At 46.0% G+C, this 65,898-nt stretch overlaps 5 protein-coding genes across 5 annotated transcripts in view; 3 read left to right on the top strand and 2 right to left on the bottom strand.

Annotated features, from left to right (window-relative positions):
• smarcc1b (SWI/SNF related, matrix associated, actin dependent regulator of chromatin, subfamily c, member 1b) overlaps nucleotides 1–6,679 on the top strand; it is a 6,933-nt gene extending 254 nt beyond the window's left edge. The window contains exons 2-28 of the mRNA XM_068746919.1: nucleotides 207–326; nucleotides 734–819; nucleotides 905–986; nucleotides 1,083–1,175; nucleotides 1,280–1,349; nucleotides 1,522–1,591; nucleotides 1,693–1,768; nucleotides 2,096–2,221; nucleotides 2,430–2,512; nucleotides 2,610–2,716; nucleotides 2,801–2,860; nucleotides 2,957–2,985; nucleotides 3,110–3,222; nucleotides 3,337–3,408; nucleotides 3,488–3,601; nucleotides 3,720–3,873; nucleotides 3,980–4,090; nucleotides 4,217–4,276; nucleotides 4,412–4,670; nucleotides 4,801–4,872; nucleotides 4,957–5,002; nucleotides 5,080–5,207; nucleotides 5,381–5,520; nucleotides 5,645–5,779; nucleotides 5,865–5,997; nucleotides 6,143–6,229; nucleotides 6,306–6,679. Of these exons, the coding sequence (XP_068603020.1) occupies nucleotides 207–326; nucleotides 734–819; nucleotides 905–986; nucleotides 1,083–1,175; nucleotides 1,280–1,349; nucleotides 1,522–1,591; nucleotides 1,693–1,768; nucleotides 2,096–2,221; nucleotides 2,430–2,512; nucleotides 2,610–2,716; nucleotides 2,801–2,860; nucleotides 2,957–2,985; nucleotides 3,110–3,222; nucleotides 3,337–3,408; nucleotides 3,488–3,601; nucleotides 3,720–3,873; nucleotides 3,980–4,090; nucleotides 4,217–4,276; nucleotides 4,412–4,670; nucleotides 4,801–4,872; nucleotides 4,957–5,002; nucleotides 5,080–5,207; nucleotides 5,381–5,520; nucleotides 5,645–5,779; nucleotides 5,865–5,997; nucleotides 6,143–6,229; nucleotides 6,306–6,364 (2,685 nt within the window). The 3' untranslated portion in view covers nucleotides 6,365–6,679. The remainder of the gene's footprint in view (nucleotides 1–206; nucleotides 327–733; nucleotides 820–904; nucleotides 987–1,082; nucleotides 1,176–1,279; nucleotides 1,350–1,521; nucleotides 1,592–1,692; nucleotides 1,769–2,095; nucleotides 2,222–2,429; nucleotides 2,513–2,609; nucleotides 2,717–2,800; nucleotides 2,861–2,956; nucleotides 2,986–3,109; nucleotides 3,223–3,336; nucleotides 3,409–3,487; nucleotides 3,602–3,719; nucleotides 3,874–3,979; nucleotides 4,091–4,216; nucleotides 4,277–4,411; nucleotides 4,671–4,800; nucleotides 4,873–4,956; nucleotides 5,003–5,079; nucleotides 5,208–5,380; nucleotides 5,521–5,644; nucleotides 5,780–5,864; nucleotides 5,998–6,142; nucleotides 6,230–6,305) is intronic.
• A 15,771-nt stretch (nucleotides 6,680–22,450) lies between these two features.
• On the bottom strand, nucleotides 22,451–27,700 carry mrpl3 (mitochondrial ribosomal protein L3). The gene is made up of 10 exons (XM_068747229.1): nucleotides 27,569–27,700; nucleotides 25,880–26,061; nucleotides 25,703–25,794; nucleotides 25,158–25,256; nucleotides 24,845–24,944; nucleotides 24,681–24,741; nucleotides 24,463–24,574; nucleotides 24,308–24,385; nucleotides 24,128–24,205; nucleotides 22,451–22,683 (listed from the first exon to the last, which is right to left on the bottom strand). The coding sequence occupies exons 1-10, from the start codon at nucleotides 27,637–27,639 to the stop codon at nucleotides 22,534–22,536; spliced, it is 1,023 nt and encodes a 340-aa protein (XP_068603330.1). The 5' UTR covers nucleotides 27,640–27,700; the 3' UTR covers nucleotides 22,451–22,533.
• A 1,706-nt stretch (nucleotides 27,701–29,406) lies between these two features.
• On the bottom strand, nucleotides 29,407–43,775 carry cpne4b (copine IVb). Its single transcript, XM_068747228.1, has 15 exons — nucleotides 43,605–43,775; nucleotides 41,238–41,417; nucleotides 38,452–38,523; nucleotides 38,180–38,254; nucleotides 37,555–37,638; nucleotides 37,365–37,454; nucleotides 35,550–35,648; nucleotides 34,667–34,753; nucleotides 34,434–34,493; nucleotides 34,198–34,331; nucleotides 33,670–33,724; nucleotides 33,521–33,572; nucleotides 32,954–33,087; nucleotides 32,367–32,603; nucleotides 29,407–29,538 (listed from the first exon to the last, which is right to left on the bottom strand). Exons 1-15 carry the CDS (start codon nucleotides 43,773–43,775, stop codon nucleotides 29,407–29,409), a joined length of 1,662 nt encoding a protein of 553 aa, XP_068603329.1.
• Nucleotides 43,776–48,610: 4,835 nt separating this feature from the next.
• dync1li1 (dynein, cytoplasmic 1, light intermediate chain 1) lies at nucleotides 48,611–53,986 on the top strand. Its single transcript, XM_068747222.1, has 13 exons — nucleotides 48,611–48,714; nucleotides 48,949–49,022; nucleotides 50,270–50,386; nucleotides 50,481–50,711; nucleotides 50,818–50,972; nucleotides 51,142–51,235; nucleotides 51,637–51,772; nucleotides 51,868–51,979; nucleotides 52,088–52,147; nucleotides 52,275–52,319; nucleotides 52,433–52,520; nucleotides 52,602–52,724; nucleotides 53,768–53,986. Exons 1-13 carry the CDS (start codon nucleotides 48,611–48,613, stop codon nucleotides 53,884–53,886), a joined length of 1,458 nt encoding a protein of 485 aa, XP_068603323.1. The 3' UTR covers nucleotides 53,887–53,986.
• Nucleotides 53,987–57,367: 3,381 nt separating this feature from the next.
• LOC137903255 (catenin beta-1-like) lies at nucleotides 57,368–63,247 on the top strand. The gene is made up of 16 exons (XM_068747400.1): nucleotides 57,368–57,380; nucleotides 57,940–58,149; nucleotides 58,236–58,486; nucleotides 58,602–58,840; nucleotides 59,463–59,664; nucleotides 59,753–59,897; nucleotides 60,001–60,104; nucleotides 60,294–60,428; nucleotides 60,515–60,718; nucleotides 60,827–60,985; nucleotides 61,081–61,200; nucleotides 61,296–61,446; nucleotides 61,533–61,654; nucleotides 61,861–61,921; nucleotides 62,064–62,259; nucleotides 62,366–63,247. The coding sequence occupies exons 1-15, from the start codon at nucleotides 57,368–57,370 to the stop codon at nucleotides 62,252–62,254; spliced, it is 2,307 nt and encodes a 768-aa protein (XP_068603501.1). The 3' UTR covers nucleotides 62,255–62,259; nucleotides 62,366–63,247.
• Nucleotides 63,248–65,898: the final 2,651 nt, after the last annotated feature.

The following is a 65,898-nucleotide window of genomic DNA, read 5'->3' as shown; positions in this document are numbered from 1 at the left end:
GTGACGTTTTTATCAAATTGTAAAATAAAATATTTACTGAGAGAAGAAATCCAAGAAGTAAAACATTAAGTCCTGTAAATCTTGGAGGTACATCGCACCAACTGCAGTAGCTGAGTTCGAACGTGTTTTCGGTTTTAGGCTAATTCAGAGTGAAATAATAAAACAGTATCGCTCAGTTCGTTACAAAGTGTGTGTTTCTCTGTCAGTATGTGCTGGCGGATGCTCCATCGTGTCAAGCTTTGGCTACAGTTACCCTGCAGCTTCTCCAGTTCCAAGAGGATGCCTTTGGCAGACAGGCTGCCAGTCCTGCTCTCACCAAACTGCCAGTGAGTCTTTTGCAGATTATAATTGTGGATATTTGCAAACTATTTCGGATTTTAGATCGCCTTTTTGATAGCCTAATGGCTCCTTACAGTCTCCAACGTCTCTGATTTATTTCGATATAACCTTGTGTTTTTGAATAGGTTATATGTCACTATATAATTGTATGACAAGATTTAAAGCAATATATTGGTTATTAAATGGGTTTATTTGTTTTACAGTGACATATATATGTAGAATAGTTCACTCACTAAATCCTGTAATAGAACTAGATTTAAATAACAAATACTGTATAGAATAAGTACACAATAATTCTAAAATCCTTTTTCAATTTTGGTCCTAATTCTAAAGTAGAATGTATTAGGTGCAGGAAGGGTTAAAAACACAAAACAATTTCATGAATCCTTTGCAGGCACAGTGCTTCCTGGACCTCCGGGCCGGGAGTGGACTCTGCCATATTCTTGGTACTGCATACAAGTTCAAGGCAGAGCAAGGCTGGTGAGTTCCATCCTTCTAGGGCCGCTGCCATTTCACAACAGCATCCTTTATATCTCCAGCTCTACACCATTCCCTACCTTCACAGGCGGAGGTTCGACCTGCAGAATCCATCCAGAACTGAAAGGAATGTTGAGATGTTTGGTGCGATTGAAAGAGCACTGATCCAGGTGACACAGACAAACATAAATACGAACACACAAAAGCCCTTCAGAGACACGTCACGGTAAAACTTGCACCTGTGTTTTGTTTTGTTTTGCCTGCAGAACAACTGTATGTCACTACCTGCCGTGTATTTGGACCCCACGTTGAACCAGGAACTGGCAAGCAGACTCACTTCTATTGTCTCTAGACACCAGGTAAAGCACTGCAGAGAGCGTTAGGAAGGATCAGACTGGTGGCTCGGTAAATGTTTCAGAAGTCCAGTGTAGCTCGGATAACTCGGTTCGCTGTTCATCCACAGGGTACGCTCACTGAGGACCAGACACTCGCCAGTCACCACATCTACCCCTCGCCTGCTTCTGCCGAGGAAGGTCAGTTAACCTTCGTCTTTGTTTTATTATCTTCAGTGGGTTCTGTTTAGGTGTTGCACAAGCAAATTTTGTTGACAGTGCTACCTGGGACAATGACAATCAAGTTTTGAATGTCTAGTACTATTTCAATTGATACCCCCCCCCCCCCCCACACACACACATTTATCTTCAGATGAGTGGATGCGTCCTGTCATGCGAAAAGACAAACATATCTTGGTCCACTGGGGCATGCACCCTGACAGGTAACGTATCCACACACACACGCACACACACACACACACACCCACACACACACGTTCAGAGGAAACATATACTGTATATATGTCTTGTTCCCTTTCCACAGTTACGACAGTTGGCTGTCCTCAAGCGATGTTGAAGGAGGGGTTGAAGAGCTTCCACTTTTAGAAAAGCAATGGCGGGTCGGTACCAAAGAATACGTGCAAAAAAATACTGCAACCTCAGACTTAATACTACGCGCTCGCTGCTACATAAGTTTAACAAAACTTTTTAAAATGTACTATTTAAAGCTACTCCTTGCCATTTTACTCGGCATAACATGGAAAAGGGAAGCTTTCGTACAATATATTCTTGATTATTCATCGTGAGAATTAAAAGCTCAAGTCTTTTCATTTATCTGCAACCTTTACTGGTATTTGGCGATGTGGGCGTGGCTTCTTTTTGATCACTCGATGATGTACCGCGACATTTAAACACGCTAATACTCGTATTGCGTTTGTGTGCGCCAGGTTCACGCCGGTTGGATTCTGGATACAGATGTTTTCAACGAGTGGATGAACGAGGAAGACTATTGTGTGGATGAGAGGAATGTACCGATCATTCTCCGCCGGCGCATCCACCTCCGCGATAACCAGGTTTGTGTCAAAATGTAGTCGGATCATCGTAAAAACGATGCGCTTGCAGTTTTCGTTGGGGGGGAAATTGAGGAACTTGTAAACCACAAGACTTTCGCTTTCAAAATGCCAAGCGTCTTATTCTGTGCCGATTCCGTTAATGTTGCTTAATCCCTTGCTTTTTTTTTTTTTGCTTTTTTTTTTTACTACCATCTACTCTCTCTTGTAGGATTCTAAATCCAGCCCGTCCAAAAAGAGAAGACGCTCCCCTTCTCCACCCTCCACTGAAGGCAGGAAGAAAGGAAAGAAAGGGTATCAGATAGCCGTTTTATTTCAGCCGGAGACTTTCCCTTTGGTTCGCCGTTTCAGTTTGCAGTGTCGCATCGATTTTTGCTTGTTTGCACAGGAGAAGACGTGGTGGACAACAGGAAGAGGAGCCAGAAGAGGATTTGACCAAAGATATGGAGGACCCTACCCCTGTTCCCAACATGGAGGAAGTTATACTACCCAAGATTGGTAAACTCTTAAACAACAATGATTAGGTCGCAGTAAGAAAAGTAAAATAGCTCATATATTTATACGCTTATCCATCTCCCGTAGTTAACCTGAAGAAAGACAGTGAAAATACTCCTGTCAAAGGAGGGATCATGGCTGATTTGGGTAGGAGAAATGTCGCATGTGCAAATGTGTCTTCTCGTTTAAAAGATTAAATATATTAAATAGGATTGCCTGATCCTTCTCCTTTCCTTTGTCCAGATGAACAGGAGGAGGATTTCCCGGGAAGGGTAAATGTGATTATTTTTCTTTACCATTTTATGTTTGTGATTGCAGGCGAGTTGTTTCATCTGCATCACTGAGTGTCGTTATTTCAGCTTTATTAAATGGATTCTGTGTTTATGTTTTCCCCAGGAAGATGATGATGGGAGAGGCGAGTTAAGTCGCTTGTCAGAGGGAGAGTACAGCATAGAACAAACCCATCATATTATTATTCCTAGCTACACATCTTGGTTCAATTACAACGGGTAAATAAATACACAAACGCATACTTATTTATGTGTGCATTCATGTTGTGACACTTTCCTTAGCGTGTGCTCAACCTCGTAGCCTATAAAAACCTTCCTGCCCATGTATTCCAGCACTCATGCAATAGAGAAGCGTGCGTTGCCTGAATTCTTCAATGGGAAGAACAAATCTAAATCTCCAGAGATGTGAGTACTTCAGACACTCAGACTTAAAGCGCTCGAGTTTAAACAGGCGATGGAAATGCATCTCCCCTCTGCCTTGCAGCCACCTGGCGTACCGTAACTTCATGATCGACACATACCGGCTCAACCCGCAGGAATACCTCAGCTCAAGATCCTGCAGACACAACCTCACCGGAGACGTCTGCGCTGTCATGAGGTAGAAATGTCTGCTTCAAAGATTTTTTATGTACCGGTAGTACGTTTTTTGTTTTCCCAGCTGCAATACTTCTTAAAAATAATAATAGAGAGGAATAAAACATATTATGTGCTTCCAGGGTTCATGCATTTTTGGAGCAGTGGGGGTTGATTAACTACCAGGTGGATGCAGAGAGCAGACCCCTCCCCATGGGCCCCCCACCCACCCCTCATTTCAATGTTCTGGCTGACACACCAACCGGCTTGGCCCCGCTGCAACACAAACCCCTGCAGGTGAAGCACAAAGAGCCAAATCGCGGCACGTCCGCTCTTCAGATGTGAAACGCATCATTGGTGTCATTTTAAAAGCCTCCTGATGCCTTTGCTCTCGCTCCCGCAGGTGTCGGCCTCGCAGCACATGCTGTACTTCCCAGAGAAGAGCAGAGAGAAGCCGCCAGACTCTCTGAATTTTGGTCTGCGCAACGACATCTATACCAAGAAGCACCCTAAGGTCTGACCCAGCAACAACGCAACGCTGACCTTATTTAACAATCATTTGTTGACGCATTTTACAAACACATGTTCCATTTATTTATTTGACTCCTCGCTCATGGTTCTCACGTGCTACGTTTCTCAGACTAAAGGAGCGAGCGCAGGAAAGGAATGGACAGAGCAGGAGACACTCTTGCTATTAGAGGTAAACGGGCTTTTTTTTCCCCGTCATGGATCACGCGCATGCTTTATTTCTGGATGATTTACGAGAATCTTTGACGGACGCTCTGGAGAGTTGCATTGCTTTTCTTCACATCTCGACCGCTTGTCCCCCTGTCAGGCCTTGGAGGTCTACAGGGACGACTGGAACAAAGTGCCCGAGCACGTGGGTTCCAGGACGCAGGAAGAGTGCATCCTCCATTTCCTTCGTCTTCCAATAGAAGACCCTTACCTGGAAGACTCCTCGGCCTCCCTCGGCCCCCTGGCATACCAGCCCGTGCCTTTCAGCCAATCGGAAAACCCTGTCATGAGCACTGTGGCCTTCCTGGCATCTGTGGTCGACCCACGTGTGGCTTCTTCTGCAGCTAAGGCAGCACTTGGTGAGACTCCGCCTACGCTCACCTGCAGCCCCACGCTAATGGCCGCCGATGCCTGATTAAGTCTGAATATTGAGGTGGTCGACTACATGTACAGTGTGTGTGTGAAGTGATTCCACCTTTTGTTTTTTAGAGGAGTTTTCCCAAGTGCAGGAAGAGTCGGCGGATAAGATCTCTGAAATGTCCAATCAGCCTAACAAAATGGGTGAGATTTTTTATACGTGTTAACACTTCGTTTTTCTACTCGCTCTTTAATGCATCTCTCCACATATCCTCCTCTAAACTTTAGAATCGGTGGACACAGAAAAACTCGAGATCGACTCCACCTCCCATCAGGTCAAGCAGCCAGAAGCGCTCTGATGCCATCTTCTTGTATCGGCTGGTCATTTCTGTGCCTTACTGTCTGTCGTCTGTGTGTGGATTTGTTTCAGGCTCATTTAAGGATGGACGGTCTCCAGGTGGAACTCGGCGGGGTCAAAGTGGAGGGGGAACGAGTTAAAAGAGAAAACGCTGAAAATGCTCTCGCGGAGGAGGGAGACGGTGTGTGTGTGTGTGTGTGTGTGTGTGTGTGTGTGTGTGTGTGTGAGAGAGAATATGTGGAGTATACAGCATGCACATTTAAAAATGCAAACCCAAACTGCTCCACCTCTCTCTCAGATCACTTTGGGGTTAGCGTGTTTCGAAATGAGCATTAACTTCTCTCTGTAATGCAGGAAGGGGCGATGACGACGAATTCGTTGGGCAGCAGCAGGGAGACCTGGATGAGAGCCGAGTGATGGAGCTGGATCTGGTGGAGGGCACCGTTGCCGCGGCAGCTGCGGCCGCTCTGGCTTCAGCTGCTTCAAAGGCTAAGGTGCTTTCTTTCTTTCTATTCTATTCAAAAAGTAATAAGTTAACGCTGCTGTGTTCTCCCCTCTTACCTGTTGCCTGTTCATTTAGCTAAATCTCTTCCTCTTTTTTTTTTTTTTTTTTTTTAGCACTTGGCAGCAGTAGAAGAGAGAAAGATCAAGTCTTTGGTGGCTCTGCTGGTGGAGACACAGATGAAGAAGATGGAGATAAAGCTGAGGCACTTTGAGGAGCTGGAGGCCATCATGGACCGCGAGAAGGAAGCTGTGAGTGAACCTTTAATGTGTGCTGGAGCCGATCCAAACTTTAGGATTGCATGCAGATGTCCGTCTGCGTTTTGGTGTCGCGCAGCTCGAGCAGCAGCGGCAGCAGCTCCTGTCAGAGAGGAAGACGTTCCACACGGAGCAGCTCAAACAGGCAGAGATGAAGCTTCGCCAGCAGAGGGAGCCGCAGGGACAGCCGGGATTCGCAGCACAGCATCTAGGTGTGACTTCAAACACACAAACACACACACACACACTTCAGGAGGTGAGTCCTTTTAAGGAGAACAAAACCGCAGCTTTCATTCAGTTAGATCTTGGTTTGTTTCCTATCATCGTGTGACATTTGAGACGATGCTTCTCGTTCAGGCCAGCCCGTGACCAACCAGATGACGCCCGGAGGAGGAAACGCACCGGCGGTGGCCGCTCGGCACCCTGGCGCTCCCAACGGCATGTGTTAGTATGCATTTTGTGGTTTCTAATCGTATTCTGTGGCTGTGGATGACGCCAACTTGTTGTATTGCTATCACAGACCCGTCCTCCCAGCCTGATGGGGTCGCTCCAGTTCCTCCAGGCGCCGGTCACAGCTGAGAGGACCAGAGAACAAGACGTATACACACACACACACACACACACACACACACCAAAAAAATAATCATACAACACTGTTGTATTCACATGTTTAATGGCCTGAAAGACACGATTACAGAGCAGTTGATGTTTCGTCAGCGGCTCAGTCCGTCTTGTAGCTGTTAAATATTTGTGCTCTTATGTCAGTTGAGAAATCAAGTCATTAAAGTTGTTTTACATACATTTGCGTGTGTGTGTGTGTGTAAAAGATTCATTATGATCACGTTGAATAAACTTGTGAAAGTATATGAAAACTTGGATGAAATAAAAACAAGAAACCTCCAACTTCTCATTATTCATTTAATTAAATGTTAAAAATACTGACGACAGACGCTGCTTAAATCCGTTCCTGGCTCAGGCTGGAGACGCTGACCGGCGCACGACTCAGGTGTTTGCGTGTGCGTAAAGACGCGTCCGGCCGCGCGCTCCTGTCGCTCATTACCTGTGTGGTCCAAAGAGAGGCGCGTGCAGGCGCGGAGGCGGGCAGGCATTGGCGAACCGTCTGCAGACCCTCTCTTCTCGGTCGCGCGCATTTACCACCGGTGCTGCTGGTGCCCCCCCCCCCCCCAATTCGCAGTGATACGCGCGCACTAAAGGTGTGGAGAAGAGCCCACCGGCTTTGGTATAACAATGGAACCGAGTCCACGCGCGTAAACGGTGCAGACAGCAGCAGCAGCGAGGGAAGGAACGCAACGGCGACATGGCGATCTGAACTTTGCGCGGATTAACGCACAGCCACGCGCGCGCCCTGACCGGCGGGAGGAGGACCGGGCTCACCGTTCGCACCACTGCGTCAGAGGGACGAGCCTGACATTACCGGCATGGCGCGCGGGGACGGTCGTTCGGGGGTCTGGCCGGCGCTGCTGACCATCGCGCTGATCATCATCCCGTTATCTGCTCACGGTAAGTCCACCGGAGAACCCACCCTGCGCGTGCGTTTGCACGAGAAGACGCGCACGTGCATGAAATTGCATTGATGTGTGAATATATATGAAACTGAGGATGACGAGCTGCCATTTAATGACGTCACGTCACTGATAGTCTCTTGATAGTAACCTGATGGGGATCATTTCAAATGTCATCTTTACGGACATTGATTTTTTTGCTGATTTGCTATTGGCAATCAATTTCATTGAGACATGTCACATGTCTGCTGCATCGATAATGAGCTTGAACCACTGGTCTGTGATTTCAGTCTCATTTATTTAGGTTATTTATAATAATAATAAAAAGCCTCCCCTTTGTTATATGTGAATAGACTTAAAGTAGGAAGATGGGAAGACAAATCACGGTGGACCAAACAAAGGAGGGCTGTGCGTGCGTGCGTGTGTGCGTGTGTGTGTGTGTGTGTGTGGCATAGGTACACGGAGATTGTGAGAGTGTGCGCAAAAATCTTACAACTGTAGATATGAGCGCCGCTGCCCAGCAACAGGGTGCATGGCGCGTGCACGTCCAGGGTCGCCGGGGTTCCCGCGTGAACGCGCATGCCACCGGGTTTATGCAGCGCTCCTCTCCGTGCTCGCAGCATCTCGCGTCCTCAACGTGTAACCGGGGCGTGAACGCTGTGCCGTATATTCACCGGTAAATGGCGACCTGTCTCTCGCACGGTAAAGCCACCGCGGGAGCGCGCGCGGCTGTCGATGCGGGGCCATGTGATCAATTAGGAGCGATGTTGGCGAATTGTTCATAATTTCATTGATTATTTCAAAAATCTCATGAGATGTCGGAGGAGTATTTTTTTTTTTTCACATGTAATTATAAAAGATCGAGAAAAATACCAAACACAAATAAAGAGTAAGTAAAATATAGCTTTAATGTTCCTTAAATATTTTACACTAAACTAGTAGATACTCCTATAATCAATTTGCTTAAATAGATTTATATAGAATTGCACTTCAAATAAAGATGACTTTTTTGGACCTCAATGGATTTGAATTAGTTGATTGGTACTTCTCTATAGGCTTAACTTGGAATGACACTAATTGTTGTTTTGTCACTAAATGTTTCGGGCTGTCAAAATACATTTATTTTGGGGGGGTGGGGGAAATATTTTTCAAATACATTTTCCAAGGGCAACTTCATAAATGTTCCTCAAAATAAAATAATAATCAAACAGGGCAGATTTTAATTGCAAAAAGAAATCTACACCAGATGACCTCTTCGGTGAGTAATTTGAGATTTGACTACTGCAGGATATTTATAAAACCAACAGAGTTAATGAACTTTGGAAGATTTGAGAAGCAGAAACAAAAAAATAAAATAAAACAAATCAACACATACTTTTCATGGTTGGTGTATAACGATACCAAGAACAATTTAGAACCTTTTGATGATGATCCAAATCATTCAGTCATTAATCAATTAGTAATTGAGCCAATTCTGCATCTCCTAAAACCACACATCAAAAACCTGCAGTATTAAAGACTGTTCATCTCAGCTCTGCATAAAACCAAGAGATCAATCCATTGCATGCACAAACGCCGTGCATCTGAGGTGGATGTTTGAGCTGTAAGCCAATCGGTTTCCACACGTAAAACACTTTTGTCACGCTGACACGCTTGACAATAAAGTAATGTCAGAGGTGAAGAGCTGAGCAGCAGCTAAAAGGCATAAATCCCCGAAACACAAAGCAAAATGCTAAAAGTTGGGCGCATGCTTTCAGCTTGTAATCTCTTCATGCTCCTTTTTTTTGCTCTTATAATGGTTACAAGGCTGCCAAGCTGCTGCGTCCAAGTCTTTGTTGGGAAATAAATGGTCAAATTGGACCGTTAAATCAAATCAGAATCAGCTGTAATCGCTTTAAACCGGTGGGGCATGTTTATCTCTTTCACTATAACCATGAAAGCGTTCAAGTTCGTTCCACCGCGGTTTTCCCAGAGATGGAGTTGGAATATCAACTCTCACCGGGGAGAGAGAGAGAGACACAGAGAGAGAGAAAGAGAGAAAGAGAACATTGGATTCTCTGTTTCTTTCATTCTACACCTCCTTTCAACATGGCACCTCTTTACATCTCACCATGGCAACTGCAGTTTGTGTGTGTGTGTGTGTGTGAGAGAGAGAGAGAGAGAGTGAGAGAGAGAGGTGAATTTCATGGTTTCTCAACCAGACTTCATGATTTGAGTCACGTTCAGATGGTTTTAGCATTAGCTCTGAATGAAGTTGCAGCCCCCCCCCCCCCCTCCCGAGAGCAGCAATCTCATTGGTCAGAGTGATCTCAGTGTGGCGGTGGGAGAGAATTAATTCAGACAAGCGTTTGGTTGAGTTTGGGAAAACGTTAAAATTTCCAGTTGAATTTAAAAGCGTTCTTTAGGCTTGAACAACGTACACCTGCGCGGCTACACATCATTAGCGTGTATAATGACGGTAGCTTTTAAGAGCGTCGCTCTTGTTCTTTCTCAGTCTGGGACTAAAGTGTTTGCGTCGTCCTCTGCAGATGGTCAGTGCCTCTAACCCAGAGCGCTAACCCAGAGCTCTAAATCCTAATCTTATCCTCACCCAGTCTTGGACAACTGAGCATATTAGCCAATTCCACGATTTGCTTTATCTTGCTTGACCACAGTCTGATTACACGGCGGTCTTCAGCTGTTCTGTATTTTTCTTTTTCTTTTTTGACAATTCAGCCTTTATTTTATTTAACGCCACTTTCTCTTTGACTGACAGGGAAGCATTCACTAACTCGTCGCCATCATCACCACAACCACTCGTCAGTCAGCGAGGACACCTTGAACGCCAGGATGGTGCTCAGCGAAGACTCTGCAGAGCGAGAGCACCTGATTGGAGCAGGGCTCGGGCGCGGGGCCGGGTTTCCACGGGGCTTCAACAGGCATCCTCATTTACATAAACATGCCCTCCTGGGCGTCGTAGAAGAGGACCCGCCTGTCGGAGAGGAGCTTACTGCTGGAGGGGCGGGCCCAGACCAACACGGGAGCCAATCTTCTGATGACATCATCACCGTGGAGTTTCACAGCCCTGCGCCAGATATCGTGGCCTCTGATGTTGCTCCGCATTGGGCAAAAGCCTTAAAACCTCAGAAGCAAAAACGGGGAGACCCGACTGCATGGACGCTTTCTGACTTTTATGACTACCTGTCCCCCGACGATGACCTCTCAGCGTTAGACGCAACCCCAGCACCCGAGCCCACCCCTTCACCCCCGGCCGACATGGAGGACGAGAATCCACTCCTGGACGGTTCTCTTGCTGTCCCTGACAAAGTGAGGCCTAGCGTCAGCAGCGGGCCATCCTCATCAGCTCCGTCCGCACCCGGGCCGGAGAAGGGCGATGACGTAGGCTTAGGTGGCGCCACGGGAGCCGGCGGCTGCAGGCTGGGCTTCGTGCGCTCTGGACCCGGAGTTTGTGTGCCTCGGTGCGACACAGAACCAGATTTCTGCTTCAATGGAGGAGTATGCACTGTGGTGGCAGGAACGGGGGCCTTCTGCAGGTTCGAAAAACACAAACACTTTGCAAACCATTATTGGGCAGAGTAAACCCAGTATGAGAGGGTCGGTAAAATAGTTCCCATTTAGTTTTTTTTTGTCACGGTTCCAATATGTTTTGTCTTTCCAACACAAAGGAGAAGACTTAGGACACTTCAGACACACGCAGAGAGTAGATTGAGCATTTGCTTAATGTGTCATTCATCAACGTCGCAGTAGGGCTTGCCAGAGTGGGGGGGGGGGGGTAAAGAGTCCATGCGTGCTGAGGAGGCTGGCGACAGCTGATGCAGAAACGCACATAATTGCACACATTGAACGTATAAGAAAGATGGCTATCCAGTAAAACACGCCCCCTCATGTGCCACGCCTCTATTGCACCAGCTGTCTGAGCCTGCAGCCTCACTGTAAGCTCGGACGTGAACCGTTCATCTCAGCATATACCTGCTGACTAATAGGCCGGCGCACACTCACACTCAACCTGGCGCAGGTTACAGTGAGAGCATGCAGTTGCACCGTAGCAGATAGCAGATACGCACACACACACACACACACACGCACACACATATGCACATACATGTTCTGATCCTTTAATCTTATTAAAGGTTAGGCTGCACGCTGAATCCCTGCTTCGCCGGACAGACCTCAGGTCACCATGTTTATCAGCTCTGAGTACAAGTTTACACTAATGTGGTCAGTAGTTGGTGGAGTGTGGGGGGGGGGGGGGGGGCACATACTATCAAGCCAGCTAATTCATATTAACCTTATGGCCATGGCTTTTCTTTTCCCACATCACCACGAATAGAATGTCCCTTCGGCACAATTTATTTTTCTACTGACTAAAAAGTGTTGCATCGACCAGAAAAGGGTCAATTCTGCAGCGTTGTGCTATTTCATTTAGGTGCAATGTGCAGGACTACATCTGGAACAAAGGCACGCGCTGCGATTGGGCGGTCACAGAGTTCCAGGTGATGTGCGCGGTTGTGGGCGTGGCCTCTGTGGCGCTTATCCTCCTCATCATGATCATTATATTCTTTGCCAAGCGGCTGCATCACCTCAAGAATGAGAATAAGCGCCTTCGCAAACGCAGGTGGGTGACCGGCGGGGTGGGGGTGGGGGTGGGGGTGGGGGGGTGATTTCGACTTTGGGAGAGTCTAATTACTGTAAGCCTCAGGGAACGAGGGGAGAGCAGAGCTCGATGGAGACGGATATGAGAGTAGAATCAGCAGTGAACGGTGAAATGTCCTTTTGCATCCACTTAATTATTTATGTTCTCAGACTGTCATTTCCACGCACGATACGCGGGCGTCTATCAGGATGTAGTATTCCCAGTGTGACACGCCGCGCAGAGCAATGCTGGGAAATGTGTGCGAGGAGGATGGATACAAATGCAAAGGCTATTAGGAAGATGATTGCTATTCGTCTCTCTCTCTCCGCCCTCCCGTAGTAAGTATCGCCCACAGAGCGGCGAGCCTCAGACAGATGGCCTCTCCGTTTCCACGACGGTCGACGGCTCGCAGCCAAACGTAAGGAAACTGTGCGACACCCCGCCGCTCGCTCCCCAAGCTCACACTCACAACCTGGCGTACTATGACAACATTATCTGTCAGGTACGCTCCACTCTCCTCGTGTTTTATCTGCAGCTCCTCCGTCTAACTCATCCCATCCGCGTCTTTGTCTTATCTCCCGTGTTCTCTCTCTCTCTCTCTCGCTGCCGGTTTTGCGGGCTGCTGTCAGTTTGTCTTTCTGTCTCACATCTTACCCTTATAATGCATGCAACTCACCTTGCTTGAAGGCTGCCTTCTCATTATAGGATTCTGTGCAGTAATGAATATGCGGTGTGTGTGTGTGTGTGTGTGTTTAATCATCTCCACAATCACCGATCCCCTCAGCTGCCTTCGACAACCAGCTATACCTGGGAATATAAACCCAGAAACCCTTATAACCACTTCCAGGTAAGCAGAGCGGAAATGTCTTTGGTTTCCACCCCCCTCCCCGCACACACACACACACACACGCTGGTATCGATGGTATTTTGTCCCCCCGCAGTGCGAGGAAATAACGGACGCTGACATTTTACCGCCCCTCTTACCTGTGCCTGTGCGTCTTCTTGAGAAGCTCACTCGGGGAAACCCAGCCTCCATTTTGTTCAACGGATGGCAAAGACAGCCATTTTAGGTTCCCTCTGTGCAGTAGTCTTTCAGCTTTCTCCCCAGTTGCCTTCCAAAAGTTGTGCATGTGTGTGTGTGTAGCCATGAATATGTATCTGCTTTTCATTGATGCATTAATTCCCATTGCTCGTTGTGTGTGCGTGTGTGTGTTTTTGTTTTGGGGGGGGTTGTGTTTGCAGGTAGATTTATGCGTGGCCCTGTTTTCTCACAAACAAGGCCACTGGTGCGTAGTTAGGAAGCCAATAAAGTCTGTTACAACAAAGAACTGTGTTAATGGATGCCGCTGTAAACACGGATTAACCACACAGAGTGTATAAAGAGTTTTAGTTGACAGGGAAAACTCATGATCTGTGACTTTCATCCAGCTGTTGCCTTGGCGATCGATCAGCAGCGCCCTACTTCCTGCCTGCTGTGCCCATGACCTTCATTTGTCCGTTACGAGCCAATCAATCAATAATTAATCGCCTTAAACCCTTACAAACTGACACACAGACATGCAGAGTTCCGTAGCTCCGACGTTTGACCGACAAACAAGCCCCGGCTATCGATGTGTTAATCCATTGTTAATATTCGCTTGGGCAAAATCAAAGGAAGAAAATGTGACTCCCAGACTCCCATAATGCACAGCGGGAAGAGCGGCCGCCTTCACAGATGTGCGTTATTCCGCCGGAGCACGATTCCTTGATATTTTTCCCCCCCCATTAAATGACTTCAGTGTGGCGAAAATTCTACCTCCTTCAAAGTGACATCATAAGATCTATAAGCAATTAAATGCTAACAAATAAATCATGCTGGCAATGCAATTAGTCAGCGATCAATATGCTATAACACTGCATGTAGCCTATATTCTGCAGGTGCACGCACACACACACACACAGCGAGGTGAGGATCTGCTGTCATTTTCCGGTTGCAGGTTGTGTCGCCCGCATGGGTCGTGTTTGCACAAATGTAAAAACAAAGTCACCGACTTTCCCCCCCCCCCGCAGGACGATCCTCAGAAGCAGGAGGACCCCGCAAAGTCCCCGCAGCCCAAGGAGGAGGGTTCGATGAACATCCTTAATTCTCACTCCCCCAAGCACGAGAACAACCGCCCGACCTCCGTCGTCCACGACCGAGGTCACACCCCGAACAACGCCGAGGAAGGCGCCGAGGTAAACGTGCTTCAGAACAACTTGGTATAATGAGGAGACCGCTGCTGGAGATTCAGACTGTCGTGTTCAATCAGGACGCAAAACAACATGGAATCATAATAGGCAAATATCGTAAACTATAGTATTTTAAAAATGTCAAATTGGGGCTGATGTTAAAAGCACAACAAGAATATGAGAAGCACAATAGTTCTGTTTACACGGCTGCCTCGCCAGTAGTGACCACATAGCAGCGCCGCTTCCTCCCATCTTTCTGCTACAAGCCTCTCGCTGGACTAGAATCTCCGGCTCGGACCCGTTTTACGACTGACCATTCTCTCTCCTGATGCTCCTGCCTTGGTCTTCGACCAATGAACGCTCACTCTTTCATCGTTTCCTCTCCCGTCTCCCCGAAACCCTCCCCCTCAAATTCTGCCTGCCCCGCCTTACTGTCTCTCTGCCCGCATGCATTTGGTGTTTTCCATGAAAAAGTGTCTGAAAAAAACGTCACATTTGCAAAAGATGTAAGTGGAAACTAAGTGAATGTGCATTTGCTAAAAAATAGTCCTGTTTGACATTGCTAATATGTGGACGTGTCTAGATTACATGAGGTCAAAGTAATTGCTTGGAGTTGCTATTTGGATCTATATATATATATATGCATATATTGCAACATGCTGTGTCTTGGTTTTCAAACGTGATTTCTAATACTTTTAATGTACTTGAGGATTCTTTTGTACTTTTTTGGGTATACATGGAAGATTATAGTTCACAGTTGTTGAATAAATCTTTTTCATTTTAACCAGTTTGTCCTTGTGTGTTGCTATCAGCTACTTTCCAGCCTCTCTATCTCGCTCTCTTTCTTTCTCTTTCCCTCTCTCTCTCTCATTCGCTCTCTTTTTCTCTGCATGTCTGCCCATGATGAAGCTAACTAATTCCCTACCGCTCCTATGCTAACGATAACCGAATGCACGACCGAACCCCGCTTCTGTTCGACACTAAAGCTACTGAAAGACGGCATCACGCAAACAATGGCAGCCATTTTTGTGGGCAAACGCGACATGAACTGAAGATACCACAGGAGTAAATGCATTGAATGTGAATTAAAAACTCTCCTGCCTCTTCTCAATCAAGAAGAGAAAGATATAAAAGTAAAATATCTGTTGTGATTATTCTTTTTCTTGTTGTTGCACGAATCCAACGACACTTTTGATCTCTTACTTCATATTTACAACCCATCTTTTCGATTGATACCCAAAACTTATTGAATTATTTAGCCTAACCGTGACTTTTACATTTTTATATTCTTATATGTGACTGTATTATATTTGATCGTATTTATTCGCCGTGTGAGACAAAAAGAAAAAACGTCTTTGTATTTCCTGAATACATAAAGCAAGTAACATTAAAAAAAGACAACACATCAGTTGTTTTTACTGCCCCCTAGTGGAAGAAGCTGAATTTCCTGGAAGAGCACCCTCTCATTATCCATCTATGGCATTTCTTGGTATATCTCTGTCATGATCTTTTCCACTCTGCGCAGCGTTGCATCCTTTCTGTGCTCACTATGTTTCCACGTCAGGACGGCGTCGCTATTGGCTTGGAAGTGCTTCTCCCCAAAGATACCCAGCTCCACTCGGAGGCCAGCCCGCCCGTTCCGAATGACGTCTTCCTCTGCACAGTTGACAACAACGGAGACTCTGCTCCACCCAGCAAAGTCCTCCCCTCTCACGATAACTCGTCCTCCTCCTCCTCTCATCCCATGTCCAAATCGCCCAAGATTCCCAAGTCACCTAAACACACCAAGGAACACCCAACCAATGACCATGAGCCTCTGTCTGGTCGCCACCCATCACCCGGTGATCACTCTACACCTGGCTGCCAGTCTTCCCCCACCCTGTCATCCGTCCTCCCACCACCTTCCCTCCCAGTATAAATGTGTGCCCGCCTCCTCTTCCACCCCACCTCAGCTACGCAGGCCTAGAGGCCGGTCTCATAATAAAGCTTCAGCGCGTTCTGCCACTAGTAGAGAGTACCACAGTGGATGCGTCATTCATCTGTCACCCTCCTCTCCTCATCTCACCCAACCGCCTCCCTCACCATCAAGGATGAAGCACAGTCCGGTCAGCACCCGGTCTCTGCCATCACTCTCCTGACCGGACTCGCCATTCAAACGCACAAACGCGTCATAAAGTAACGCATCCATGCAGCTATCAGTCTAGCGTGGCTCTAACTCTTCCATTAGTCCTTTATCTATGTATCCATATCCATATGAGCCTCAAAAGTTATCCCCAAGAGACGAGCGCACCATCTGGTCTTGGTCCACGGAGCCAGAAAATTAGAAGTGGGACAAATTTGCATGCCGGGCACAGTTTTAAACGTAGATATGTATGCGCTAAAACGCAAACATGAAAATCTGAATAATCACTGCAGGGAGGGGGGGATAAAAGCTCAATCAAACAAGCACAGAACAAGCCACTACACGTGAAACACCTTCTCCTACATGGTGCCAACATCAGCGTCTGCTGAGGATAACAGTTTGTAAACGAGTCTAGAGTTTTAATTGATTAGCTGCAGTGTTATCAATGGTTAATACAAGTCTTTTTATATTCAGTCTGTGACATGTTTTCACAGAGCTTTTTTGGGGAGGTGTATGTTTTTCATGTTTCTATCCCTCAATAAATACACGATACAACACATTGTGCAGTATTGTGTTCTAAAGATGGAGAGAGCGAGGAGGAGCAAATAAGAGGGAGATTTGAAGTACTGCCAAGCCCGTGTTAAAAAAAACGAAGGACCTCAATCGCCCCCTGGTGGACACGCGGCCAAGTACAGGTTCAAAAGGATACCGGGGGGGCTCTGTGGAGCTCGCCTGTCCTGCTCCACCTGAGGCGCGGCGGTGGTTTTTGGTTTTGCTTTGAACTACACTATAGCCAAAGTTGATTTCTTTCACTCAGGTTGCTCTTATTTTCAAGATTTTAAGTATATGAACGATAAACAAAGTGTCCATTACATAAATATTTGGTACATTTAGTCAACTCATTGGCAAAGTATTTTAGAAAATAATGTAGTTCCAATGTTGGTTGTTTTGCAGAGATAAATAATTCATAAACTATTTATTTCTGAGTAACGATCTGTCTTTCTTTACCCCTGCTGTCGCTCTTTTGACCCATAAACCGGTTCTGTTAAATTCTGTTCATGCACAAGACCGATGGAAGACTCTGAATCAAACATTTCAAAGTCTGGTCATTTATTAGCATTTCACACCAACTGGACCCTGCGAGTTGCCGTAGATCTCTTCTGTCGTTCAATTTTTACCATCGAACACGCATAATCAGCAATCTGTATGCACAACTGGAACCTCAGATATGTCCCCAGACACGCCCAACCCTCACCTCCGTGTGTGTGTGTGTGTGTGTGCGTGCGTGCAGCTCCTGCATGAACCACGGAGCGGCAGCGCTGCCCCGCAGTCCGACGCGCGCCGCTACCGTAAATCGACCTGCCGCCACGTTGAAGGCGCAGATCTGCATGTTCATTAGCATTCGCCCCGTATCAACCGGGGGGGGGGGGGGGGGGGGGGGGGGCGGTGATTCAATAGGATGCGGTGATAATTGATTCTGTTATCATGTGGATATCTGGGTGATCTCGGATCATCCCGGGCATATTTAAAGTTTATTTAAAGGATTTGAAGATTAGAATTGGGTTGGTGCCCTTGCGCGTGCATGCGTCCGTGCATGTGCTATTTGTGTGCGCGAGCGTGTCTTTATCATTTCTATTGCAAAAATACTTTAATGCCTTAAAGAGGCAGTAATGAAGCTGCTTAAACTCAACGTCCCACTCGCCCTCTTTGTGTCTCCTCTCCCTCCTGATTCGGGCTAAAATGATTTCTATATTGACGAGTATAAGACATGTCATCACTTTGGGTGCAAACAAAAGTGTGGCTGCTTTTCAGAAATGTTATTTCATCCAAATAAATGACCAAGCAAATGGCCAGAATGCCATTATTTACAGAATTCATTACATTCGTCTGAATTGGAATCCAGACGCCGCATCTCAACAAAGTTTCACTCGGATTTCTATTCTATAACAGATATGTCTTATTTTAGAAGTCTTTTCTCTTTCGTGGCTTCGTGCTGTCCACACACACACACACACACACACGCACACACACACAAGTCATATACAAAGGTCAGACAAGAAGAAAAGCCCCCCCCCCCCCTCATTTAAATAACTGCACTCCCCCTTCTCCCTGCTTCTCCTCTTTTTGCTGCTGTCGTTTGTAACATTGCTCCATCCCTTTACCCCCCCCCCCCCCCCCCCCATCTGCAGCCTCATCCCTTGACTTCCATATTGATTGACTCGACATCCCGTGGTCACATTCTTGTGGCGAAGGTTTCCGGCGGAAAACCGCTGACATTTAGCTCCCCGCGTGCGCGTCACGGCTCATTTAAGCCACACAAAATAGTCGCGCGAGGGGATGGCTGCAGATGTTGCAGATGTTTGGAACATTTCAGGGTGGAAGCTCCCACTTTACTGCACCTGAGAAATGTGAGTTTTTATTTATGACCAATCAACATGTTGATCAGATTTTCGCTTCTCCTTGCGGCCTGCTCTTACGTCGGCTCTGCCTCCCAGTCGCCTGCATGGTGGCTCATTTGCATGCGTGGGAAACAAGCAAGAGGCAGAAAGGTAATGAGAAAGAGTGTTTTATAAGTGCAGCACACACACACACGCGCGCACGCACGCACAGATATCTGAGAGCAGGGTAAGCACACCTGTGGAGAGGAAGGTGGATGCGCAAAGGTGGCACCCTGCACTCACCCGGTGGCGTTGGAAGGAAGGAACCAAAATTTAACAGTGTGTGTGTGGGGTGGGGGGGCATCAAACGTCACACACACACACACACACACACACTGAAGCGCAGGTGTGCACAACTGGGCGAGGCTCGCCACACAGCAGGGCCACCGGCAGAGAGGCTTAAAGGCGCGTGCGGGGGTGATAATCGCGCGCTCATGTGTTTTGTCTCTTCCCTTTCAAGCGGCTCTTATTGGATTCAGCCCCAATAAACAACATTCACGCACAGATCTATAACTGGAGTCACTTTAATCGCTGTCAAGCTGCGACGGGAGCGGCTTTCTCCATTTTCAAAGACAACACGCAACAAATGGCGCACAGTGCTCCTCACAAGCGGCTACATCATGAACTTCAAACGTCATTCAGGGGCGCCTCTGTTTGCAGACAGCGATTATATTCCGGGGTAATAAAAAAAATATGCTCTGGATGATAGTTGCTCATTTTATTCCTCGTGTTTAATTCACTTGGGAGTTTGCAGCAAACGCTTGATCATTTCCTGCGCAATCTGAACACGGTCTCATTAAGTTCAACTGGCAGAGAGGAGGTGATGCGTTCAAGGACCAGCTGTCCCTAAAAAAAAAAAACACTTAATAATTCATATAACGCACGCACGCGCATCCCCTGCGTCAGTCCAGCGCCTTTTGTGTAAACTCCACACATGGCGACGCAAGAAGGAGGCCATTAAAATGTGCGTGTGTGTGTGTGTGCGCGCGCGCGCGTGTCCTCTTCTCTAATGGGAATCAGATCTCCTATATGTGTTGAGCCAGCAGAACAGGAGCAGCAGATCCATCATGTCAGACCGGGCCGGGGTCAAACTAGGCCGACCTTCACGGATTCCTCTCAAAAAAACTCGAGCTTTTTATGAATGAATGGAAATGCAGACGGATCGATGACGTGCATGGGCGAGCTTTGCATAGTCGTTGTTTTTAAGGGTTCCAGAGAAAAAGCTGAAGATGACGATGAAGAGGAAGAGGAAGTCTGGGGAAACACATCAGCTGATGGAGGGACACGTGCTTTCAAAGTGAAAACGTCAATGAGTGGATCAAATCGTTAATTAAAAGGCTTCAGCGGAGGCGACAAAACCGTTTTTAGACTGAGTCATATGTTATTGATCGAAAGCTGATCGATTTATTTATCACAAATGAAGCACACAGGAAAATAGATCTGTATTAGACGAGTTGAATGCGTCATCGACTCGTTTTCTTCCCCAGGCCTGCGTGGGATCAGATTTTCACTTCAGCCCGGACAGACACTCAGAATTTGTTTTTGTCACACGCACGAGAGGACTGAAATGTTCCGTCTGCGCGCATTCCTCTGAGCGAATGGACGGACACGCCGCTGGCTGCATTCCGTTTCGTGTTGTGCCCGCGCATTAAGAAATTCCTCCTCTAACAAAAAACCCAAAACGCCATCTCGAAGAAGAACACCCGGAGACGCGCCCACCAGAATGTCAGGCGCCGTTTTACACAACGAGGTCATCGCCTCATCAGGTGGATCACCGCGCTGGAAGCTTCGGGGTCTCCTGCTCTCCTGACGCGTGAAAACAGCCACGCACATCAGGTGGGAGTTCATCCTCCTCTTTCTGCTCTGCTGCTGTAATAGGCATCGACGCACACCTCCCCCTCCTCCTCCCCCTCCTCCTCCCCCCTCCTCCCCCTCCTCCTCCTCCTCCTCTCGACCGCCCCCACATGAGCCTGACGATGTGTCTCCACAGAGCAGGACTTTCAAACAACGTCATTACCATTTCAAACAGGCTCCCATATGGACCTTCCAGCTGTGGCATGTAATACAGAGTTGACCGAATCATCGCCTCACGCCTTCGCGTCTCAGTGATGACAAGCCACTCCAGGTTGTGTTCCCCCTTCCCTCGGGAACGCAACCAGGGAACGCAACCAGGGAACCACATGGGAACACAACCAGGGAACACATGGGAACACAACCAGGGAACCACATGGGAACACAACCAGGGAACACATGGGAACACAACCAGGGAACACATGGGAACACAACCAGGGAACCACATGGGAACACAACCAGGGAACACAACCAGGGAACACATGGGAACACAACCAGGGAACGCGTTTGGGAACACAACCAGGGAACACAACCAGGGAACGCATGGGAACACAACCAGGGAACGCGTTTGGGAACACAACCAGGGAACGCAACCAGGGAACGCGTTTGGGAACACAACCAGGGAACACATGGGAACACAACCAGGGAACACAACCAGGGAACGCAACCAGGGAACGCATGGGAACACAACCAGGGAACGCGTTTGGGAACACAACCAGGGAACGCACGGGAACACAACCAGGGAACGCATGGGAACACAACCAGGGAACGCAACCAGGGAACGCATGGGAACACAACCAGGGAACGCGTTTGGGAACACAACCAGGGAACACATGGGAACACAACCAGGGAACGCGTTTGGGAACACAACCAGGGAACGCAACCAGGGAATGCATGGGAACACAACCAGGGAATGCAACCAGGGAACGCGGTTGGGAACACAACCAGGGAACGCATGGGAACACAACCAGGGAACACAACCAGGGAACGCATGGGAACATAACCAGGGAACACAACTAGGGAACACATGGGAACATAACCAGGGAACCACATGGGAACACAACCAGGGAACACAACCAGGGAACACAACCAGGGAACACATGGGAAAACATCCAGGGAACACATGGGAACACAACCAGGGAATACAACCAGGGAACACATGCACCGGTGCTGCGTCCCTCTGCCGTCCTTGCCGGCGACGCTTCCCTGACACTCGGCCCATTTCTTGTTCCTGTTGATCACACAGATACATCGGCGGCTGGCAGAGCCTGAATTACAAACCAGGCCTTTGAGGATACATTTACACCGAGATGATTCTCATTTGATGATTTGTTGCCTGGGAAGACAAAGAGGGGTCCAACGCGGTGCAGGAAGGGAACTAGCTGAGGGATTTAAATCCTGCCGAGCCGTTCCCGCTGCAACATTTATGTCCTCATTTATGTCCTCATTTGTCCTTTTATTCACAAATGTCAGCCTTTGTCAGGCGCTCCTTTTCACCTCCCTTTTGTCTCCCTCTCTTCTTGGCTCTGCTCCTTTCTCTCTGCTCCCATGCCTTCTGCCCCATTCATTGCTCCAACCTTACCTGTTTAACTCCCCCCCCCCCCCCCACCCGCAGCTCCATCTCAACAGCCATCCCTCCTCCGGCATCCCATCCTGCAGATATTGCACATTGCTCCACAGTCGCTGCGCCTCGTTTGTTCAGTTCCATTGTTTTTTTTTCTTCTCCTCGCTGCTTGGGGATCCTCTAGTGACATCATCACTCCGACAGTTTCCATGGTTTCGGGAGAAAAGGGCTGTAATAACTATTCGGATCAAACAGACAGGCTTGGAACGATTATAACACACACACTCGGACAAAAAATATGGCGTTCAAAGTATTTAATCTCTATTAAATGAACCAGGTGTACATTTTGGGTTTAGCTAAATATGCAACATGTGTGTGTGTGTGTGTGTGTGAGAGAGAGATAGCGGGGTCAGGTCAGTGCTATTGAGGGATCGGTATGAATGAACAGGTTTTCATCATACAGGTCTTCGTCCAGGTCGCCTTCCTCTTCCGTGAAGTAGGTAGGGAAAGGGGGGTTGAGCTTGGCGGCCCTCCGGGTCGGCAGCATGGAGTCTTTTACCTGAAGCACACAAACACACACTTATTCAAAGAGAGCGTCTGAAACAGCGATGAAGCCGTTGTGGTAAATCCTGTCACCTTGAAGCTTTCAGAAAAAACGCTGCCGGCATTCAACCGCCACTTTCTTTTTTTTTTTTTTTAAAGATTAGATCAGCACTTAAATGTTTCATCGGCCCTTCAGAAGCAGGACTTCTTTCCCGCTCTCGCCCCCCCCCCTCCCAGACTCTCATCACATTGAACCCTTATATTTGTGATTGGGAGCAGTCCCAAGGTAGATTTACATAATTACCCCCCCCCCCCCCACAGATAGATGGCTCAAAAGCCGGGAGAGTTTCCTCACTGAAGGACAGATCACTGTCTGTTTTACACTCTATAGCCGCTTCGGTTTTGCGACCTAATTGTTGCCCGTGAACTGGATGGGACTGCAGGAAGGAACGTGACCAAACACGATGCAATGTTTGCAAAAGAAAAACCCCGCCATGAACAAGCAGCAGCCACAACCGAGCTGCGAGACAAAGATGCAGGCTGCACCATTTCAACTCCTCGGCATCCCCCCGCCATCCTGCAGCAGTGGTTAGCGGTTCTTATCGACCGGCTCTTGATTTGAACAGCCTGAGATTGTTCGGCTGCGCGGTAACCAGATCCAGGAGCTCCTGCTCCAAACTGGACTTGGCTTCCGGTGGACCACGGCTGGCGACTTTGATTTGATTCAACCGCGAACGACACTTTGAAACTGTGAATAAAACCAAGACAACTTCGATTTGAATAAAAGTAAAAAATTACATTCATTCAATACCCCCCCCCCTCCATAATTCCATAATGTCTAATGGCTCTATGCCCCCCCGAGGGGATTCTGACCTCAACCTGACAACCACTGGGGCTAAATGATTCATCGGTTAACTGCATAATAATAAAAGATTAATCAATAATTCGATTTTATTTTTTGTAATTAAGTTAGCGCCCTTGTATAAATAAAACATGAAGCTACGCAGGAGAATAAAAACGAAGACGATGAACAAACATTATCAACCCGCATGTGTCTCCTGCAGCGGTGAAGCTGTGGGTGTGTGTGTGTGTGTGTGTGTGTGTGTAAGACAATGCACATTTGTATTCATTACTGCTTGTCTGCAAACAAGTAATAGGCTGGGTGTCTGTAAGCGCGCGCACGCACACACACACACACACACACGATGGAGTAGGCAGATGGATGCAGCGGATATTATTCAGGCGGTTTACCATTCCCTCACTAAACACAAACAAACAGATGCGCGCGCACACACACACACACAGCTGAACCAGCACATTGGCCATGAAGACAGATCGCACCGTCTCAGAGGTGTGGACAGCGTTCTAGAGGCGCAAGGTCACCGCCAAGAGCAATAAGCCTTCTGAGGTCGACCTTCAAATGTACAGTTTGCTCCTGAGAATATGTGAATGAGGTTTACCTTCAGCAAGCAGTTATTGTGTCCGGGGACGGAGCCGTGCACGTACAGCACATTGTGCTTGGTGTTGACTCTCCATATCTGGAAGAGCGAGAGATACCGAGAGAGGGAAAACAAGAGTGAACAGCAAACTGAGATTACAGTCAGGGGCAGACATCGTCATACGCGAGCGTGCGTGCGAACCTTCAGGCCGAGCGCTGTGATGAATCTGTTGCCCATCTGGCCGGGCATCTTCTTCCCTTTGAACACTTTGCCTGGATCCTAGACGATGATGAACGACACACACTCTCACGTTACTGGACTACGGGATGGCGACTCTTCCTGTGTGTGTGTTTTACCCCTCCAGGCCCAGAAGCTCCCGGTCTACGGTGAGTCTTGGTTTGGCCGTGGGAGGCTCCCTGACCTTTAAACCCCCACCGCTTCATCACGCCTTGAAACCCTTTACCGATGCTGCGCGGAAACACGAGAACATTCACATTTCCACATTCCACATTTATCAGACTGATGATTTAACTTTTCTTGGGAAGTCAAAAAAAACTGGCAGAGCAGAACTTACGATTTGGCCGTGACATCCACATACTGGCCCGGGCGGAAATGAGCCGCATACAGGGGAGTGCCTGAACACACCACGAAGCGAAATACACGGTTATTAAATCCATCATAAGATCTCACAGTCCAGGACGGGGCACAGGCGGCGCCCGAAGGAGCGCTCCGGCGTACCTGGCTTGACGCGGGCGTTGTCAGTTATGTGAAAGGTGGTGACCTTTTGTTTTGGAGGCACTCCTGCATTCCTGAATAATTCCAACGCGTGTTCCGACCTCTGTCATTCGGCGCGGTGGAAGGAGAGAGATAAATATACAATGACTAAAAGGTGGGGGAAAGAACTGACATCTGAAAAGCACCAAACGTTTGCAGCGGTTCGATTTTGCCGTTTTAAAGCGAGGTCTGCTCGGACTGTAGGGGAACCCAAAACAGGCGCATGCGCGCACACACACACACACGGTATTCGGTATCGGTAACAGCTGATGCTTACGTAGAACGGTGATACGTTTTTTCCTCCAACCAGAAGGGCAGCAGTCCGTCCGTTGTACTCTTCCTTGGAAAGGTACTTTAATACATGGCAGTCCTGCACCTGGAAAAAAAAAACCATTACCAGAATAGAGGCTAGATGAACAAGGATAACGCAGAAAACATGACACAACTCGATTAAAGTATTTTTGTAAGTATTTTTGAGATGCCACCCCCCGACCCCCCAACCAACAATAATTAAATTATCTTTTGATGGAACACAACATGGTGACATCTCAGGCATTTTGATACAAGCGATACCGTGGAAGCCAACCAGGAGGAGGAAAGAACAAGAATATGTGCCACGCGAAAGTCTGAGCATCACCCGCTCCACATTTGTTCACGGCAAATAAATATAAATGCTTTTGGAGATTCACTTCAGCAAACGCATAACCAAAAGACAAACTGAAAATGAGACAAAAAGATCCAGTCAGATTTGCTTCTGTACATCGGACAGCTCCTGTTGACGCCCGGCTGCGAGGGAGGTGCTGCATGGCGTCTTTGTGTTACCTGTAACATGGTGACTGCGTGTTGTTCTCCATTTTTGTTCCAGATGGGCGCCATCCCCAACTTCACAACCACTAACCCGACTCTTCGGCTACCTGGGTAGGAGGAAGAGGCGATGAAGACATTGCTCAAGCGTGTGCGGACGGGGAGAGGCTGTTCCCACAGACGCCGTCACCCCACCCTCTGTCCACTCGTGTCGCTGCCAGGGCTCATCTTTGAGCGGGTTGAGCTTTTCAGCCGTTAGCCTTTGGTAGTCCTCCGCCACGCTTTTCCTCATGTACTCTTTGTTGTCCTCTGTGAGGTGCTCATCAAACCACGTCACGGTCTTCACTGTCCGGATGCAACCCACCGAAGCTGCAGCGCTGCAAGCAAAGGGAAATGTAGGGGCATCAGTGCGGGTCTTCACCAGGAGATTCATCGCTTGTTTCCAGAAAGGTGAAAATAACTGTACAAACTGCACCATTTTGTCTGACAAAGAGAACCAAAAGCATTACAAATTTTAATAATGCGATTTCAAATTCCCGAAGCTTACACAACACCTTTGTAAATCAATTACTAAATAACTGATACATTTTGACAAATTAATTAGCCGAGAGACAAAACGTTTGCCCTTTTGTCACTTTAAATAATTAATTCCAGCACTGGGTTTTGCACCGCCTACAATAAAAACTGTTTTGCATCTCATTCTGTTGAAGTTATTTCACTTTCATGGATCCAAAATGACTTGATTATTAATCAATCTCCTGCTGCACAGTCACTGCCGTGCCTTTGCCGATGAGCAACACACATTCAGACTTTCACACGCACAGTTTGAGCACATGAGCACGCAACGTTGTTTTTTCCAATGAATAAACCAGGAAGCAATCAGACAGCACACACACACGCACACACACACGCACACACACACGCACACGCACACACACACACGTTCAACACCACTGTCACTAATCATTTTAAATTGGATTTGCTTCTATTATCACATAACCCTCGAGCCTTTGGGGTTGTCTCTTTATCATCAGTACTGTAAGAATCATCCACAAAAACATCACGTCCCGTAATGGCTGTCGGGTAGATATAATGACATCGCTTTCACAGAAGCATTAAACTCATTTGAATGACTCTGAATCTGTACCTGTCAGTGGCACCGCCACGTCTCCGCCACCCAACACTGCTCATACCTTCCCAGGGACAGAGGAGCGAGTCATCAGATTCCTCCTCTGGTCTCATTGGTAGAACATTGGAAATTATTCTGTGTCTTTGTTGAGCGGAGCAATGTGGCTGATATAATTTCCCTATGGGATTATTAAAGTATTCTGATTCTGATTAGTTTCCACGTAATGAGAGCTCACAGCTCAGATGCCCTGAGTCCTATTTTAAAATGTTTCGCACAGTAATAAACATCTCTACAGATACAGACGCAGCAGAACCCAACAAGCGCGACTTTGGCCTCAGTTTTTACTTCCAAGATGACGGAGGCATTCATGATGGAATGTTAAATATGTTTTAGACTTTATTAGCCACATTCTTCATTATGTTTTTAAACGCGTCAGTTGATCTGGGATTCTTTTGTGAACTGTCCCATATAAAGCAGCAGAATGGATGTTTTTTTTATATATACATTTGTCGAAACCTTTGATAAATAATGCGTCGCTTTACAGGCAAGTACCGGGTACTTCTATATATATATATAGTCATGTACTAGTTTTAATGTTTGCGGTTTGCTAATAGCGTCCAATGCAACAAATAATGCAGAGAGCAGCGATAACAGAGATTCTGACGTCATACTGACTCGTAAATAACAGCAGAAGAGGCTCAGTTTAGTCGATCAACCTGAATTTATCGATTAGCATTGAGGGTAGCTTGCGTTACCTTTCTGCTGCTCGTAGAGAAACGAGCCGTGCTCCGCGCTGAAGAAGACCCCGACAGCTCCACGCCGCCATTAGGCTCTTTAATTTATATATTTACAAGTATATATATATATATATATATTGTAAAAACTACACACGAATGGAGAAGGCACGAGATCTGCTGTGACAAATAATGCCTTCACTTTCGACCTGTTACAAATGTCACCCCTGCTACTTCCTGTCCGTTACCAAAGTAATTCCGCAAACACTGGGACCCATAAACAAAGGTTCCGCCGCAGTATCTTTGGAGAATTAGGGTATTAGGCAAATACTGTACGTCATCTCAGTGTGTATGTTAATAGTTAATATAAGTTAATATTGTAAACAACTCCATGCAAACAAATAACCACACATAATACAAAAAATTGAATTGAATTGAATTGAAAGTTTGGCTGTAGAAACAGCAAAAATCATTTTAAGCTAAAGTCAATCTAGTAGTTTGTATACTGTGTCATATGTAGACTTATACAACAGATACAATTTTCTCAATTTATTACTTACATGTACAGTAAATAATTATATTTCCTACTTTATTTGCGAGAGAGAGAGAGATTAAAATATATTTTATTTTATGAATTTATCATCAATATCTCTACCTCATTCTCTTTTTCTTTTCTCGATAGTTTCAAATCATTATATTTCTTGCACTAGAGCAGAATAAACATGAAGTGCAGTTTTGTTCTTGTTAAGTGGTTTCTCCCAGCCTTGCTATTATTCTCAGTCTCTCTCGGTGTCACTCTTCTGATGTAGGTTATTGCTGGAAGAGATATCAAGAGGCTCTGGCACACAGACTCCTTGTGGAGTGTTCTCTCTGGACAGCTGGTTGCCCTCATTTCCCATATTAACATGTGTGAATTAATTTATTCTTACAATTTACTAATAAGAAAAAAACAGTGAATGAAAGATGAATTGGACAAAGTACACAACATTAACATAAGTAGGCTACACGTAAATGCAAACATCAGTTCAGACACTCTGAGAAAAAAGTTTTTCTTTTATTATAATAGTCATGCAGAATACAGAAAAACAGTTCTCAGCTTACAGATAAGTGTTCAACAACACTACAGTTTGCTATCCTCTCAAATATATTTTTACATTGTAAGAAGGTTATTTAGAAATTATTACAATTGTTTTGTTGTTAGTTTCCATTTAGCAAAATCTCCAACAAAATCTGTAGAAAAGAATCCAAGGCAGCCCTGAATGTCACTCAAATGACAGCGATACTTTATTTCCTAACTAGCAAGTGACTACTGGAGATTGGATATTACCTGGAGCGGGATTATGCATGCATTTATGCAAAACACTTAACAGGGACCATTCCCATAAATAACATTTGCAATGCTAATTCTAAGCATTTCCAGTTATGCAATCACACATTTTGGCTTTTCTACACGCAGATCTTTTGGTCTAAGGACTTACTAGTTATCTAAATAAGGTAGGAATGTCATTTCTTTGGGCGGCCAGTGGTCTGAGTCTGCATGCTGTATCCGAAGACTGCTCTTACTTTTCCTATACACTCCTTTCAGATATACTGTAGATATAAATAATGTCCCAGCTGATGCCATTGCTGTCAACATGCAAGCATCATCAACAGAGTAGCTACATTTTCTCACCAGAACGAGCTAATTCTTGGAACTAGACTATTGTACATAAAATGTAGTATGGTTTTGTGTGCAGGTTTGTCTGTGTGTGTGCATATTTGTGCGTTTGCATGTCAAATGTATTATACATAAAGTTTATATATATATATATATATATTATATATGTGTTTGTAAGTGTACGTTTGCACATATTCCATTGTCAGGGGCTGAAGGTTCTCGTAGTCTCGTAGTCTGACATACATTTGGGTTTGATGCCTTTAGCGTTGTAGTAATCCACCACTTGGTTAGGGACTTCTGCCAAAACGCTCTTAGCCAGTGCCGCTGGGGAGGCCTGGAATCAAAGAGACAGACAGAAAGAGGTCACAAACACGCCCACAGAACCATCCATGCGTGATTGTGGGATGCCAGAATTGACTTTCGGTCCTGTCGCTGTCTAGACATGTGAAACTGATGAGAGCAGGCAAGCCCATTTCACAACCTCCACACATCCATGCCTTCACTCTTTCCCTTACTCTCGTACAGTAGCTAGTTTTCCACATTTTTGCTGAAGGAGGAAAACAAACAGCTCTCCACCAATTAAAAAAAAAAAAAATCACGTTTATTGGGTTGATGAATTGTTCAAAACTTATAGCATTGTACTTCGATGTGTCCGTTTACAACTTCCTCCTGATTGTGTTTTGTTGTAATGACGCTATAAACAATGATGGTCACTTACAAGCCATTTCAGAACTCTTTAGCGTGTTATTGAGAAGGAGAATTCGGTTCTAAACGAGGTTATTAGGACACGCACACGCGCGCTCACGCAGACACACACGCAGACACACACGCTTCACGTATTAAGCTGCCCGATGCGTCTGCATACACATACCCGCTCTGACACTGCACAGCATTCTGTTTCCTTGAAGTCAGAGAGACTGTCACATATAATTCCCAGAGACAAAGCATCATCGAAGTCCACCCACGCCCACGCCCACGCCCACTCCTCATTTCCATCCTCCCTCCCTCTCCCACTGCTCCCATCTACCTGCTATTCCCCCCCCTGCCTGTCACATAGCAGCTCCGTCCAGCTAATCCCTTCTGAAAAGGAACGACAGAGCAGAAAATCACCTCTCCACCTCTGTCACACGCTCCCTCATTCCCTTTTGTCTTTAGCTCCAACACCACCACCACCACTGCTGGGGGGGGGGGGGGGATGGCTCCATCATTTCCTCCAGATTTATCCTCCACCTCTCCTCTCTGACAGCACGCTCTATATAGTTTGGGGGTAAACTCCTTCCTGCCTTCTCACATGTCTTTTTCTCTTTTTCTGGGATGCAATTGGTTGATTTTTGATGACACACCCGGGCCAAACAGACCCCGTCAAAGCCCCCCCCCCCCCCCCCAAACATTTATGCCACCAGAGAAACACACACAGCAAGCAGATATAGCTGATGTGTTGTGAGGAGCACACCGAGCACATCACACCCACACATTCACACTCCCCACCCACCCGAGAAACACACCACATACCCAAACTATTTCGCTTTGTCAGCTCCTTTAAGTACTTTAAATACAAATAAATGCAACTATAAAATAGAACAGCATGATGCATCATTTCAACAACAACATCACAGCGTTGTACATTTGTGCAGCAGCCACACCGCAGGATGGGAAATGAAACAAACAAATCATGCAAGTATTGTTTTCACTGCTTTATACTGTAAGAAAAGATCTGGAAGAGAGGTCTGTCTGGCAGAACCCAATTTATTTTTGGTTTAAATAAGTCTACCTTTTTTTTTTTTTTTTCTTCATAATTAATTGTCACTGCTTGACAAATCTCTTCATTTTAAAGTGTCAAAGATGCTGTGAAAAGTTCTAGAATGATTAATTACCCCTAAACATAGCTTCTTGTCATCTTTTCAAAATCCCTGTGTATATTTTTATATTGAAATGTTTTTCTCAGTAAGGAAATAGAAAAGCACTTTCTACCTACACACATACACCGAGGTCAAATAGTCCACCTTAATTCAATCGAGTATTCAAAAGGCCCGTGGCTATAGTTTATCAAACCAAATCGCACCAAACTCTTACATAACAATTCCCTAAATATGCCAGATTTTTTTTCCATCAAGCTCCATGAGAGTTTTTGAGCGATGACACAAAGCTTACTACTGTGATGCAGGTAAAAAAGCACCGACATTTACCAATATTTGAGGAGTTACATATGGTTTTCCACGCATTTCCTCTAAATTGGGATCAATGATTCAGGTTTTCCAACATTTTCGCTGGAGAGACATCTTAGTCACAGTAGCGCGACAGGCCAATGTTATAATATGTTGTTTGTTATTTTGTTTACAGCCATCCGAGACTAAATCTGCTTACAGTAATGTTTGGTGTGAGCGTCAGGAGCTTGTGTTAATAAAAAATGCCTCGTATTTGTGATGTTCTGCATCGCGGCGCAGATCAGGGAAAATGATGCGCTGCTTGATTTATGTTTGCATAATAATGCTCCACTTCTCGCTGCCTTAAAAGTGTATTCAGTGTGACTAGAGGCACATGCTTATGTTTTCCTAATACTAATCTGTTATGGTCCAATAGGGCCTGGACTACATGTAACTAAAACGGTGTTGGGATTCAAGGACCTTTTTTTCCTCCACCTTAAAGCTGTTTTAAGTTTCACTCCTGTGAGAGAAAATAAAAAAAGACATTTGAATTTATGAAAAGGCAAAAATGCTATGTATCAGTATCCTCAGGCGTTGTAACAGTATTTAATATTTAAAGCGATACTTAGCTTCCTCTATGTGAGGGCTGGCCTTAAGCTTGCGGCTCTGATGTGAACTTTCTTGAGATGCTCTATTATGAGCTCACATTGCTTATTTCTTTGGATTTTTTTTAATGCAGTTCGTGTTGCAGTTGTGAATGAGTAGGACCATGAGACACCAAACTACCTCTGCTGATATATTGCCTCATTACCCCTGGCAGCGAGATGGTTTGTGATCATCCCACATTAGTTTGTTTGTTTGTCTGCAATATATCTTAAAAATAAATATGCCATTTCCACCAATATGCAGCTGAGATCATTTTAATTCCCCGTCATTCTAAAGAATTTAATGCAACTGTTGAAAACATCCTGTGATTTATATAACACACATTTAACCTTCCCCCCAAACTACCACCCACATGTTTGAAGTCCTTGAAGGGGACAAACTGGACGATGTCACGGAGGACGGGCTCGCCCTTTGGTGAACGAAGGATCCCATCGTCCCCGTCTAATATCTGCATGTCTGTGAAGTCTGCGTTGCCCACGCCAACAATGATGACCGACATGGGCAGGTGGGAGGCGTGCACGATGGCCTCCCGTGTGTCCGCCATGTCGGTGATGACGCCGTCCGTCAGGATCAAGAGGATGAAGTATTCCTGGTAGGGGAGAGAGCATTTGTGGAGGAGGATGTGAAGAGGGAGGAATAGATGTTCAGTTCATGTTTTAAAAGTGACTTCTTGTCAGAGGCCTATTTGAATAAAACTCACTGGAGAGACAGAGAGAAAGCGGGAGGCACTAAAGCAGAGGGAAATCGGCGCTCTAAAATTTATGACTGGAATTAAATGAATATCACTTCAACCCACGCTTTTCAATTCATGCCTTTTTGATCCTCTGAGTTCCCCCCCCCCTTTTTTTTTTTTTTTACCACATCCAGTGTGTCACTTTTTGTCTTCCCCTTGTCTCTCTGTGTGCCGGTCCACACACAGACTCGCTGCCTCGCCCTCACCATGGCCTCTTTGGTGTGCATCTCCTCTGAGGCAGATGAAGCCACTTTCTGGATGATTGGGGCAATGTTGGTGGGCCCATAGAGCTGGATCTTGGGAAGGCAATTCTGGTAGGCCTCCACCACACCTTGGATCCCTGCAATTAAAGCCCATTTCATTAGAACAATTTCTGGTTGGACTGTCTGTCCATCCGTCTGCACGCCGGCATAAAACCTCGCCAAGTTGCTTAAGTAGCTGCTAAAATGTGTCAGGCTCTCTTGCATGTGACCGTTTTGGAAAGTTTCATCAAACAAAAAGCCGGATCACACACACACACACACACACACACACGAACCTTCACGGTGGGAATGCTGCTATGTGGAGTGAAGAGTACAGAAACCCACTTCGCACGTACAGATTAGTGTTGCTCCCCCCCCCCTCTGTAGATAGATAGAGCCTGAAATACTTCCTTCTGTATGGCAACAACCATCCCAGCTGTGTGTGGGGTGTGTGTGTGTGTGTTTATATGAAAGCAACTCGGTGGGTCCTGCGGCGTATGAATTTGAAGGTCTGATTATTACACAGCTCACCAGCACATTCAGGATTGTCCTCGTCAGAGTTCACCGCGAAATCGTGCGAAACCTGCAGGTGGGTCAGACAACACAGACTCTCGAGCAAACACCCGGCAAAAACATTCTCCGTCCAATTTAGGTAACGGAAAACAAGCTTGGGGTCCTACCTTGAAATCAGGTGGAATCAGTGCTCCAAACCCAAATGCAGGGAACATTTTGTCACTGGAGAGAGAGAGGGAGAGTTTTTATACCCATGTCCATTTGTTTGTTGAAAGATTACACACAAAAAAATACTGACATCTTGAAAGATGGGACTAGACTACAGTAATGTTTGGGGTTGATCCAGACAGAGACATGTCTGTTGTGCCATGGTGGAAGTATGTAGGAAATGGAATGCCATTCTAGTTGTGTGTGTGTGTGTTTTTTATTTTTTAAAGCAATTTCATGATTTAGTAGAAGGACAGATTGTGGGCCAGGATTGGAACCATTTCAATTTAGGTGTGAATCTGCATAAAGAGAAGGATACAGGAGTGGTTTTTATTTTGTCCACTTGTCAAAATGTCCCTAAAACTCAGGAGACATCAGCCTCAGTGGATTTATTGCTCTACTTCCATGATACATCTCGTCATGCCAACATGCATTAAGTTGCCTGCATTAGCTTTAGCATCAGCGATGACCGGTGGAGTGGGAGATACCTGTCGTAGTCCTGGCAGATCTCCCCGACAGCCACCAGCGCTTTAAGGTACTCGTTGGGCTGGTAGGGGTGGATGTAGTGGAGGGAGCAGCTGTTTCTGGGATCCCCATTGGACGCTGTAAAATCTATTGCCACCTTTGGGGCAGAAAGGCGCACAGACATACATTCCACGCTGCGTGGGTGGGCTTGGAACAGATGCTGCTGCTAAACTGGTGGAGATTATGTGGCAAAACTCACTGTGAACTGAATTTGGCAGCCTCCCATGATGTAATCCAGGAAGGAATACATTTTTATGATCTGTCAGGGGAAATGTAGATTGTATATGGAAAGCTGAGTGTGCAATGCAACACACAATGCCCCCCCCCCTCCCCTCACTCCATTCCTTCAAATGAGGACTATTAACACGGCAACAGGAGCTGAAATGCACGGCTAAAGATGCGAGTCTGACAATAGGGATGCTGTTACTTCACCTTACAGTGGTTGAGAATGACAACACCCGAGTTTCTGTAGTTCTTCTTCTTCATCTGGTATTTAGGGTTGATGCATTCCCACTGAATCTAGGCAAACACACATTGATGTTAACACTGTGGCGGAGTTCTTTGTGTGTGTGTGTGTGTGTGTGTGTGTGTGTGTGTGTGTGTGGCATGAATAAACCATAACATATGATTTTAGTGCAGAAGAGAACAAACAGTTTTTTTTTGTCCTTATTGAGCAAAAACACTTAAGAACCTTGCCAGCAGAACTCGGTTGGTCTTATCACACAGAACTAATGCAGCAAAATGTTCACTAAAATATATCAAAGACAGGCGCATCAGAACCCAAAGGAGGGTGGGTGTGGGGTGGGGGGGGGGGGGATCTTTTTACACTCAGCCTGCAAACAGAAGCTGTGGTTCCACGCTGCTGATAACAACGAGCCCAGAGACCGTCTACGTCTGCTTTGGATCACACGGGATTCCACGGATACGTCAGATTGTGATTGGCTGGTATCAGATGATGTTAAGTCACCCAAGCAGCTTCTCTTTTACAGACCTATTCCAGAAAATACCCCTCTGCTTTTCCACCTGTTGATAAGGTTTATTTTATTTATTCAGAAATTATTTTGATGATTTCCTGTCGGTCATGAAACATGGAATATTCTTTCGCGGACAGCAGACCATGTCTTTGAGCATCAATCCATTCCATAGTAGATATAACAACAGGCATTGCACTCGCAACATTAATGATAGATTTATCATTAATATTTAATTAATCTATTTAAGAATTTTAAATGGTTTATATTGCAAACCAACTGCAGCCGTTCCCTGGGCAGCTTGGCTGGTTGGCTGTCGTTGGTGTGTGTGCGCTCGTCCTTACCTGCTTGCCCTCCTGCTCTGCTCTCACCTCCTTAAAGGTGGTCTGAAATTCCCCAATAAAGTCATGTTTTCCATTAGAGTCCCAGTCCCAAACCGTGCACTGGAACACACACACACAAGTGCACACATTCATTCAGTTAGACCGCAGCTGCAACACTATCGCTGTTACGCACACACACTCACACACACAGACATGCAGGGAAATGCCATGCTGAATGATTGATAAGGGGGAGTTGGCGGGGGGGCAATGGAGTGGTGAAATATTAATCTGCGGATGCTGAGAGGGACGTGGCTTAAGAGACTGCTTTATTTGTGTGTGCGTGTTTGTGTGTGTGTGTGTGTGTGTGTGTGAACATAACAGTTTGCTTCCAAATGATGCTGCAACACAGGAAAAATGGCCTCAATCACCGGTGCAGGTCACGGAGGCCACGGTTTAGCATGTCGTAAAGAAACAGGGGTACAAACATCTGGACAGTTCTACAGAGGACTTACAATCAATAATAATGAATACATTTCACCAATAAAGACACACACACAAATAAAAACGCTTTTTCAAAGGCTCGGACGCCGGCGAATAGGTAATTTGACTCTTGAGTTTCGTGGCCTCGTATGTGAGGTCAGTGATCAGAAGCAATCATACAGCGTTTGATTAAAAAACGGCCCCCAGTAATCCCCTTGCTTCCTGTCTCCCACTTAAGCTGCCAAGTGCCTGCACCTGAAGGCTGTTTTATTTTCCTGTGTGCGTGCATTGTATTCACGTCTATGTTTTTGTGTCTGCCATTTCTGCTTGCGAGGGGGGGGGGTCGGGGCGAGCGCTCGTGTACTTGCAGCCTTGCTTGCGCTCCGAGATTCTGAGCGTTGTGCGAGAGTAAATGTAAAATTGAAACAATGAAAGACTTGCATTCCATATCACGGAATACTGACTTGGACCAAGCGGGCCGTGCACAGACAGCAAACGATGGCGAACCAGATAAGAAGAAAACAACAAAATATATAAAAAGGGAAATAGGCGGAAGCGGCAGAGGAGGGTTATACATTTATGCATCGGTCAGTTAACAGCCTGGTGAAAAGAAGCACTGGTCTGAATAGAAATGTCTGCCTTCCCTTCTCTCACTGTAGCTCTGTTGCTTCAAACGAGTAGCCCTGGAAACCAAAGCTGACGGCTTGCGTGCGTGTGTGTGTGTGTGTGTGTGTGAGTGTGCAAGTCCTTCCTCCTGCTGTCAGGAGCCACGCAGAGTTATGACGCCTTTGAATATTTAACGAACATCTCATGTTTATTCATGGTTAAGAATAGCGGTTTAGCGATGATGTGCAGCCGCCACTTTGACGCATATCCACACACACACACACACACACACACAGATGGATGTGGGCTCACAGATTGATTCTGGTGAGTAAAGGTGAGAGTTTATGATGGCCACTGCCCCATTAAATTACCCAGAGGCATCGGGAGAGGCGACACATGACCTGAACTCAACCCAGAGGGGGGGGGGTACTTGGCCTGATTAGGCTACATTTATATGGTTATATGACACTTTCACAATGCCTATGCTTTACAAAGCTCATAATATGTATGCTGCACAATGAAAAACCCTGGCAAGAGCACCTGCAGGCCTTCAGGTGCCATTTGGCCTTTTCCTCCAATTGTGCATTGTGTATTCCGGGGGGGGGGGGGGCTTAAATAACAAAGGAAGCCGTGTTGGGCTTTTAGCATTCTCAGGCTGTCGCAGATGAATTCTAAGGTAAATAAAAATAAATACATCTCATTGGCGTCGCTGCAAACCTGTGAAAAAAACAGTTTGAGTTGCAGACTCACCTTTAGCTCCCTGTCATGGTTGCCGCTGCAAAGTGTGTTCAAGGAAACTTTGAAGGATTTCCAAACTGGGCTGAGGTTGTTCATGATCGTCTATGGCATATACAAAAAAAAACCTCAAAAACATCACAAGGTTTTTGCTAATCACTAGTCTGATGAAACATTTCATGTTTTTTTCTTTGCGTGTGATTACCTCAGTTCGATGTACGAGCGACTCGGTCCCGTCATCATTTATTCTGAAAATCTCCAGGAAAGGGTCTGATTTGCTAAAAAAATCCTTCAGAAGAAAAAAAGCATTCATGTAAGGCATCCCCCTCAGAAGCGCCTTTGATGGTCATAAATCATTCATATGGTAACAGAATCGCTTTTTCACCCCATTTTTCTTCCTTTCTTCCCTCTTTCTTACACCCATCCCCTTCCTGTCCTTCCCACCCTCCGCTGCTGCTTAGATCCATCTTTCCCCCGAAGGCCCGGGTTGTTTTGGATTAGTCATCCGTGGCCGGGCTCACATGTCTGCGTGTGGAGGGGCTGAAAATTAGTGTAGTTATCTTAATGTGTGGTGGTGGGGTGGGCGAGATGGGAGGGGTACCCGCCTATCTCAGCGGGCCTCCTCGAGTACCGGATTGTACTTCTGTATATTGTGTGTGAGTTGGTTCCTCATCAAATCCCTTATCCCACCACACACACACACACACACACACCTGCCTGACACGCACACACATTGCACACTATAACTCACATCTGAATATTGATTTGCCTAATGGCTAAAGGGAGACTGAAACAATTTTCAGTCTTCTTTAAAAAAAAAGCGCACAGACCTTGTCATCCAGCTTGCGAGCGCTGAAGGAGAGTTCAACGTAATCATCGTTACCAGACAATTCCTCTGCTGTCACCTTTATGGAATGGGGGGGGGGGGGGGGGGGGGGAGGTGAGAGAAAATGAGATGAAAATGAGGGACAGAACAGCCAACACGCAGGAGAGCACAGTCCACATCATTAAATTAATTATCTTCCGAGTGCCTGAGAGTTAGGTGTGTGTCTGTGCGTGTGCGTGTGCGTGTGCGTGTGTGTGTGGGCTTAAACCGTCATACTGCTATGGAAGATTTTCCAGCGGTGTTTCCCTGTTTGAGTAGAGCTTTGTTCAATTTTCTTTGAGAAACAATCTGAAACAAAGAGAAGCAAAAACCCCACAAAATCAGGACAGTCCTTTGTTTCCCCTCAGACACACAACTCACCGCGCTGCCGCGAACCCAGCGTCACCGATGACGTCGTCATATGAACTCACACGTCCGATTGACCATGACCCCTTTGACTCACCAGATTTATCTGCAGGCTCCTTGACTCCAGTACTATTTTCAGCTGGCCAGATGTTGCATGAGTGGCTGCTCAAGTGTACAGGAGGTGGCAGGAGAGATCAGCTAACGGGGGGAGGTCATATGAACTAAAATCATGAGGCAAAAAGCACCTGACGGTTTCTGCAAAGTGACACACGTGGTCTTAGTTGGATGGCCAATCGGCCTTCTGGAAATGTTTTCAAAGTACAGGAAGTGACTTGTTCAGTGTTTCTATTGGCAGAGGAGGGAGGTGTTGTATTGAGGTTAGGGCTAGTTCATTACAGGTAGTCTGTAATTGATGACATGGGAATAAGACTCAACCATCAACTTTTTTTTCCCACTATCATCGACAGCAAAAAAAAAAAAAAAAAAGATTACTGGAAATATGCGTAAAATACATTTTAATGTAAGATAAATTGTTTTTTTTACTGGACGTATCATTCGAAGGAAAATAGTGTTCCTTGTTTCCCACAAATCTTTTGGTGGCAGATAAATGACTTTTTAATGGAAGTCATGCCTTTAAACAGATCATTACACTTATTCTGGAATTGTGTTTATAGTTACCTCATGAATCAAAGCAGAAATCAAATCATTTATTTTGCCTTCCTTTCGATAAAAAAAACTATATTTACAAGCTGATAAACACAAAAGATAATTCTCTTATCACACGCTTGTGATCGGTTTCACTTCAGTCAGCAGTGCTCTAATTTATTACAGCCATTTAAAAAAAATGCAGAGCAAGACTTTCCCATATAGACGTGCATCCGTTGTATTTGAGGTCTTGCAAAAACAAATTCACACAATTTATTTTAAGCCTACCACTGTCGCTTGTGTTGCGCAGTATACCAGAATGTTTTTTTTTATTTTTATCTCTGGCATCTTTGGGGATTTTTCTGTGCTGGAACATTGGCAGCAAAACGTTTTATCTCGGCAATAATAATTGGTTTGCCAGAGGTGAAGGGGAGAGCAACCGTAGCGATGGACTGGGTCACAATAAATAACAGTACAGCGGTACAGCTTTAACAACGAGGGAGAAGTTAGCCTTCGAGGCTTTCGTCCAGAAAAGGCTTTTTAAATTTGTGTTTAACATTGTTTTTTGTCATGTGACAAAAGCAATCCTGTCTCCACCACAACAAGCTCACCCCCAGTGGTAATTTGGATTTAGTAGAGATTGTGCTCAACGTACATAGCGGGCTTTGTGCTGGACGCTAACTCCCATTACCGAAGTACAGTACATTGTTCACAGTCTGTGCAATAGCTCACACTGCCGGCTTAAGGAAGGCAATAAAAAGGGATTGCATGCTCTCTATGACAATATTGCTGACACAAGAGCGAGGGGGGGGGGGGTTACGGGGGTGGTCAAAATGAACAACAAATAAAACAACATGGTGCTTTTATACAGCAGTAAAGTAATGCTGCTTTTTTTAAATTCTTCACGATGCTGGCAGCTTCCAGATGTTTGAGGCAAAGCATGTTACCCCCCCCCCCCCCTCCTGCCTCTCACCTCTCAGTTCCCCCAACTATTATAAATCGCCCCCCCCCGCCCTCCCCGCTTTATTTTGCTGATAGCTTCAGACAATGAAAGGTGGAAACGAGCACCTTTGTGAGTGTCAGCTCTTTCTCTATTGCCCTCTGCCCAGTGTGACTTCGCTGGGGTGAACCCGCTCAGCCTGCTAATGAGGACTACGGCAAGCCGTTGCAGGACACTTTTAATATTGATTACGCCGACATCATTCGGACGCAGCAAGTCTGCGTGCACCAGCATATGCATATGCACAAGGACTATAGACGATCGGTGATAATGCAGACGGTAACAGGGGAACAGATCGTATTAGGATTCAATCCATGACTAAAGTTGGCCTGGCTAATCTTAAAGTTGATCTTTGATGCATTTAGAGAGGCTTTACGCACCCTTGTTCTTTAACTCTCAAACTGTGCAGGTCTGAAAGCCACTTAGCGTGAAAAGTGTCCAAATGAACACGCTGACATTTAATTTTTCGGTTGAAAGCCTGATTTGTGAGCAGAGTCGGTTTTGTTGAGGATGTTGCAATGAGAGACGACAGTCGCTTCTTTTACAGAAGGATGCTCAAGGTCGCACTAATATTCGCACATTAGAGTTGTGCTACAAAGACATTGTCGTTCTACCTCCACACTGGCAAGTAAGGCAGCAACGAATATGCAGGACACACGGGGGGGGGGGGGGCTCCTTGTCGGCTCCTTCGCGAAAAATTAATGAAGGAATAAATCTGATTGGAAGGTCGTTGTCATCGGACAGCTGCTACAATTTTTTTGTTAATGGTCACGAAGGTAAGAGCTCATGCCGATAACTCCAGCACGAATCCAGGCCGAGTTATATTTAAATATGTACTTCACAAATACACTTATTGTGCCTTTAAGTTCACGCTTCGTGTAATAATAATCGCCGTGGCTCTAATTGTCATCTGTGCGAAACCGGCTAGTAAGTATAGCGTGTAGTATCTGTAACGGTATTATTTTAGTTCTCCCCTTTGAGGTCACACGGCTGTACTCTCACGTGCGCGGACCTGTCCCAAGGTGCACTCCATGGCTCCCAGGAAGTCAGCGTCGCGGAGGCCGTTGTTGCCAGAGCTGATGTCGTGAAGCTCGAAGCGGAGCCTCTGGACCTCCTCGAAGTAGTAGTCCACCAGGAAGATCTTGGAGAAGACCGGGGTGCTGCTGCTGCGAATCACTTCCGTACGGTCCACCTGAGAGACACACGGACACACAGGGACAGGGACACACACACACACACACACATACACGCTAGTAGATTAACCCTACATCTGAAACAGATGTATGACAAACTGCTTGCTACAACAAGAATCACTAAATCAACCACATTTATTATTCTTAGTTTTATCCATTTGCTTGTCTTTACATTTTGTTTTGAGTTTCTTTTACTAGCATTTATCCTGATTAAAAAAAAACAAATTAATCTTGTGGAGGGTTTTTTCTTCTTGATTTCATATTTTAATTAATGCTATACTTATGTAAGTCACCTTGAAATGGTCGTATGTCCTGAATGGCGCTGTATAAATAAACCTGCCTTGCCTTTGCCTCACGTTTAAGGATTTAAATGTTTTAAAAGATCTGACAGCTGAATCTTGTCAAAGTTCTGGAGATCAGGGTGTTTTATTTGTGCCAAATGAAATGTTAAATCTTGAATAGCTGTCCTTAAATGTCATCATTATTGAATATTTATTTATAAAATCTTAAATTCTAAGCATTTTAAGATCGATTAATTCACTACTTTACGGTAATTTGTAAGAACTCTGAGGTCTTTTATATTTATTGATGGAGAAAACATTCATATTTGTTTTCATGCATCCCTCTGAGCAGACTGAGTGACTGCTGATGCGTGGTGCTTGAGTACAAAAGACAAGCAACCATAGTTGCAGCATTGATCTCACATTTTCTTCCCTCTAACTGCCTGACGCAGAACAATGAGCCAAACAAAAGTCTGTCTCGGGGCGGCCAACGAATCCTATCCAACACTTGCAGGAACGACTGGGTCTGTGTTATTGTTGATAACCCTTCGGCACACACGCATTCTTTTCTGGGGTCTCCAAAGACGGCGTAATCCTCCACTACTTTCAGAGCACTTGATCCTGAGCCCTTACGAGCGCATGTGTGTGTGTGTCGCTGAGCTTGCGGCTGCACCCAGTTGTGTAATAAAACCAAGCGTATGCACAAATGTCTCGGAAAGTGGGTCCCTGTAGCGCCGTATGCGTGGGAGTGTGCATCTGCATACACATATTTTAAGGGACGATTCAGCACTCTGGTCTCTTTCCCAGAAATAATGAAGGTGGGGTGGAGGCAATTAATCTACATTTTCACAAAGTGCAGCTCGTGCAGGTGATTCTTCCGTTGGAATAGGAGGTTTGTAAAAGCAGAAGATTCCAGCTGGTTTCCAAATGAGCAGGTTTGATCTTAAAAAGTGCTTTGCTTTCATTTTCTACTCTAATAAATGATCAATAAATATACCCAAGGAGGATGTTCTATTCATTAGAGATTTTATTGTGTATGATGATCAATAAAAGGCTTAGGATTCCAGGATAAACATAAGTTTTTTTTATCATTATTATTATAATATAATTTTGTACGTTTTTAAAAATGTAAACAATATTTTGTAAATTATTATTATGATTTTTTTATGATTATTTTTTCATGATCAATGCAACAGAGAACGACAACTTCAGGCAGAGAAACAAAAGCCGCACAATTTCCTTTCAAGATGACAAATGAATCCCATCAGCTGCATCTATATTCTATAGCCGCTCTTGTGTCCCTGCAGGCTGGAGCCAATCCCCGAAGACACTGGCCGAACATCGGGGTGTACCCTGGATAGGCTGACACGCCGCGAGAAAACAACCATTCAACCTAAAATGTACAACTATGGGCAATTTTAGAATCACAAATTCACCTATATTGTGCATTTTTGAACTGCAGGAGTCCAGAGGGAACCCACACAACGGTGTTGCTGCAAACACGAGGTGCGTTAATTTCAGTGAGCCCCAAAATCTGACTGTGACACTCTCAGTCTCTTTAATTTAGGAGGATGAAACATATTTCACGCGAGACGTTTACTGACACAATCGCAGCTGGGAACAGTAGCATTGGTCCTTGATGCAGCGGAGCCCGAAGAGCACAAGCAAGCGTCCCCTGGTCTGATTGATACATCGGCTCATGGACAAATGAGATTGAATTGCTAGAATAAAGTCACCTTGGAAAACTCTTGTCACTGAAAATGACAATTGGATCGACTTTGTATTACAGCAGAAGCAAAAACTTCCATTGATATACGAGGCAAGTAGTTTATGAAATGTTCAAGCTCTAGCTCAATAGTGTGCACACACACACACACACACACACTCCCCATTAGGCGACTGTACCTCAAACCACTGTCCGTGCGACTGCATCTTCAGCACCACACAGGGATCGGGCTTGGAGAGAGCGTCACGGTCCGAGATGCCCCGGCAGGCAACTCTCAGCTCCACTTTGGTCAGACATGGAGAGCTGATGAAGCCCAAAGTGGCCTCTGCAGACTCGTAGATGTTGCTCATGCTGGACGCACAATCGCACCCTGGATGGAGAGGGGAGAGGGGGGGGGGGGGGATAAAAGGCATGTGAGATAGAGCGATAGAAACAGACAGACAGACAGTCATGCTCTTGCTGTTTGCAGATGCAGGCTGCAAACAACCTGCCCTGACTAAGCAGAGACTAAAACTGTTCAAGGTCAGCCTCGGAATGTCACATAAAGTCCACAAGTATAAATATAACAGTCTGGACTTACAGCACCAAATAATAGCCGAACGCATGATGGTGTCTACACACTTGCATATTTTGGTATGTATACAGGTCAGTATTAAAAACACAAATGAGCGCGCGCACACACACACACACACACACACACACACACACACACACACACACTTCTGTTGGTATGCTCTGCTGAGTGGCCAGAAAAAATACAAATCAGGTTTCTCCTCAGGTTTCTGCAAAGCGTATATAGTGTTCACATCCCATAAATACATTACTGCCTAATCTAATTGCTGCGGCACAGACAATTTCCTCATAATCATGACGAATGAACGGTTAATGATCACAAAATGAGTTTCAATCCGATTGTACAGCAGCCCGCCTCATCACCATAACGGCTGGGAATATCACCCACTTTTCATTTGCTCAAGGTGAGACTTCCTGGGGTCCCGTAACATCCATTAACCCGCTAATTTTATTGGAAACTAAATCTGTCAGGTTGAAGATATCTCGCCGGAGCGATGATGCTCACAGCATCACAAATGCATGCCGGTAAACATCCGATATGTTACAGGGGATGATGTTCTTGATCTTAAAAGGGTCCTACATAGGCCTTAACCACCCACACATGGTGTTTTACCGATTAGCCTGCTTAATTAGACCTCTTTTTCGGGACCGCGTGGGCGTGTGCAGACTCATTTCCAGTTTTGATGCACCTGTCAGAGCAGAATAATCCTTCGGTGCAACCCCTACGGCCCTTAAAGCTGCGCGGATGCTTGTGGGTTCATGTAATTCCCAGTGTAACTCCACCCACCCATGACCTAAACACATGATGCACTTATCCAGATGTGTTGGGGGGAAAGAAAACACCTGTGTGGTGGGTGTGCAGAACCTTAAAGGTAAAAGTTTGAATCCTTTGAGGCCTCAGCATAAAGACTGGAAAGAGAACGCTGCTGCGTCTGTCTCAAAATAAATTTCAATAAGTTTCAAAATAGATAGCAACTTTTAAAAGCTGAAAAATCTCTAATCTCCTTGACTGCTCATCCTTTGTGGGATCAAACGGTGCTGCGGTCTATCCCAGCTGGTGTTTGGACTGTTGGGAGGCAGCCGGAGCGCCCATGGAGGAAGCCATGCATGAACCCAGGTCTGGTTTCACCCAGTTAACGTGAGGGCGAACAGTCGTAACCACTGACCCATCCATTTACAGCTTTATTTCATAAAAAAACAAAAAAAAACAGACATTACTGCCACTAAAGAGAGCCAGGCTGCTCCCTTGTTTCTAGACTCACTAAGCCAAGCACCTCCCATCACATCTTCATATTCAGTGGAAAGATGTGAGAGGGGCATCAACCTGCTCAACAATAAAAAACAGGAGCACAGTAAAAAAAAAAAAAAAAAAAAGGGGGCATTCTAGCTTCCTCTGTTATACTTTGATACCTTCCCAACATCGATACCTTAATGCCTTGTTAAGAAGCCTCTTAATACTTCTGAAGCAGGATCCAGCTGACACTTGCTTAAATGCATTTGCCAGCTGCAAACGCATGTATAATTCATCTTAAGACATATGGATCCACTGTCCCATTTCATAATGCACGTGAAGAACTGGGTCGGAAACCCTGGGCAGCCTCAAATCCTCTAAGTCCAAACTAAAGGATAACCGCAGGTCGGATATGCTAGAAAGATGGTACAAACTGAATATTAATGCAGCGGTCTAGTAGTATCATCCTTAGGGAACGAAGCTCTTGGAACTGGGTCTGAGTGTGACCTGAATCTCTCTCTCTCTCTCTCTCTTTCTCTCTCTCTCTCCCTCTGTCTTCCATAATTCATGTTCCACATGTGTGTTGGTGAATATTTTTAGCTTAGACATTGAATTTGTCGCTAACAGAGGAACGGCGTGGACGGAGCCATGCACGGGGCAGGTGTGTGCCGTGCAACAGACAAGTGTGTAGATGCTGTTCCCAATAGTTCACTGCAGCATATGTGTGTGTGTGTGTGTGTGTGTGTGCCGTTTCCGGTTGACAGCAGATGTCACTTATTTCTACAGCTACTGTAAAAAGAGCTTTCTGTCAGTCATGTGTTACACGTTGCTAGATGTGACAAAGATTTTTTTTCCCAACATCCCACCAAGAGGGAAAGAAGTCCCAAATAGTCGTTTTTGTCATACGGCCGCCAGTTTACTGGGTGGCGAGGAGGATTTAAGTGCACAGTTTGTTGGGTTTTTTTCACCCGATCGCCCTTACGGTGCACGTTTCAAACATTTGAAGTGAAATATTGTGGCAGAAAAATTGCAGCGGTTTGCCGCGTCACGAAACAAATGAGTGGAAATTGCTGAATGAGAAATGTGAGTGCGTGTGTGTGTGTGTGTGTGGATCGTGACACAAAAAAAAAACCAGGACAGCAATGATTGATTGCTGGGCAGTGCAACCTCTCTTACTGTCAGTTTTTATTCTCCACTGTGGCAATCAATCAATGACCCTTAACTGTGTGTGTGTGTGTGTGTGTGTGTGTGGCCACGCACCATCACACGTGACACTAAATGATTCAACCACAGGTAAATGTTAACATTTAAGTACACACTGTCGTTGCTTGATCAACCGACAAACGATGCAGACATATATAAAGAGATGTGTTTTGCAGCCACCTATATGTGAGATATCAATCATGGCGGGTGAATACAAGCGTTGACACAAAGGGCGACTGCAGGGAAAGAAAGAAAGAGTATCAGGAGTGAAGCGTGTCTGCTGTTTCAAACTCTGTTATTGGAGCTGACAGCAAGAGAGAGCCCAGCAGGACTCGGGGAGACAGAGGTTGTGAGAAGGGGATTAGAGAGAAGGAGTGAGAGAGAGAGAAAAACTGGAGAAAGGCAGCAAAGAGAGAGTGAATGTAGCCGTGGGGAGATGGTGGGGGGGGGGGGGGGGGGCAGAATGATCAGCCACTGCCACAGGGTTTATCTTGTCTTATGACACTTCAAAAAAAAAATACAATTAAAGCACAGGCTTTCCAGGAGTAATCTACAAGATATATATTCCAGCATCTTCCTTGAATAAAGTCTCCAGAGACTTCTTTTAGAGTCATTTCTCATTCCGTTGTCTATAGATGTCCTGAATAATAATAATAATAATAATAATAATAATAATAATAAACCCATAAAGTCATGCAAGCTGCTAATCAATACATGACATATCAGGCTATACATATTTGATGCCATATGTCTCTCTCACGTATTTGGCACAAAACAGAAAAACAAAAAATATATGTTTGGCTACAGCCCCTCAGGTATAACACCCCCCCCCCCCCAAATCCGGGCTGCAACTCACCCTCAACGACCTGGAGAAGAGATCTGAGCAGAGCCGAGGAACTTCACCGCCGTTCACTGGACAATCACGGACACTTCGCAGCCTCCGGACCCATCTCCCCTTCTCCTCGCTGTCTTTTGTCCGACACTGCAGCCCTCAGTGGCGGTGACAGGCAAACAGAGCTCGCTCTTTCTCACTCCCAGCGAGACGTGCACGGCGAGGAAACGCTCCGTGCGCCTGTGGGTGAAAGATGGGGAGGAGGTGGAGGACGGTGCGCCACTTCACTGGAGTTTGGTAAAGAACGCAGCGTGTGTGTGTGTGTGTGTGTGTGTGTGTGTGTGGACCCGGCTGCAGCCGAGCGCGCAAGTGCATCAGCGCCATCTCGTGGACGCTACTGGCAACTGACGCGTCGGAAAGTTATTATCTGGTTTCTCTGCTTCGATTGGCCGCGCCGCGCCTGAGCGGTTTCATAATAAGCGGTGACCGAAACACCTGAGACCGCGCCGGTAGTTAATTTAAAGTTCACCGGATTCATTGGCGCAGATGAATTTAAATGTATGAGGCGATTTAACTTGTGGAATAAACGTAAATCACGAGTCACACAGGTCTCCCTTCATGTTATTATTTCATGTTTCAATCTTTTTTTAAAATATTTATAGGTTGGCTATTTCACTTTCAAAACATATTTTTCATAATATATATTTGCGATTCTTGTTATCAGCTTCCTCGTGCACAGACTTTGTAGTAGGATATAATTAAACGGGGATATGTCTTTTTTGGGATTGATTAACTTGCTTCACTTTAGATTGTTATTATTTCGTAAAATTAAATATATATATATATATATATATATTTAAATCTCAGCCACTCTCCTTTAGTCTGCTCTGCAGCTATATATCTATCCTATAGGTTCCATCATGGTGTCACATTGTTCCCAAATGAATAAACTGATTAAGAAGGCAATCATTTTTAAGCACTATTTTCTGATATTGGTTTTTATTTTTTATTTTTATTCTCATAAATCGACACGGACAAATCAAGTGTGTGGCGACATGTTCTAGAATAACAGTTGTAATATCATCCTTTTGGCTCGCACCATCAAACTATTACACGAATGTTCCCTGTATTCTCCCTACCCCACCTTAGCATGCTCAATTGTGGATCTTGGAATGTTTAGTCCAGATCTGGGACCGTGCGAATGAGCTCATTTCTGGGGCAACCAAGAGAGCTTTGTCCGAGCGGACCACGCCCCGGCGTGCGGTGCGCCAGGCTATGCTATGCTAGGCTAGGCTAGCCGCTACATCCGGGCGCTCTGCTGCTTGGTGTGTACAAACCCTGCGAAGATGGCGACTTCAGGGAGGACTGCATTATTATCCTCCACCTCATCCGGGCCTAAGAGCACACAAGAGCATTCCAACCCCGAGGAAGATGACGGACAGGATTTATGGTGGGCGACATGTTATTAAAGCTGGGTTATTGGCGAGCAGCTTCTAAAGGGCGCAGAGTCCACTGTGTTGATGGGGAGGATGGTTTGACAGCTAGCTAGCTTGCTAACTAGCATCGGCGCCAGACTGACAGGGCACTTGTGACACAGCAACAACATTAGCTTGCTCGCGTGGCAGTCGTCGTTTTATGAATGAACCAGCGTTGCTAAGTGGCGTTGTTGTCGTCCTTTCTGCAGGTCCACCATCCTGAGCGAAGTGTCAACCCATTCAAGGTCCAAGCTACCGTCTGGGAAGAATGTCCTGGTCATGGGTGGGTATCCGTGTGGGGGGGTCTGCGGGCTAATGGGGTAGACCGGAGGCGGCGTTATTTTTGAATAGCCTAGCTGGAGGCTAGGTGATCGTTTTATTGTCGTTAGTTTACTCCTCGTTAGCAAAGCTAGCATGCGCCGGGCTGTGTTCAATCACGGTGCGTCGGATGGGCAGCGACGGGGACAGGTGTATTTCCCCAGGCGCAGACGCACGGCCACGCGCACACACCTCCTCCTCATCTCTTTAGGGTGAATCGGCCGATTTGAAACTCTCGGAGCAAATTCAAGCACCCGATCATGCTAGTAGTATGTAGGTTAAAAAAAGATGCTCAATGGACCAGACGGGGCTTAATGTGACCGATGCAAGACGAGAGTGCCCGCGGGTCTCTCGTCCTCGTGTCCCGCTGCGGACCCACGCACCCACTGGGGATGATCCGCAGCGTGGACTCTACTCCGGTTTCAGTCATGTCGGGTTTGGGCCTTAAACCATTTGCGTTTTTGTGCTGTGTGTGTGAGACAACATCAGGATGCTTCGCTCTCGGATTGTCTCGTGTGCGCCCCCTGTCGGTTGAGATAATATGACACGATGCAAAGAAATGACCTCAGAACTGACTCAAGGAGCAACGAGCGTTTCAAAGGAAGGAACATTGAAATTGATCGACTTAGATGGACAGTTTAATGTATAATTAAACTAAAACTGCTAAACATAAATGTAAGATAATTTATGTGGTGAGTTTTAGCCAGTACTTTTAGAGCAGACAGTTTTAATTCTGAACGCTTTAATGTTTCGACTTATCGAATACGAGCAAGTCCGGTTTGCATGAGAACAGAGTTCTGCTTCGCCCTGTTTTGTTCTGATAAACGGGCAACTGTTTTAGTGGAATATGTTTTTATTTCTGACTCTTAATAGAAGTGGCTCCCATTGATCTCAGGTTAACTAAAAATCTTTGGGCTGTTGGTTGGACAAGATCGATATCTTTTTAAGGTTTCTATGATGTTTACTATTTATTCCACCTTATGTTTTATCCATTAATGCTCTGGATGGAAAATACAGACAAATTGTGCAACATCACATTTATTTGCTCAACAGACGTTCCGATTCAAACTGAAATTCGTAATCTAGATCTACCTGCATACCTAGATCTAAGGAGATCTGGGTATCTAGGTGCACGTGTTAGCGCAGCAGGCTCTGACATGGATACGTTTCTCCATCTGTATCTTCTCTTATTTCCTGATTATGTGTGCTCAGGTGAGGTGGGCTCGGGGAAGACCACTTTGGTTGCAAAGTTACAGGGCATCGAAGAATACATGAAAGGGCGTGGCCTGGAATACCTCTACTTCAGTGTCCATGACGATGACATCGATGGTGAGCAGCAACCCCCCCCCCCCGCCCCGGCTGCACACCTCCAGCAGTAGATTAGTATAGGAGTCTGTTTACCCCAATGCGCTTTTGTGTTCAGACCACACCAGGTGCAATGCCTGGGTGTTAGACGGTGACCTTTACCACAAAGGCTTGCAGGGAGTCGCCGTCCCGGTGGACTCCCTCAGCAACACGCTGCTTCTGATAACGGTGGACATGTCGCGGCCGTGGAACGCACTGGACTGTCTCCAAAAGTGGGCAGCCGTCGCTAGGGAACACATTGACAAACTCCGGGTCGCCCCGGAAACGCTGCGGGAGCTGGAGAAAAGACGTGAGTCACGCTGACGGCTGTCGGGCGGAGGATGAAATAGAGATCAGCGTTATCCTGTTTGTGTGTGTGTGTGTGTGTGTGTGTGTGTGTGTGTGTGTGTTGTTAGTTGTTAAACAGTTCCAGGAGTACACAGAGCCATGCAGTGGGGAGGATGGAACCCCGCAGAGGAGGAGTGAAGATGAGGAGAGCGTGCTGCTGCCATTGGGAGACAACACACTGACACACAATCTGGGAATACCAATGGTGGTTGTCTGCACCAAGGTACACACACACACACACACACACACACACACACACACACACTCACTGCTGCCTTAGAAACAAAGCATACGAGTGGAAATCTATTTGACTTTAAAAAGAGTCAGCGGTCCTCTGCATGCTGTGTGATTGGGATCATTGTAGGGAATAACACTTTGCGATTTGCCGCCAGTGCGACGCCATCAGCGCGCTGGAGAAGGAGCACGACTACAGAGACGAACACCTGGACTTCATCCAGTCTCACGTCAGGCGCTTCTGTCTGCAGTGTATCCTTCGTCGCTTCTGCGCTCATTCATGAGCTGAGAGGGTTTCAAAATAAACTCGGCGCCTGAAAACAATGAAATTATTGATCAGTGAGGGTGCAAGCCAGCCATTTGCCGCGGCAGTTAATTGATAGAGCAGAAAGTGTTCCTCCGAGAAGCTAATATTTCTCTCATTTATTTGCCTGATGTTGAAACCGAAACAGTTTGATGAAACTTTGGTTGCTTGAAGTTGCTTTTGGAGTACATTATAGAAGATTCAAAAGTTCTTGTATTTCAGTGTCTTAGCGATTTCTCTGTCTCTTTGTTAATAAAAGACACAGCTTTTATTTATTTATGTTTCCCGGTATTTTCGTGCTATAAATACAAACGACGGCGTTGAAAATGTCTTTGACAAGCCATGCCAGACGGAGCGTCTCTGGTTTACACGTCAGTGAAGGAGATGAAGAACCTGGACATCCTGTACAAATATCTGGTCCACAGACTCTACGGCTTTCCCTTCCACAGCCCGGCGCAAGTGGTGGAGAGAGACGCCGTCTTCATGTAAGTGTGTGTGTGTGTGTGTTTGCGCGTGTGCACAAAGACTCTGGGGAACCCATAACCTGTAACCCGTTCTGTCCCCCCCCCCCCGCGTTCAGACCGTCGGGTTGGGACAATGAGAAGAAGATCGCTATACTTCACGAGAACTTCCAGACGGTGAAGTCAGGCGACGGCTTTGAGGACGTTGTCGTCAAACCGCCGGTCAGGAAGGTACGGGTCCAACGATGGAAGGAACCGACGTAGAAAGTCTTTAAAAGATTGATTGCTGCTTTGGTGTTTCAGGTTATTGATCGGATTATTTTTCATGCTTTTCACCAGATTGTACACGAGAAGGAGATTCAGGCAGAAGACGACCAGGTGTTCCTGGTCAAGCTGCAGGTGAGAGGACCTTCTTATTGCGTTAACGCCAGTTAGTTACCGCCTGTGGGGAGAATTAAGTCACATACGAGGGTCCTGGCACGGCTACTCATTCTCACGAATGCACGTTTTCTGCTCCGTCTTGCAGTCGCTGCTCGCCAAGCAGCCCGCCGTGACAGCGGGGCGGCCAGTGGTGAGTGGTTTGTTTGTTTGTTTGTTTGTTTGTTTTCAGGCATTTTGCCTCTTAAAGACAACAAATAAATCTCTTTCCGGTGTTCGTGTGTGACAAACTGTTCCTGTTCGTAGGACACCACCAGCAGAGCACCCACCGGCTCCCCCAGGACGAGTAATCGCTCTGCTGCAGCCAACGTTGCCAACGCCATCCCACAGTCGGGTACGCCATCGCACTTCTCTGCCGCATTCCTGTGTATGTGTGTTTCTCTGTGTAACCCCCCCCCCCCTTCATACACTCCAGGTCAGACCAGCGAGGGTGTGTTGGCCAATTTTTTCAACAGTCTACTGACAAAGAAAGCGGGGACAGGGGGGCCGGGGACGCAGGGCGGCGGTAACAACACGCCAGGAACAGTTCGGAAGTCAGGTGAGATTTGTCACTCGGTGTCAGGTTCTTCTACCCTTCGTCGTCTCACCACTCCAGTTTCCCATCTTCCACTCATGACTTGAACACGACACACGGTGAAAGGGATCCTGAAAGAGAATAGAGCTACAAACCAACACAGTTTATCATTCGTTGCCTTCTTTATACTTGCCTCGTAAGCCTGTGCCGCCGCTAACGTCGTTCACAATGTGTGTATTTGTACGCGCTAGTCGGAGGATGCTGGCCACGTTAAGGTGTGTGTGAGAGATCATCCACAATTATTATTGCCTCTGTCTTCTGTTATTAATTTTCAAAAGCATCCTCCTGTTTCCTTTCAACCCCCCCCCCCCCCCCCCCTCAGTCGAGGCTCCCTCTTGTTTTATTAAAGCACGACTTGGCTTATATGCATCGTAATATCGATTTGTGGTAAGATCCAGGACAACCACAAGCAGAGGGGCCCCACACGGCTGCATATTTATATTTCCACCTATTTGGCTGGGGGGGGGGGCAGTTAGGCCACAACCAGTTTATTTGAATGTTACACTCTTCATCTTTCCCCATTTTGTCACCCTGCTTTTTTTTTTTTTTTTTTTTGGCACGCTGCATTGCATGTCCCATAAGTAAAGCCTGCATGCAAACATCGCACATGATTATACACTAAGGGAGGGCAATCTGAGAAGGATCATCAACATCTATTTGAGATGCTTCCTTCTTCCAGTTCTGTTCTCAGTTCGCTAACAGGAACACGGTGGTTTTACTGGAGCACAGATTCCGGAATGAAACCAAACCTCTGTGTCTCGTAGCCCCAGATATGTTTAGAATGAAAGAAAGACATGGGCTGGCAATTTAAGATTTCCAACCATGTCAATACTATCCCATTTGAAATGCTGATATTCCGTATGTCTATCCGGCACTTATTTCAACCATGTGTAACTGTCTTTGTGGCTCAATTGTGAAAATGCGCTTCCTTTTTTCCCTCTGGTTAGAATGCCTGATTATTTCCTTGCGACGCGGGTACTGATTTTAACGGTTGCATTCACACGCAGGTTCAAAGTTGGGCTTGGGGGACGTACAGGCGGAGCTGGACCGCATATCCAACCGGGAGACTGACTCTGACTTGTCCAATGCCAATGAGACGCCCGCCGCTGACGGCCAGGACACATGAAGACCAACGCAACTTGCCCTGTTCTTCTTCTTCTTCTTCTCCCCTCCTTCTCCACCTCAGTCATCTTCAACAGCCCTTGTCCTCCCACCCTCCACTCCATCACAAAGGTGCAGGGAGAGCAGGGGGGGGGGGGGGGGTGTAGGGGTAGAAAAAGAAATTGGTGATGGACACAGTTTGCCTCCCCATCATCTTTCACTTTCTCCTTAAGTGGAAGGACTCACCGTCTCTTCCCCTTGTCCCACCCACTCCTGTTTTTCTGTTTCGGCTGTTGTGCTGAGGGGAAAGTGTTTGTCACCGTTACGTTGAAGACTGCGTTGCACCAGAGTAAATGGAAATGAGGGACCATCGGGTGTACAGAGGTTTCGATGAAGTGAGAGCAGGGTTTAAAAAAAAACAAAAAAAAAACAAGGTTGATTGCAAGAATGAAAGTGAGTGCTTCTGGTCCATCCGATTCGTGCGATGGCACAGTTAGTTTTCCCTGTAGGAACTGCTGAAGGATCCACAGTTACGGGCTCTAGGGGTGATCGTGTGTTTGAATTAAGCGCAGCAAGTCTCACTTGGGTCAGGAGAAGAGATTGAGAACAAAAAAATATGCCTGAAACAAAATTGCAAACTGTTACAAACTTTTTTTTTTAAGATGAAGGGATAAGTGTGTATGTGTGTGCGTGTGTGTGTGTGTGTGTTATTGATAGGCTGAGGCAGAGAATAAGGAATTGTATTATATCAACCAACAGGCATGTTTCTGTGCTCTCACGCTGCAAGCTGTTAAAATGGTACACACGGCCCTCTACTACACTACAAGAACTAAACGTGACAAAAGTATATACAGTACTTCATACACTCACCGTGTAGAAAGCACCAACTGCAGTCCGTCATAACACCCAAATGTATTGGCCAATCGTCGTAAGTAGCCGAGCTGTACTTTTTCAGAAAGAAGCGCTAGTGATTCGGTTCCGTAGTTACTCCGGGCTGGAAGGTGGGGTGGGCAGGAGGGGCCGGACGAGGGAGCCTCGCAGCAGGAATGTACAGGCATCGTCTGGCGGATTGGTCCTGTTATTTCAGAGCTCTGTTTTTTTTTGGCGTTTGTATAATCCGATCTGGTAAATCAGTCAAATAAAATGTGTATTTATTTGGATTCATCCACCGGGTTTCTCAATGTTTTTATTTTCCTCTCCTGTCTTCATTCAAATAAAACCTTAAAGGGACCAAAGCTGCTGACAAGTCGAGGCTCCTTCCATCAGATCAGCAGGGGGCGGGGTGGAAGGGAACGCCTGCTGTAGTGAGCTTATGTACAATATATTCCAGGAAGTTCTCACTGTCTTGTATGAATAATTTAATTCACATCTTTAGAACAATAACCATTTGTGGAATTACTTAAAATTATTATTTTGTATTCTCATCCAGCTCTAAGAAGAAAGACGAAATCAGTATCGTGATAATGGTCTCGTGTTACAATGAGCCGATTTTGACAAATAGATGAATATAAATATGAGAAAGGGCTTGCTTTTTTTTTTGTAGGGGCATTTTTACTTGCGGGAGAAGTTTCCGGTAGCTATTTTAAAGTTGCAAATGTCATCTAGAGATCGGTGGATGAACTTCAAAGCAGTTTTATGTTTGTCCTACATACTTCTGCAGTGGAAGCAGAATATCCGTAAATAGTAACTGGAATAAACAATCGGCGTATTTTTAGGTTGGAAGCAGTGACTGGACAAAACGTTACTTCCATTTGCTCTCGTGGGACGTGGTTTATCGTTCTGATGTCCTCACTGTGTTGTCATTTATACCCTTTGTAGTTATGGGATTAAAACTTTGCACTTTAACCTTTTCCAGACTTTAGCATGCGCCGGATGCATGAACATGGGATTTACAAGTGTTGCAGCTTCTGTTTTGATTTAGGTCAAGTTTAATTGTGTTTCTATAAACATGAAGCCAGAAGCTGATGCTTTTAAGAAGTTAGACAACAGATGGTTGTCAACTTCCATAATGATGATGTATTCTATTTCCATTGTGTGTGTGTAGAGTGTGCAACGAATATAAATGGTTGACAAGCAACTTTCATGTTTGTCCATTTATGGGTTGAATTGAGATGTATGAAAAAGATGAAACGTTTGCGTCTGAGTAACCCCCCCCCCCCCCCCCCAGCACAGAAAGCTCATGAGGCACATTCCATTCTAGTGAATGCACCTCGCCCTGCACACCACCGCAGCAAGTACCGCATCATTTACGACGACGTAAAGAAGATTAAAACGGATATGCCATTTTCTCCTAAAAAAAATAAGACGGAATTCAAAATCAATCAGTGGCTACGCAATCAGATGTTGCAAATTGCGCCCTATTTTTCGAGTGCGGCAGAATACTGTATTTTCGCCTTCGCCATCTTGACGCTCGATCGCATAGGCGGATGCAGAGTCTTCGGCGGAGCGACAGCGGGCGTGGTTCGGTCTTCTACGGGTGGTTCACCTAGCGAGCCCTTTTCCTATTTTTCAGCCCAGAGAAAACACAACATTTTCTTGACAAGAGCCACGGAGGAGGAGCCCCTCGACTCTGGTAACGATAATATGTTTAGCTATACTTATCACGTGATGGTTACAGTGCGTCAATGTTCGGTTCATTGAAGAAAATCATATTTTGCTAAGGGGGGGGGGGGTCCCCGGTGGGGTTTTCTGATTCGGCTGGCAGCAAAGCAGGTTTTGTACGGTGGCGCTTGGATCTACTTTTCATACGTCCTGGCTAGCTAAGCTAATGGAACCAGAATTAAACATTTGGAGGGGTTCGTTTGAAAGTCACAGCTGCAATAATTAATTAATGTATAACATTAACAATTTACATTACTGATTGAGTCTCGGGACGAGTCCTCACAACTCTGCTTTTAATGAGCGGACCCGTAAGCGGTGTTTGTTTATGTTAGCTAACTAGCGGTTAGCTTGGTATGGTTAGCGTAGCAAGCGCTCAGGGTAAGCTAGCCAACCTGTTAGCTAGCGGCGACGGCTACATGTTGTCGATGAAACGTGTAAGCTATCCGAGTTCTCCGAGTTGCGGTTGGACATCCTGTTACGCTTGTAGTCCGAACCGCCGCGAGAGGGAGGAGTCTTTGAAGTGATTGCGGGGTGGAGAGAGTAGTTTCTCTCATTGGAAACCCAAGCTGCGGGGTCGGAACTTGGCCGCGGAGGGGGGGGAGGAAATATGCCTTTGATGTGATTTGCCGCTGAATGGTGGATTGTGTTCACGCTGGCCTGGAAATACCCACCTCGGCTCGGCTCGGCATTTCCCCTCATACCTACGCTGGCAAGGTTAACAAGCGTCTGGGGGGGGGCGGAGCGGACACCTTTTAGCGGTTCTTTAGTGAAGCCCACGAATGAGAAACAAACATTAAGAGCAGATTCATGCAAACAAGGAGTCGTTGTCTCATTTCCTCCTGTGTAATTCTATCGTTTCTCACGCAGACATTAACTGCTGTTCGGACTGAGGGCAGGCGAGAACAATGGCTACCCAGTGTAAGTATGAAAAACGTTTGGTCTAACGTTGTTTTATGTTTTCATGATGAGCACGTCCACTCTTAATTTTCTTGTTGTGTAACTAAGAGTTTCCGTAAAACCGTAGCTTGATCAAACAGAAGCGTTGTTCAAATTTACAAAAGCTGAGGCGCAGCTGAAACGAGGAAAATGGGAGTGAGGTGGAGCACGTGTCGCCGTGTCCCGAGTAGCAATCGCTTGGCTTTTTCTTACATTTGAATTTCTCTTTGAGCAAGAATGTTTCTGATGATTATAATAGAATGTTTACAGTTTAGATTTAGAGTCATTATCATTGAGGAAACGTGCTTTTCCTTATCATATCTCCATTTAGTTGTGTTTCCCATCAGGGGGGGGGGGGTTACTTGTTCTGTGACTTTTTTTTTTTAGCACCTGTGTCTCATACAGTAATGTTAGTGTGTGAATGCTAATAGAATGTGTACGATTGCCAAGTGCACTTAAAACGGTTTGATCTAAAGTTGGAAAAGCGATATATTTTTTTACCGTCAGTCATTCCTTCGCTGTTTCTCCCTCCTCGGCGTAGCTGATTTGATGGAGTTGGATATGGCGATGGGAGACAGCAAGGCTGCGGTGAGCCAGTGGCAGCAGCAGTCCTACCTGGATTCAGGCATTCAGTCTGGCGTTACGACCACGGCGCCGTCACTGAGTGGCAAGGGAAACCCGGACGCCGAAGAGGACGATCCGTCTCTATATGACTGGGAGTTCAACCAGCCCTTCACTCCCGAGGCCCCAGGTATACAAGCGATGTTGTTGTGTTGCTATGATGTAGTAAACTTGAAAATTCACCTTTTTGAATTTCTCAAATCCCATGGCTGTCAGACATAGAGGGCTACGCCATGACTCGTGCCCAGCGCGTGCGTGCCGCCATGTTTCCCGAGACTCTGGAGGAGGGCATCCAGATCCCGCCCGCCCAGCTGGACGCCGCTCACCCGACCGCAGTGCAGCGCCTCGCCGAACCCTCTCAGATGCTGAAGCACGCCGTCGTCAACCTCATTAACTATCAGGACGACGCCGAGCTGGCCACGCGCGCCATCCCCGAGCTCACCAAGCTGCTCAACGATGAGGACCAGGTACGTCTGCGATGAAAGGATGCGCAAAATGGTGCTTGCTTGGTTTTATTTAAATTCAAATCAATGCAGATCCTAAAACATCCCTTCATGACCAAAGCTCGTTTCTTTGCCCCAGGTCGTTGTGAATAAAGCAGCTGTCATGGTGCATCAGCTGTCAAAGAAGGAAGCGTCACGCCACGCGCTCATGCGCTCCCCGCAAATGGTTTCGGCCGTCGTCCGCGCCATGCAGAACACCGGCGACGTGGAGACGGCTCGCTGCTCCGCTGGCACTTTGCATAATCTCTCCCATCATCGGGAGGGGCTGCTCGCAATCTTCAAGTCTGGAGGCATCCCTGCTCTGGTCAAGATGCTTGGGTAGGACGTTTGAAGATTCGTGAGGCACATATTTGAAGTTTGCAGCAGCCTATATGACGATGGCACAAATTCTCATTGGTGTGTCGGACACACACACACACACACACACACACACTCTCTTGTCGTCCTTTTCCAGCTCTTTCACACTGCAGGTTTGGTTTGGAACGTCTTTTAAAAGGCCATAATGTATTATACCGGCTATAATAAATGGACCCTTGAGTCACCAGAAAGACAAACAACCATTCCTACTCCTGCCTGCAGTCAGTTTTATTTCACCGGGGGGGCACCTGTATTGCATGTTTTTGGTAGCGGGAGGAAGCAGGGAACGAAAACTGACTGAAGTGATGCTTTTTACTTTAAGTCTTGATATTTATTCTTTCTGTTTTGTGGTTACGGAATGGACATAGACTCTCTGGTAGGTAGTTTAGGTTAGCACTTTTAATATGAGTGCGTTGGCTGAGTATCTGACCAATGCCTGATAATGGCATCAGTGTTTTTGTTTCTTTCCCCGTCTTTATCTTCTTTCTGTATCGAGATCAAATCTTCCACACAAAAAAAAGCCGTGGATTTTTTTCAGCTCTTTTGACCGTTTTCTGATTTATCTTTCGGCGTATTTTTCTAGCTCGCCAGTGGACAGCGTCTTGTTCTACGCCATCACCACGCTCCACAACCTTCTGTTGCATCAGGAAGGGGCAAAGATGGCAGTGCGCCTGGCTGGTGGGCTTCAGAAGATGGTGGCTCTCCTGTCTAATACCAACGTCAAGTTCCTGGCCATCACCACCGACTGTCTGCAGATCCTGGCGTACGGCAACCAGGAAAGCAAGGTATGGACCCCGACGAACTCTCCCACGTTCCCGCTCGTCGCTGCGATGCAGCGATTTACAGCACGTCGCGTCCGTTTTTTGGCTCTAGCTGATCATCCTGGCCAGCGGCGGCCCCCAGGCCCTGGTCAACATCATGAGGACCTTCACGTACGAGAAGCTGCTGTGGACCACGAGCAGAGTTCTGAAGGTGCTGTCGGTCTGCTCGAGCAACAAGCCTGCCATTGTTGAGGCTGGTATGTACATGCTCGTTGTAGAGAAACGACATGAAAACATCGTGCGGTGACGGGGCTGACTGTACGGAGAGGCCTGACGCAGTGTGTTTTGGTTTGCGTGTAGGAGGCATGCAGGCCTTGGGGCTCCACCTGACAGACCCCAGCCAGCGCCTGGTCCAGAACTGCCTCTGGACCCTGAGGAATCTTTCAGATGCTGCCACTAAGCAGGTGCGTCACAGATACTCTGTGATGTAATGTTAAAATCTGTTGGTCATATGTAACGGAACGACGACGTGTGAAACAATCTAATGAAATGCAACCAAAATGGAGTATGCGTGAGCTCCGTGTGGACGGTAGAACTCCTGTCCTTTTGTTTCCTCGTGCCCCGTCCCAACTGGCCGTCCGCCCCCGTTCCAGGAGGGAATGGAGGGTCTCCTGGGGACCCTGGTCCAGCTGCTGGGCAGCGATGACATCAATGTGGTGACGTGTGCTGCTGGTATCCTCTCCAACCTGACCTGCAATAACTACAGTAACAAGCTCATGGTGTGCCAGGTCTGTACGATCCGCCCGGGCTTTATTGGAATTAAAGTATCGATTATTTGCCCTGTTGCATTAGCTAATAACAAATGCACCGATAGGTTGGGGGCATTGAGGCTCTGGTGCGAACAGTGCTCAGAGCTGGAGACCGAGAGGACATCACGGAGCCAGCGGTCTGTGCCCTGCGCCACCTGACCTCCCGCCACCAAGACGCCGAGATGGCTCAGAATGCGGTGCGCCTTCATTACGGCCTGCCTGTCGTGGTTAAGCTGCTGCACCCTCCGTCCCACTGGCCACTAATCAAGGTCTCGTGTAACATGCTTTTAAAATCTTTCAACATTTTGGGTTTTTGCATTGAGACATCACAGGATTTTGGTTTGCACTAAATGAACCTTAAATACCCCCCAACCTAGGCCACAGTTGGTCTGATCCGCAACCTGGCTCTTTGTCCAGCCAACCACAGCGCTCTGCGGGAGCAAGGAGCCATTCCCCGATTGGTCCAGCTGCTCGTCCGGGCTCACCAGGATACCCAGAGACGCACCAGCATGGGAGGCAATCAGCAGCAGTTTGTGGTGCGTGTCCTCGAGCCGTCAATCGATGCTATTGGTCGACATGTAGACCGTTCGTGTGTCTGACTGTCCTGCCCCCGGCTCCTCGGCACATCCAGGAGGGGGTACGCATGGAGGAAATAGTCGAAGGCTGCACAGGAGCTCTGCACATCCTCGCCCGGGACGTTCACAACAGAATTGTCATCAGAGGTCTCAACACCATTCCGCTCTTTGTCCAGGTGACGATGGAAATCACGATCTGGCTCGTGAGAGACGCTGGCTTGCGTGTAAAGGGTAGTTGTTTGAAACCTGCGTCCGTCCCCCCCCCTCCCAGTTGCTGTATTCTCCAGTAGAGAATATCCAACGCGTGGCCGCGGGTGTGCTGTGTGAACTGGCTCAGGACAAGGAAGCTGCTGAAGCGATAGAAGCTGAAGGAGCCACCGCACCCCTCACGGAGCTGCTGCATTCCCGTAACGAAGGCGTGGGTGAGTGGACGTGCACGACACGGACGTTACTCGTGCACGCTCGGTTTGCCTGACTCGTGTTGCTGCCGTGCTTTGGGTCCTTCCAGCGACCTACGCCGCAGCCGTCCTGTTCCGCATGTCTGAGGACAAACCCCAGGACTACAAGAAGCGTCTGTCTGTGGAGCTGACCAGCTCTTTGTTCCGAACTGAGCCGATGGCCTGGAATGAGGTGAGAGCACGGGAATAATTAAACGAGCGCTCATTAGCGTGTTTTATGCATCTCGCGGGGAGAAGCTGACCCAGGTGATTGACTCATTGTGCTGATTATTCTGGTCTGAATGCTGCACAAGTTGCTAAATAGCTCGAGAGAGGGAGAATAAGACAGTTGTTCCGATGCAGGCGGGCTTTTGTCAACACTGTTTTGCCTTTTTACAGACTGGAGACTTGGGACTGGACATCGGAGCTCAGGGAGACCCTCTGGCTTACAGGCAGGATGGTGAGGGCCTGTTTCCTGTCGATTTGAAGTCTCTATTCAGTTTCTAACGTTCCTGAATTTGATGCCGTTTAAGATGCAATAACAGCGGATCACTGTGCTTTTGATCTAATAAGAGTCTTGCCATATTTTTGGGGTTTTTCAGACGGGGCCTACCGGGCTTACCCAGCAGCCTATGGCCAGGACTCCCTTTTGGACCCCATGATGGAGGGTGCCGACTACCACACTGACACTCTGCCCGACCTGGGTCACCACACTGACCCGCTGCCAGACCTGGGACACAGCCAGGACCTGATGGACAGCAACCAGCTGGCCTGGTTTGACACAGACCTGTAGGATTGGTAAGACAATCAGGTACACATGTATGGTCGCAATAAAAGTAGTGTTAATGCATTAAAAAATAAATGTTTAATGCATGGTAAATGTTATCCTGTGCTCTTTTTGCAGTTTTATTCTGAAAAAAAACCTGCATTGTGATTGAAGGTAAAGAGGAGTCTTGGAAAGTGCCTGACACAAGAAAACAAAGATGGCTGCCACAGGAATGCTAAAGCAAGTTGATGAGGGGGGGCAGGGGGGTTAAAATATCAGACATGGAACATCACAATGGAGGTCTTGGAGCAGGTTCCCTAAATGGATGAGGTGAATCGTAAAAGTTCGAAACACATGTTTTAGCCTTGCCTGTATTCTTATGAGTTTGTTTCCATTTTTCTTAATTCTTTTTTTTTAAACAAATTCTTTTTGTATACTCATTCTATGTTTATGGTACTGACCCGGCTTGCCTTCGCACTAGCCATCTTCAGTTCTTTCTTCGATGCTAATCATTTGTATTTTTAATTTTTCTTTTATTTTTTTTTTTATAAACTTATATTACATGTAGTGTTAAGTTATAGTGAAAATATTCAATGTTCCTTTTCGTTTATGGCCGAATGTGTAGAACACTAATAATCAGTTGAATTGTACTCTGAATTCAAGTGTAACATTGTGTAGTTTTTGTTTTTTTTATATAATCTCAAATATGGAGACTTATGCATTCTCAACGTGCTTGTTAAAGCATAAAATGTCAGTGTCACAAATGTTCTAAAGAGGGGGATGTGGGGGGGGGCTGGGATAAATCTAAAAGTGTTTTATATACAGTAGTAGGTTAACAACTATTTTGTATGCGATAATTGGATGTCTGATAGAAATGTCTTTACCTCTACCGTTGGTGGTAAAATAAGACCCAGTTTTATGTGCTATCCAGGGTAGCTAGGCTGGCGAACCAGCTGTAGTCCTGCTGTGCTTATTTTGAAGATGAGGTTATGACACGGCTCAACAATAAAATGACGTTTTATTTCATTTAGTCGTGTCTTCTTTACGTCGCCGTTTCTCTTTGATGGGTTGTGATGTTTTAAAACTTCCACAGATGGGAAGGATTACGTTACGTTACGCACAGTATTTATATTTATAGCTGAGCTAGGCAGAAACTCGGGGGATCTTTGATTGCGCGTTTGTATCCTGGGAGTTGGAACACACGAGGATGATGCCTTGACTAATCAAATCACCTTTGATCACTGCATGCTCGGCCCGCTTCTGTTTGCAAAATGCCTGGGCTCAGTAAAAATCCTGCATGATACTGTGATGCCAATCTCTGACCCAGAAGCTCCTCCTTTTTTCTTCTTTTATGTGCACAAAATAATTCAGTCTTCAGAATCTGAAATCCTAAATGTAAGTTCCTGATTTCCTTTTTCACTGTCAGAAAACTTTCGGTGTGTTGGGGGGGGACGACGACGACAAGTCTTCACTTCACTTTTATTAATTTGTCCCTCGGAGGGCAGTTTGTTTTACAGCTTATACACACTTTTATAAGCATATAAAAACATAACAGACATGTAAGACACAATTAAGGGACATATGAGGCACAAGTTACAGTCTGCATGAACATGATGCAGTTTTTTCCCATATCTTGTTTGTGTAAAACAATCATTTTAGTGTATCTTCCTATAAACACACATGAAATTAGACATTTAAGAATCCACTTTACTTTAGTGTCTTTTGTGCCAGTTAAATATTAACTCTTCCCAAAATGCTAGTTTTCCTGTAAAACAAAGACACCTGTGTGTGTATAATGAAATGTGAATATAGACGTGCAGGCTTGGAATGGAAGTTGTGCCTGGAATGTTTAGACAAAAGTTAACTTATCAACTGGAAAACATGGAGCTTTTAATTCACAGCTTAAAGTCAGCATTTGCTGAACAAATGTTGCAGGGACCTCGGCTCAAACATCTGCGGCCTGCTCTGCATGCATGTTGTCAATGAGAGAACCCCCCCCCCAAAGTCAGGTGTGGACCTGTTGACCTGCTGGAACAATAGGACAGAGGGAGAATAGATACCCGTAAGTAGATGAGTCATTAATGCAGAGGGAGGAGTGGGCAATCACACAAGTATCCACCTCCCAAAGGCTCGTTATCATGTCGATTTGGATTCATTTATTCATTAAATGTGGATGTTCAGAGAATTTACCTTCCTGGGAAAGTTGCTTTCTTGGCTTGTGCAAATACAGTTAGTGTTTCTGCATGAACGCTTAGTTCTGCAATTGCTCACAAAGCATGATAAACTTGTAAATGATGAATCTGTTATATTTCCTATATTTTGCTGCTGCAGGTTTGATGTCTGCATCCTTTAGGGAAAAGTCTCATAGACTCACATTTCTTCAGATTATTTCTGGGATTTTACCAATTTATCCTGAACTGTAAATTATTTGTTTTTCAGGGGTTTCCCCCTCAATGTCATCGTACACTTTTATTACATTTTTTTAAAATCTAATCAACAAGGGTTGTTATGTTGTTGCTGCTTTATGTCTCACCCCCCCCCCCCCCCAAAAAAAAAAAAAAAAAATCTAAACTGAGTTTAGATGTAGATTTATACTGAGATTAAACTGAGTAATGTCCATTACAACATGTGATAGACATCATGATATTTGACTTCTGTAAAATTCATTTCCACTTGAAACACCTAAAATATCGCAAGATTCTCTCTGAAGCAGCTCTGAAGTCTGAAATATCACCATCACAGCCTGATTTAGTTTGAGGAGGATGGACTGGAGTCTGGAACCACAACAGAAGCCAACACTTCAGATTTGCAGGAGAACGTTTGGTCTACATGAGAAAGAAATTGGGGAATAATGCATGCTTCATTTATATCTGATGTCGGCACTTTTTGCATTGATTTTTTTTTTTTTTTACATAAATTAACTTTACTTCTGAGTTTGATGGAATATATTTGTATTCTTTATTGGTCTTGTGTTGAACACACCTAACAAGACGGAAAATAAGTCATTTAGTAATTTAACATTCGTGAGTTCAAGCCGGAGTTGAATCAGAACTATTTTAAATGAAGCTGACAGGGGGGACGAAACAGACCCCAGACCAGCTGAAGCAAGCTTGTGTTTAGTCAAACTAAACTTGACTGAAACCTGCAGGCCGAAAGACTGATACGTTTGTTTTTGCATGTTAATAGGTGCAGCCGTGCATTGAGTGGAAAACAAGCCAATGGTTTCGTTTTGATAGGGATGATGTGCAAATGGCTGGAATGTCTTTTTTTTTTTTTTTTTTTTTTTTTTTTTTTTTTTTTTTTTTTATTTTTATTTTTTTTTTTTTATTACCTTGTCTGCATTCGTGCTCCACAGTGACGGACATAACGTCAGTCACTGCTGGAGTTCTATGCAATTTTTATTCTTATAGTGATTGTGACCGTCACCTGCCCTCTTGGCAGCCTAGCCTATTCCTATTTTATTGATTTTATTACCTGCTTACCACCGTAGAGGGCTGTGCACACCGCAGTGAACATACAACATGAACAAACAAAAAGTGACAAAAACACAGTGTTCTGAGAAGAAAGTGCAATGGATTTATTTGTGCCCCTTAATTCTACCCCTTCCATCCAATCATCACCAAGAGTTGTCCCAATAGACCAGGTTCACATTCGTCTCTAGAGGAAAGTAT

Source organism: Brachionichthys hirsutus, chromosome 13 (genome assembly GCF_040956055.1).
Source record: "Brachionichthys hirsutus isolate HB-005 chromosome 13, CSIRO-AGI_Bhir_v1, whole genome shotgun sequence".
Taxonomy (NCBI): domain Eukaryota; kingdom Metazoa; phylum Chordata; class Actinopteri; order Lophiiformes; family Brachionichthyidae; genus Brachionichthys; species Brachionichthys hirsutus.
The sequence above is the reverse complement of the archived record's forward strand: the minus strand, read 5'-3'. Positions and strand labels throughout refer to the sequence as shown.

Excerpts from the sequence above, each read along its gene's own strand:
- mrpl3 (XM_068747229.1), bottom strand. The coding sequence starts at position 27,639 with ATGGCGGCGTGGAGCTGTCGGGGTCTTCTTCAGCGCGGAGCACGGCTC. Across the intron at positions 25,795-25,879 it reads GCGACACGAGTGGACAGAGG|GTAGCCGAAGAGTCGGGTTA; the intron begins GTGGGGTGACGG and ends CCTCCTACCCAG. Across the intron at positions 24,742-24,844 it reads CAACGCCCGCGTCAAGCCAG|GCACTCCCCTGTATGCGGCT; the intron begins GTACGCCGGAGC and ends TGGTGTGTTCAG.
- cpne4b (XM_068747228.1), bottom strand. The coding sequence starts at position 43,775 with ATGAGCAACATCTACGAGTCTGCAGAGGCCACTTTGGGCTTCATCAGC. Across the intron at positions 34,332-34,433 it reads GCTGCCAAATTCAGTTCACA|GTGGCAATAGATTTTACAGC; the intron begins GTGAGTTTTGCC and ends TCTGCCCCAAAG. Across the intron at positions 33,573-33,669 it reads TGATTCCACCTGATTTCAAG|GTTTCGCACGATTTCGCGGT; the intron begins GTAGGACCCCAA and ends ACCCACCTGCAG.
- dync1li1 (XM_068747222.1), top strand. The coding sequence starts at position 48,611 with ATGGCGACTTCAGGGAGGACTGCATTATTATCCTCCACCTCATCCGGG. Across the intron at positions 49,023-50,269 it reads GAAGAATGTCCTGGTCATGG|GTGAGGTGGGCTCGGGGAAG; the intron begins GTGGGTATCCGT and ends ATGTGTGCTCAG. Across the intron at positions 50,973-51,141 it reads TGGTGGTTGTCTGCACCAAG|TGCGACGCCATCAGCGCGCT; the intron begins GTACACACACAC and ends ATTTGCCGCCAG.
- LOC137903255 (XM_068747400.1), top strand. Across the intron at positions 58,841-59,462 it reads GCTCTGGTCAAGATGCTTGG|CTCGCCAGTGGACAGCGTCT; the intron begins GTAGGACGTTTG and ends GTATTTTTCTAG. Across the intron at positions 59,898-60,000 it reads GCCTGCCATTGTTGAGGCTG|GAGGCATGCAGGCCTTGGGG; the intron begins GTATGTACATGC and ends GTTTGCGTGTAG.